The following is a 56,296-nucleotide window of genomic DNA, read 5'->3' as shown; positions in this document are numbered from 1 at the left end:
TATTCTATTTTTCTCTTCTTCTCCTCTATTCCTTTCTTCTTCTCCTCTTCTTTTTCTTCTTTTCTCTTCTTCTTATTTATTTCTCCTCGTCTTCCTCTCCCCTCTTCTTCTCCTTTCTTCCTCTTCTTATTTCCTTTTTCCTCTCATTATTTTTCTTCTTCTTCCTTCTTAAAAATACATGAAGTAGTATTGCTTGTTTTTTTTAAATAATGTTCAAATAGAAATTTTAGAAAAAAAGTAAAGGTTTTGCCTAATTCATTGTTCATATGAATATGCAAACATTTGCATATTTACAATAATCAATATCACCAAAAAAACTATGAACAGAAAAAAATACTATTTTTTCTGTTAATCTATCTTTTGCATACATATACACACATACATATACTATACATATACATATAATCAGGAAAAAACATATATGAATTTGCAAAAAAATTAAAAACAGGGGGGAAGAGGGGGGTGGTGCCGGCCCTGACCAAAGCGAGAGGCGACGGCGGCGCGGGACGGCGACGGCGAGGCAGAGGCGGGGCAGCGATGGCGTCGGGGTGGCGACGCGGGGCGGCAACGGCGTAGGGGCGCGACGCGGGGCGTCGAAGGCGTCGGCGTCGGGACGGCGTGGGGAGGTGACTGCGACGGCGTGGGGTGGCGCGCGGCGACGGAGTCGGGGCAGCGCGGGGTGGCGACGATGTTTGGGCGGCGCAGGACGGCGTCGGAGGCAGGGGCGACGACGGCAACGGCGAGGCGCGGAGGGGCAGCCTGGCAGCGTCGGGCGGGGAAGACGAACTAAATGGAAATTTTCACAAGTGCTAATTATATAGCAAAGGCATTGGTCACGGTTCGTGGCACAAACCGTGACCAATGCCCCCCTTTAGTCCCGGGTGGTGCCACCAACCGGGACCAAAGGCCTATTTTCAGCAGCCCAAAGGGCGGGAAGCGGCCGTGACCAATCCCCCCCTTTAGTCCCGGTTGGTGCCACCAACCGGGACCAAAGGCCTTGTGTGGCTGCTGCGTCGAAAGTTTGGTCCCACCTCGCTAGTTGAGAGGGGTGCGCAGTGGTTTATAAGCCCCACTGCGGCACCCATCTCGAGCTTCTCTCCATTGCAGGCTTACGGGCCTAATTGTCACTGCTATGCCTGTGGGCCTACTGGGCCTCATGCGGGCCTGAATCCTGGCCCTTGGAAGGGTTTCTAGTCGTATTCAGGCACTGGGGGCCCAGTAGGTGGCATTTTTTTGTTTTTTTGTTGCTTTATTTTATTTTCTTTTGTTTTTTGCTTTATTTTTTTATTCTTTTTTGTTTTAGTTTTAGAAAAATTATAAACTTTCTGTTAGTGCCATTAGTTTTCAAATTTGAAAACACTTTTTTTTGTTTTTTGTTTTTTTGTTTTCTTTGTTGCTTTATTTATTTTATTTTGTTTCTAATTACAACAAAATACTTATTGTTGCTATTTTTTCCAGTTTTTTTGTTTTGTTTTTTGCATTATTTATTTTCTTTTGTTTTTCTTTAATTTTTAATTCTGTTTGCTTTTAGGTTAGCAAAATTATAAACTTTCTGTTAGTGCCATTAGTTTTAGAAAAATTATAAACTTTTTGTTAGTGCATTTAGTTTACAAATTTGAATAGTTAAAATTTGAATTCTTTGAAATTTGTGTGAATCACTAGTTTGTGATTAACTTACTAAAAAAATGAGAATAGATGCGCTTATAGAGAAAATTCAACCTAAATTCTTACTAAATTTCTATGAATTTCAGAGAAATTCACTATGAATTTAGGTTAAACTTTTATCTATTAGGGCATCTATTTTCACTTTGAGAGGATCTCAACAAGACAAAGAGGGAAGGGCTTATAAACCGGTGTGAGCCCCCTTCGGTTGGCGAGGTGGGACTAAACTCTGCCCGCAACGAGGACCAACCCTTTAGTCCCGGTTTGTGGCACAAACCGGGACTAATGGTCATGGGCCAGCGGCGAGGAGCAAAATTATAAACTTTCTGTTAGTGCCATTAGTTTTAGAAAAATTATAAACTTTCTGTTAGTGCCATTAGTTTTCAAATTTGAATAGTTAAAATTTGAATTCTTTGATATTTGTTTGAATCACAAGTTTGTGATTAACTTTACTTTTTCCAAAAAAAAATTTGTTTTTTGCATTATTTATTTTCTTTTTTTTTGCATTTTTAATTCTTTTTTGCTTTTAGGTCAGCAAAATTATAAACTTTCTGTTAGTGCCATCAGTTTTAGAAAAAAATATAAACTTTCTGTTAGTGCCATTAGTTTTCAAATTTGAATAGTTAAAATTTGAATAATGGTATTACGAGGGCCAAACCATAAGACATGAAAGCATTTCAAATTAACTCTGAAAAAGTTGAAAGTTGGCATGGTATCATAATTTCACCCACATAGCATGTGCATGTACAAAACGGACAATGGTAGCATGTTCGTGTGTTACAAAGTTGGCATGGTATCATCATAATAGTTGCGGGAGAAAGTCTTCACTTTTTCTTCGCTTGTGTCATTTGCTTATTGCGCCGTAACCATGGATAATCTTCATTGTTTATCAGGATGCTTGGGTCAGCCTTGACATTGAAGGGAGGAATTTCATGGAACTTTTCATAATCTTCAAACATGTCTGTCTTGCCGTCCACTCCCAGGATGTCCCTTTTTCCTGAAAGAACTATGTGGCGCTTTGGCTCATCGTATGATGTATTCGCTTCCTTATCTTTTCTTTTTCTCGGTTTGGTAGACATGTCCTTCACATAGATAACCTGTGCCACATCATTGGCTAGGACGAACGGTTCGTCAGTGTACCCAAGATTTTTTAGATCCACTATTGTCATTCCGTACTGTGGGTCTACCTGTACCCCGCCGCCTGACAGATTGACCCATTTGCACTTAAACAAAGGGACCTTAAAATCAGGTCCGTAGTCAAGTTCCCATATGTCCACTATGTAACCATAATATGTGTCCTTTCTGCTCTCGGTTGCTGCATCAAAGCGGACACCGCTGTTTTGGTTGGTGCTCTTTTGATCTTGGGCGATCGTGTAAAATGTATTCCCATTTATCTCGTATCCTTTGTAAGTCAATACAGTCAAAGATGGTCCCCTGGACAACAAGTACAACTCATCACAAACAGTGTTGTCACCTCTGAGACGTGTTTCCAACCAACTGCTGAAAGTCCTGATGTGTTCACATGTAATCCAGTCATTGCACTGCTCTGGGTGTTTGGAGCGCACACTGTTCTTGTGTTCATCGACATACGGGGTCACCAAGGTAGAGTTCTGTAGAACTATGTAGTGTGCTTGAGACCAAGAATATCCGTCCCTGCATATTATTGAGTCTCTTCCAAGAGTGCCTTTTCCAGTCAGTCTCCCCTCATACCGCAATTTAGGGAGACCTATCTTCTTAAGGCCAGGAATGAAGTCAACACAAAACCCGATAACATCCTCTGTTTGATGGCCCATGGAGATGCTTCCTTCTGGCCTAGCGCGGTTATGGACATATTTCTTTAGGACTCCCAGGAACCTCTCAAAGGGGAACATATTGTGTAGAAATACGGGCCCAGGATGACAATCTCGTCGACTAGATGAACTAGGACGTGCGTCATGATATTGAAGAAGGATGGTGGGAACACCAGCTCGAAACTGACAAGACATTGCGCCACATCACTCCTTAGCCTTGGTACAATTTCTGTATCGATCACCTTCTGAGAGATTGCATTGAGGAATGCACATAGCTTCACAATGGCTAATCGGACGTTTTCCGGTAGAAGCCCCCTCAATGCAACCGGAAGCAGTTGCGTCATAATCACATGGCAGTCATGAGACTTTAGGTTCTGAAACTTTTTCTCTGGCATATTTATTATTCCCTTTATATTCGACGAGAAGCCAGTCGTGACCTTCATACTGAGCAGGCATTCAAAGAAGATTTCTTTCTCTTCTTTCATAAGAGCGTAGCTGGTAGGACCTCTATACTGCTTCGAAGGCATGCCGTATTTTTCGTACAAACGTTGCAGGTCCTCCCGTGCCTTAGGTGTATATTTTGTCTTCCCATACACGCCCAAGAAGCCTAGCAGGTTCACGCAAAGGTTCTTCGTCACGTGCATCACGTCGATTGAAGAGCGGACCTCTAGGTCTTTCCAGTAGGGTAGGTCCCAAAATATAGATTTCTTCTTCCACATGGGTGCGTGTCCCTCCGCGTCATTCGGAACAGCTAATCCACCGGGACCCTTTCCAAAGATTACATAGTGTAAATCATTGACCATAGCAAGTACGTGATCACCGGTACGCATGGCGGGCTTCTTCCGGTGATCTGCCTCGCCTTTGAAATGCTTGCCTTTCTTTCGACATTGATGGTTGGTCGGAAGAAATCGACGATGGACCAGGTACACATTCTTCCTGCATTTGTCAAGATATATACTTTCAGTGTCATCTAAACAGTGCGTGCATGCGTGGTATCCTTTGTTTGTCTGTCCTGAAAGGTTACTGAGAGCGGGCCAATCGTTGATGGTCACGAACAGCAATGCCTTAAGGTTAAATTCCTCCTGTCTGTGCTCATCCCACGTACGTACACCATTTCCATTCCACGGATGTAAAAGTTCTTCAACTATTGGCCTTAGGTACACATCAATTTCGTTGCCGGGTTGCTTAGGGCCATGGATGAGAACTGGCATCATAATGAACTTCTGCTTCATGCACATCCAAGGAGGAAGGTTATACATACATAGAGTCACGAGCCAGGTGCTGTGATTGCTGCTCTGCTCCCTGAAAGGATTAATGCCATCCGCGCTTAAAGCAAACCATACATTCCTTGTGTCCTTTCCAAACTCATCCCAGTACTTTCTCTCGATTTTTCTCCACTGCGACCCGTCAGCGGGTGCTCTCAACTTCCCATCTTTCTTTCTGTTCTCACTATGCCATCGCATCAACTTGGCATGCTCTTCGTTTCTGAACAGATGTTTCAACCGTGGTATTATAGGAGCATACCACATCACCTTCGCAGGAATCCTCTTCCTGGGGGGCTCGCCATCAACATCACCAGGGTCATCTCGTCTGATCTTATACCGCAATGCACCGCATACCGGGAATGCGTTCAGATCCTTGTATGCACCGCGGTAGAGGATGCAATCATTAGGGCATGCATGTATCTTCTCCACCTCCAATCCTAGAGGGCATACGACCTTCTTTGCTGCGTATGTACTGTCGGGCAATTCGTTATCCTTTGGAAGCTTCTTATTCAATATTTTCAGTAGCTTCTCAAATCCTTTGTCAGCCACAGCATTCTCTGCCTTCCACTGCAGCAATTTCAGTACGGTACCGAGCTTTGTGTTGCCATCTTCGCAATTGGGGTATAACCCTTTTTTGTGATCCTCTAACATGCGATCGAACTTCATCTTCTCCTTTCGACTTTCGCATTGCGTCCTTGCATCGACAATGACCCGGCGAAGATCATCATCATCGGGAACATCGTCTGGTTCCTCTTGATCTTCAGCAGCTTCACCCGTTGCAGCATCATTGGGCACATCGTCTGGTTCCTCTTGATCTTCACGAGCTCCCCCCGTTGCAGCATCACCGTATTCAAGGGGCACATAGTTGTCATCGTACTCTTCTTCTTCGCCGTCTTCCATCATAACCCCTATTTCTCCATGCCTCGTCCAAACATTATAGTGTGGCATGAAACCCTTGTAAAGCAGGTGGGAGTGCAGGATTTTCCGGTTAGAGTAAGACCTCGTATTCCCACATTCAGTGCATGGACAACACATAAAACCATTCTGCTTGTTTGCCTCAGCCGCATCGAGAAACTCATGCACGCCCTTAATGCACTCGCAGGTGTGTCTGTCACCGTACATCCATTGCCGGTTCATCTGCGTGCCTTATATATAATTAAGTGTCCAAATTAATAGAAGTTCATCATCACATTAAAACCAAAGTGCATACATAGTTCTCATCTAACAACATATAGCTCTCCAGAGCATCTAATTAATTAAATCATACATTGAAACTATGTAAAATATTTCAATGTGAAAACAAATGCGATCATAATCGCAACCAAGGTAACAATTGATCCAACGGCATAATGATACCAAGCCTCGGTATGAATGGCATATTTTCTAATCTTTCTAATCTTCAAGCGCATTGCATCCATCTTGATCTTGTGATCATCGACGACATCCGCAACATGCAACTCCAATATCATCTTCTCATCCTCAATTTTTTTTATTTTTTCCTTCAACAAATTGTTTTCTTCTTCAACTAAATTTAACCTCTCGACAATAGGGTCGGTTGGCATTTCCGATTCACATACATCCTACATAAATAAAATCTATGTCACGTTGGTCGGCATAATTTTCATAAACAATAAATGAACCAATAGTTATAAAGATAATATATATACCACATCCGAATCATAGACAGGACGAGGGCCGACGGGGGCGGATACCAAAACCATCGCACTATATAAGATGCAATAATAAAAGTAAGAAAATAATACAAGTATCTATGTAAACACACAAGTAAGAATATTTTTCCTTTCAGAAAGAAGATAAGAACAAGAGGCTCACCACGGTGGTGCCGGTGATGAGCTCGGCGCGGGTGATCGACGGCGGTGAAGACGGGGACGGGGCGTGACGGACCGCTAAAACTAGACAAATATTATGGAAAATGGAGTTTGGAGGTCGAGCTTGGAGAGGAGAAAGCTTAAGTAGTGTGGCTCGGGCATTCCATCGAACACCTTGTGTGCATAGGAGGAGCACCACCAAGCCCTCTCCCCCTCGGCCAGAGAAAAACAGAGCACTTGGGTGCTCTGCTCGCGAGCGAGGGGTATATATAGGCACCTCATTGGTCCCGGTTGGTGACATGAGCCGGGACTAAAGGGGAGCCTTTTGGTCCCGGTTCAAGCCACCAACCGGGACCAATGGTGGTGGGCCAGGAGCGAGGCCCATTGGTCCCGGTTCATCCCACCAACCGGGACCAAAAGGTCCAGATGAACCGGGACCAATGGCCCACGTGGCCCGGCCGGCCCCCTGGGCTCATGAACCGGGACCAATGCCCACATTGGTCCCGGTTCTAGACTGAACCGGGACTAATGGGCTGACCCGGCCTGGACCAAAGCCCTGTTTTCTACTAGTGCTACTTCAACAAGATGAAGGTGCTGGCGGACACGCTCACCTCTATTGGTCGGCCGCTTAGCGACGAGGAGTTTGCCGGCTTTGTCATCAAAGGCCTCGACGCCGACTACGACAATCTTGCTGAGGCCGTTCACAATGCCAAGCCTGCGATGCCTCCTCACGAGCTCTACTCATGCCTCCTCTTCACCGAGCAATGCGTCGAGGCTCGTCGCTCCTCCACCACCATCACCACTCAGCCGGCGCCCCCTACCCCGTCACCCGGCAAGGCAGCCCCGCCACCTGCATCGACCTTGGGTGGGGGGCCTACCACTAGGGTGGTGTGCCAGCTATGTGGTCGTGAACGCCATGTCGCCTCCAAGTGTCACCGCCACTTTCAGAGGAGCTTCCTTGGCATCGGCAATGACGGCAAGGGCAACGAGCGCCAGTTTGCCATGGCAGACTTTGGTCCTCCCGCCGCCGCCCCTGCTGCCCACATCGCTGCCGCCCTGTCTGCCCACATCGCCGCCAAGGGCAAGGACCCGCGCGTCGAGCAGGGATACACACCATCCTACCCTGTTGGTCCATCCTGGTACATGGACAACGGCGCCATGGATCACATGGCGAACGAGCTCAACAAACTCTCCAGCTACCAGCCCTACTACGGGAAAGATCAGGTTCACACCGCCAATGGTGTAGGTATGCCATCTCTTATATTGGTCAAGCATCTCTTTTAACTAGTCATCCCTCTAGGCAGGTCCATCTTCGTAATGTTTTACGGGTACCCTCGGTGACTCGTAATCTTCTATCTGTCCCTAAGCTCACCCTTGACTATCATGTCCTATGTGAATTTCACCCTTTTAATCTTTTTGTTAAGGATCGAGCAACCCGAGACGTTCTGCTTAGTGGCCGGTTGAGCCAAGGCTTGTACCGTTTGGAGGACCCATCCGCCCCATGCGTCTTCAGCGGTGTTCGTGTGTCGCCTTCCCAGTGGCACTCTCGCTTTGATCACCCCGCCACACCCATCGTTTGCCACATAATCCACCATCATGAGCTGCCATTAGTGTCTAGCAATAAAGAGATGTCCGTGTGTGATGCCTGTCAGCAAAGCAAGAGTCATCAGCTACCTTTTGTTTCATCTACTAGAGAAGTAAAGAACCCTCTTGAAATTGTGTTTTCTGATGTGTGGGGTCCGGCACAAACATCTGTTAGTGGTCACAACTATTATGTCAGTTTTGTTGATGCATACAGTCGCTTCACTTGGCTTTATCTTCTTAAGCGCAACTATGATGTGTTTGATATATTCATACAGTTTCAATTTCATGTTGAACGTCTACTCAAGCATAAAATTATCCATGTTCAGTCAGATTGGGGGGCGAATATTGCAACCTCAACACTTTCTTTAATAAGCTTGGGATCTCTCGTCGTTTATCATGCCCGCATACACATCAGCAGAATGGCGCTGTTGAGCACAAACATCGCCATATAGTTGAGACCGGCCTCACACTTCTTGCTCATGCTTCTGTACCCTTTCGTTTTTGGAGTGATGCTTTTGCTACCATGTGTTTTCTTATTAACAGATTACCTACACGTGTTCTTAATATGAAAACTCCTATTGAGCTTCTCTTAGGTGAAACTCCTAACTATACCTTTTTTAAGGTGTTCGGGTGTGCCTGCTGGCCTCATCTTCGTCCTTATAATGATCGCAAACTTGAGTTTCGCTCCAAAAAGTGTGTGTTCTTAGGGTATAGTTCTCTCCATAAAGGCTACAAGTGTCTCCATGTCCCAACCAATCGAGTCTACATATCTCGGGATGTCTTTTTTGATGAGACCGTCTTCCCCTTTTCTGCCATGCCTCAGTCATCCACCACAGCACCATCTATGCATTCATCTCTTCTTATGCCTGGTCAATTTGAAGATGTTGCATATTCGCCTGTGTTGTTACCTAATCATGGTGCAGGAACTGGACGTGGAGCTCGCCTGAAACTCCTCCCTGACGGACCCGCTATGACGCCTGTGGTGCATGTCGATCGGCCGGTGCATGCACCGTCTCCCACCCTCGACCCCACACCGTGAGCCCCGTCTCCAACCGCGCCTGGGCCGGATCCCATGCTGGCTACTGCGACCGGGCCAGAGCGTGCGACGGCCTCCTCTGAGCAGTCTCCGTCGCCGCCTCCTCGCCCGGACTCCCCTCCATCATCGCCCTCGCCATCCGCGTGGGCGACCCTGGTGCCTACTACGCCCGGGTCTGCTGCGGCTCACACGCCACTGGGGCCTACGTCGCCTGGCCTGCTGTCGCCTGTTCCACCGTCGCCCGGCCCGCTGTCACCCGGTCCTTCTTCGCCGGCCTCACTTGCTCCGGACATCCCGCCGGCCTCTGTGTTTGCTCCTTCACGGTGTCCACACACTCGCAGCCGCAGTGGCATTGTTCGTCCCAAGGAGCGCATTGATGGCACGGTCACCTATCTTGCTGCTTGCCTGGCTCATGTTGTGGATGATCCAACCGCCGAACCACGCAGTTATCAAGCCGCTATGAGTATTCCGCACTGGAGGGCTGCTATGGAACAAGAATATCATGCTCTTATGAAGAATAAGACATGGACACTTGTTCCCCCTCCGTCTCGCGTCAACATGATTGATTCGAAGTGGGTGTTCAAGGTGAAGAAACATGCAGATGGTTCCATTGAGCGCTACAAAGTGCACCTCGTGGCTAAGGGCTTTAAACAGCGTCAGGGTCTGGACTATGAGGATACATTCAGCCCAGTTGTCAAGCCTACCACTATTCGACTTCTTCTGTCTCTGGTAGTTTCTCGCGGATGGTCTCTCCGCCAGCTTGATGTGCAGAACGCTTTTCTTCATGGATTGCTTGAAGAAGAGGTTTACATGCGGCGGCCACCTGGATTTGTTGATCACACTCAGCCTCATCATCTCTGTCATCTGACGAATGCCATATATGGACTGAAGCAGGCTCCCTGTGCCTGGCATGCTCACCTGGCTTCAGCTCTACACACTCATGGGTTCATTCCTTCGACGGCTGATACTTCACTGTTCTTGTTTCAGCGGCTGAGTGTGACCATGTGGATGATATTGTCCTGGTGAGCTCATCTCCGACGGCTGCTGATGCTCTTGTGACTGCACTTGGTCGTGATTTTGCAGTTAAGGATTTGGGACAACTTCATTTCTTCCTGGGTATTGAGGTCGCTCATCAGTCTTGTGGCAGTTTGGCTCTCACCCAGAAGAAGTACTCTCTTGATCTCTTGCGCCGTGCTGGTATGCTCAAGTGCAAGCCATCGCCTACGCCCATGTCCTCCACTGACACCCTTTCTGCTGCTGATGGTGCTCTTCTCTCTCCTGAGGATGCTACTGAGTATAGGAGTATTGTTGGTGGCCTGCAGTATCTGACGATCACGCGTCCTGATCTCTCCTTTGCGGTTAACAGGGTGTGCCAGTATCTTCATGCTCCTACTGATGTACACTGGTCTGCTGTGAAGCGCATACTGCGTTATGTGTGTCTCACTGTCTCCTTTGGTCTTCAACTGCGCCCCAGTTCCTCCGGAGTTCTTTCTGCATTCTCTGATGCTGATTGGGCTGGGTGTCCAGATGACAGGCGATCCACAGGGGGGGGGCATGCTGTGTTCTTGGGTCCTAATCTGATCACCTGGAGTGCACGCAAGCAAGCCATTGTTTCCCGCAGCAGCACAGAAGCTGAGTACAAGTCGGTTGCCAATGCGACTGCCGAACTTATATGGATTGAGTCCCTACTTCGAGAGCTAGGAGTTTCTCAGCCACATTCTTCGGTCCTTTGGTGTGACAACATCGGTGCTACGTTTCTGTCATCAAACCCAGTGTTCCATGCACGGACTAAACACATTGAGATTGACTATCATTTTGTGAGGGAACGAGTTGCGCAGAAGCTACAACAAGTCAGGTTTACCTCTTCAAAAGATCAACTTGCAGACATCTTCACCAAGCCTCTACCTTCTCCCATGTTTGAGGTCTGTAGGCACAATCTCAACCTCCTAGATACTTCAGGAGTGAGTTGAGATTGAGGGAGGGTGTTAGACTTCGTATTGTAGCCCTACTGTGTAAATCATACCTTATTGGTATTGGACTTGTATATCATTATTATATATATGTGATAGGCCACCCCTTTGAGGGTTGAGCCAGTTCCCCCAAAACCTACGTTTTACATAGAAAGTCACGGTAGTTATTTGGTCTGAGGAAAACTACTTGCCAGCAGTGCAAACTGCAAAAGGCGGTTGATATGCTGGAGCTCGCATTGGACACCTATCCCAACTGTCCGACATTTCGTTGGAATCAGAACCATAACTCTTTCTCTCACACAGCCAGGCCATGTGTAAGCTTTGACAGAATTAACTAGCTTAATTATATCTGTCCCAGCAATACAAATTAATGCTCATTCCTTATTTTCTCAAAGCTTTACCCAAGGAACAGAAAGAAGCAAGAGGAGGAGGAAGAGGATGTGAAAGAAGAATAATATGCACAGGTACGAAGCCTAGAGGATGCGTTTTAGACGAAAATTCCTTCAATTCCTTTCCACTCGCTTTTACTGTGCCTTTTTCCGTCATTTATTGTCAATGGCAGAAGCCAGTCACCAGGAGATGAACGTACCCATGTCAGAGTTGAAAGTGATGGAGTTAGATGAAGCCTCATAGAGGTCGAGTTAGATGAAGGCCGTGTTCAGCTTACCTTGGGTACGTGTGGGATGTGAAACTCCGTTTATGTGTTTCGTTTTGTCCAAGCTGGCTATGCAGCTACCTTTACCATGTTGTTTTCTTCATGTTACAGTGGCAGAAGTTGAAGCTGAATCTGGCGGGGTTGTCATATGATCAGTTTACCTTCTCCTAGTTGGCTTTAGCTAATAGATCTGATGGTTCACTTCAACGGTGAGATGCAAACTACAGATCATGGCTAGACGCAGTGGTGGTGGTGGTACATCGCATGTAGCTGTTAGGATCGTGGAAAAAGCGGTGGTGACAACATATGGATAACATCGATGGTGGTGCTACTCGAGCACACGGTCTCGACCTCCGGGGTGAAAGCCTAAGTCTGACCTGAGGTGGTTATACCTGGCAATGAAGATGTTCTTACGTCGTTATTTTGTTCAAGGCATTGCTCTGATATGCTTAGACTAGTTCTTCAGAGTGAAAACCTAGATTCTGGCCATGGTGGTTGGATCCGATGAGTCAGCCTGGACGTAGCGAGCGGGATTTTGGGCCCGCTCGTGGACCGACCAGGACCGGACCGATCGGTCCCGGCCCGCTAGGAAAACTGGCCGGTCCGAGCTGGCAATTTCGGCCCGAAAATCGACCGGTCCGGTCCGGTCTTAGCTCGGTCCGGCTCGGAGGACCGACGGCCCAGCCCAATTAGAGCTAATCAGGAAGCCCATCACGCATCACACATATAGATCGTGCGTGTGTGCCTGACCTAAACTCATCCAGCATCCCGTTCGTGCGTGTGTGCGCCGCCGCTTCCACCAGGACGCACTGCGCCGCCGCCGCTGCTCCTTCCACCAGCGGGCTGGACTAGCACCAGGCCGCGCCGCCGGCCGCCGTGCCTCTGCCTCTCCGTCTCTGTCCCTCGCGCCGCCGCGCATCACGTTCGTCTTCTCCGTCTCCGGCCACCGTGCTGCTGCGCCGAGTACCGCTCCGACAGCCTGGGCCTACATGGCAGTGACGGTATGCGTCAGGACCGTGAGGACCGACGGTCCGCACCGAGCTTTGCATCTGCCGGTCCAGTCCCTGAAATTGGGACCGCCGCACTGCTCGGTCCGGTCCGGACCGGACCGCCGGCGGCCGGTCCAAACGACGGCTCGGATCGGGACCGGACCGGCCCGGACCGTGTCCACCCTGACCGATGAGGCGACACTTGAGTGTCGTTTCCTTTCGTTGTTGAAGAATATCATGGTTCATTATAGAAGATATGGAAGATACTGCCATGCCAGCTGTTTCTTATTGGTAAGCTTGCTTTTCGTAGTTTGATTAGATGATTGGTGCGGATATGGTCATTTCTGTAGTTTGTGACCGTGGATATGATCGCTTCTAGTTTTTTTTACTCGCCTACACGTAGCTTTGCTTGTTTCTGACTTTGTTATTTGCTGACATATTTTGTATGTGTTGACGTTGGTTGTGTGCATCCTAGCTATGTCGAGGCCTGGACGCCTGGTGTGTGCTCACTGAGTTTGTATCCTTTTGATGTTTCATTTTAATCCAATAAAATCCACACTTTATCGAAAAATGTCATTCCTCTGCTTGAGACCTTCTCCTATTTTCTCACTGTTTTGGACACTCACTGCATGGTCGGAAATTATATATCCTCGTGCACAATCCAATAATGGACAGTTTATACAAGCGTGCTGCAGCTTAATATTATTATTTATATATCTGAAGTTCTGAACAGGCTAGCTAGGATGTCACGGTTAGCTGTCCAGTCTGAAGAAGCAGTGTAGCACTGAAGCTTTCTCTCAGGTTATTGCTTGCTAGAACTGAACTGTGTTAGAAGTTTGAATGCTATACGCCATGTAATCTCAACTATCTCTCCCTCTATCCCGTATCCTTATCTGTCTCTTTCTCTTGTAACGGGATGAATCCTAGCGATCGTTCTATCTTGTAATCTACCACAAGTCTTCTGTCCGCATCAATATATAGCAACGCGGCTCTCCCCTTGGAGAGTAGGAACGCTTCCATCAATCAATCTAATATGGTATACAGAGCCTAGCCTCTTCCCCTATCGTCTAGCGATCCCAAAAATCAGCGCCAGAAACCCAAACCCCCCGATCCCATCTAGCGACGCAGAAGCCCAAGCCCTATCGTCACCATGGCAGGATCCAGCGCTGTCGCCCTCAACCTGGACGCCCCTCCAACAGAAAAACTTACGAGAGGGAACTATCTTCTCCGCAGGTAATGCCGGCGCTTCGAGGTGCCCAAGTAACCGGCCTCCTTGACGGCACAGATGCCGCACCGGCAAGAACGGTGGAGGTCCCCAAGGCGGACAAAACCACGGCCATCGAGCCCAATCCGCTGTATGGTCCGTGGTTGGCGAAAGATCAACAGGTTCTGAGCTACCTGTTGAACTCGTTAACTCCAGAAATCTTGGCGCAGGTCATTGGTAAGGAAAGCACTCATGATTTATGGACTGCTCTTACCACACTATTCGCTACGCAGTCCCAATCTCGGATAACAAATCTGAGAATCGCCATCTCCAACACCAAGAAGGGCAACATGTCAAGCAATTCCTTCATCGCCAAGATGAAGAGTCTAGGAGATGAGCTTGCAGCCGCAGGTCGTCCAGTGACCGACGGCGAGATGGTCGACTACATCCTCGCCGGACTCGATCGGGATTACGATCCCATTGTTGCAGCGGTCGGCGCCATCAAAAACTCCATCACTGTTGATGACTTTTTCTCGCAGATTTCAGGGTTCGGCCAAAGGATGGAGATGTTGGGCGATGGACCGTCCGGTTTTCGCTCATCTGCAAATGCTGTGTACAGAGGACACGGGCAATCCCGCATGAGAGGAGGACGCGGGCGAGGGAACAGAGGGCGCGGTCGTGATCGTGCCTCTCCCTCTCCTGCTCGCAGTGGTGGAGGCAGCAGCTACCAACAGCGCCAACGACAACCGCCACCACACCAGCAGCAACAACAGCATGAGGGAGATTATCCCGAGTGCCAAATATGTTACAAGTTTCATGCCGGCGGTGCAAGGGCCTGTTGGCACCGATATGACGAGGATCATGGAGAAAAGAAGAAGGCCAATCTCATCACCAACTCCTATGGGATTGATACTAATTGGTATGCAGATTCTGGCGCCACCGAGCACATCACGGGGGAACTTGACAAATTGACAACGTGAGAAAGGTACCACGGAGGTGATCAAGTGCACACGGCAAGTGGAACAGGTATGGATATTGCTCATATTGGAAACTCAATTGTTAAAGCCCCCGGGAAAAATTTGCATCTAAATCGTGTCTTACATGTCCCTCATGCATCAAAAAATCTTGTTTCAGTTCATCGCTTCACTCTTGACAACAATGTTCTCATAATATTCTATCCTTACTCTTTTGTTATCAAGGACTTGGCAACGAGGAGAGTCATCTTTAGAGGAAGATGCGAGGGAGGTCTTTATCCACTCGTATCATCATCCCCTTCATCATGGTCAAATAAACAAGCTTGGAGTGTCACCAAACCATCATCGGCAAAGTGTCATAGTTGTTTAGGTCATCCGTCTTCAACTATTGTTCAACATGTTCTTAGTAGAAATAAACTTCCTTATGACTCTAGTGTTGAGTCAGTTTGTGATGCATGTCAACAAGCTAAAAGTCATCAATTGCCATATCCCATCTCTACTAGTGTATCCACTGCTCCTTTGCAACTTATTTTTTCAGATGTATGGGGGTCAGCCCCTACTTCAGTTGGTAGATTTTCATACTATGTAAGCTTCATTGATGATTATAGTAAATTTACTTGGATTTATTTGCTAAAGAAACGGTCTGATGTTTTTCAAGTTTTTGGCAATTTCCAAAGTCTTGTTGAACGCCAACTGAACTCCAAAAATTTTGCAATGCAAACTGACTGGGGTGGTGAATATGAGAAACTTAATTCTTTTTTTCAAAAGATTGGAATTTCTCATCATGTTTCCTGTCCACATGCTCACCAACAGAATGGTTCTGCTGAGCGAAAACGCCGTCATGTTGTTGAAGTAGGACTATCATTGTTAGCTAATGCATCCATGCCTCTCAAATTCTGGGACAAAGCTTTTCTTACTGCCACTTATCTTACCAATATTCGTCCTAGCAAAGTCATCAAATTTGAGAATCCTATAACACGACTCTTTGGTGTCACTCCAGATTACACATCACTTCGTATATTTGGTTGTGCATGTTGGCCAAATCTTAGGCCATACAATACACGCAAACTTGCGTTTCGTTCAAAAAGATGTGTTTTTATAGGCTATAGCCCTATGCACAAAGGAGTTAAGTGCCTTGATGTTTCCACTGGCCGGGTCTATATATCTAGAGATGTTGTCTTTGACGAATCAGTTTTCCCTTTTGAGTCTCTCCATCCAAATGCCAGAGGACTCCTTCGCAAAGAAATTCTTCTTCTTCTAGATTTTGATCAAGGGGGGGATAACAATTGTACTAACCAATCTGACTATATTCTACTTGCCCCTAGTATTATGCATATGCAGGTACCTGAAGAAAACAGCAGAGAAAATGATCAAAATCATGAAAATTTGGCTCAAAATGATCTATTATTTCATGTCAATGGAGAAGAAGGAGGAGCCGGTGCGGAACCCGAGGAGGACCTGGCTGCGCCTGCCACGCCAGTGCGTCAGCCGGCCTTGGATTAGGCGCGCAGGTCTGTTTTGGATCGCACGCGGGGCGACAGCCCGTTCGGGTGGATCAGGCCGCGTCGAGCCAAGCGGCGGGCCACTCCACGAGCGCCGCATCATCACGCGGTAGCGGGCGCGCGCGCATGCAGCCGACAGCAAAAGCAGCTTCAGGATCTTCTGCGGAAGACTTCACTCCAGGTTCGACCACACCATTGGCCACTGGATCTTCTGCGCCCTCTCAATCTATAGATTTGGAAGGATCTTCTGGATCTTCTGCGGCTGGTCACATTGAGCAGTCTTCTGTACAACTACAGCCACAACCTGTCACCACTTCAAGGATTATGACTCGATTGCAAAAAGGGATTAGAAATCCCAAAGTAAGAACATATGGTACTATCCCGTATGGTATGTTGTGTATTTCAGGTGAACCAACAAGATTGAGTGATGCACTTGGAGATCCTAAGTGGAAAAGGACTATGGATGAAGAATATGGTGCACTCATGAGGAATAAAACATGGCACTTGGTACCAAGTCAAAGAGGTAAAAATATTATTGATTGCAAATGGGTTTACAGAATCAAAAGAAAAGCGGATGGCTCCATCGATAGGTACAAGGCATGTCTGGTTGCAAAAGGTTTCAAGCAACGGTATGGTATTGATTATGAGGACACTTCTAGTCCTGTTGTGAAAGCTGCCACCATCAGACTTGTGCTGGCTATTGCTATTTCTAGAGGATGGAGTCTTAGACAGCTAGATGTTCAGAACACGTTTTTGCATGGTGTTCTGGAAGAGGAGGTCTATATGAGGCAACCACCAGGGTATGAAAATAAACAAACACCTCATTATGTTTGCAAACTTGATAAAGCTCTTTATGGTCTGAAACAGTCTCCTAGAGCATGGTTCTCACGGCTGAGCTCACAATTGAAGCATGTTGGTTTTGTTGCGTCCAAGGCTGATACGTCTCTCTTCATTTATAGTAAGGCAAATACGGTCATGTTTGTGCTCATTTATGTTGATGACATCATAGTTGCGAGCTCCTCACAAAATGCCACTAATGCTCTCTTGCATGATTTAAGTTTCGAATTTGCCTTGAAGGATCTTGGTGATTTACATTTCTTCCTTGGTGTTGAAGTTAAGAAGATTCAAGATGGCATAATGTTGAGTCCAGAAAAATATGCCACTGAACTTCTAACTCGTATGGGAATGAAAGACTGCAAGCCTTCGCCCACACCTTTGTCTTCTTCAGAACAACTTTCAGCGCATGAAGGAGAACCACTTAAGGAAGAGGAAAGCACAAAATATAGGAGTACTGTTGGAGCTCTACAGTACTTGACTTTGACACGACCAGACATATCCTTTGCCGTGAACAAGGTTTGTCAATATCTGCATGCTCCTACTTCCACCCATTGGACAGCTGTCAAAAGGATTGTGCGGTACATTAAGCATAATGTGAGTTTGGGCTTCAGTTCAAACGCTCTAATTCTTCACTGGTTAGTGCTTTTTCTGATGCTGACTGGGCAGGATGTAGTGATGACCGAAAATCAACTGGAGGATTTGCAGTGTTCTTTGGTTCAAACCTTATTTCTTGGAGTGCCAGGAAACAAGCTACGGTGTCAAGATCAAGTACAGAAGCCGAGTACAAGTCATTGGCAAATGCTACTGCTGAGATCATTTGGGTGGAATCATTACTTGATGAGTTGGGAATCAAGCAACGTCGTGTTCCATGTTTATGGTGTGATAACTTGGGGGCCACCTATCTCTCAGCTAATCCGGTTTTTCATAGTAGAACTAAACACATTGAAATTGATTTTCATTTTGTACGAGAAAGAGTGGCAGAGAAAAAATTGGACATAAGATTCATTCCGTCCAAGGATCAGGTAGCAGATGGGTTCACTAAAGCTCTGTCAGTTAAGCCTTTTGAAGAGTTCAAGAGAAACCTGAACATAGGATAGTTTAGATTAAGGGAGGTTGTTAGAAGTGTGAATGCTATACGCCATGTAATCTCAACTATCTCTCCCTCTATCTTGTATCCTTATCTGTCTCTTTCTCTTGTAACGGGATGAATCCTAGTGATCGTTCTATCTTGTAATCTACGACAGGTCTTCTGTCCGCATCAATATATAGCAACGCGGCTCTCCCCTTGAAGAGTAGGAACGCTTCCATCAATCAATCTAATAAACTGCATAAATAAATTTCAGCCTTCTAAGTAAGTTGACAGTAGGAAGATCCAACGCCGTCGTCACTGTCATCATGTCTTGTATGAGTTCCTACCTATTTCTGGCCATGCTGTACCGTGGATCGATCCGGCATGATGATCGTGGGGGTGTAATTAAAGAGAGAAGAGATCCAACACATTTCGTATCGATGATCAAAGGTGTGTTTATGTACATGTACAGGATGAAACTTGTTTAAGAAATCACTGGCTATACCAAGTCATTTCTTTTTTATAACTCTGCTCTCCATATTTCATTCATTCAGCAGTAGCATGTCCGAGTGCAAAGAGCAACTCAGAAAGCCAGGGATTACATCAGAGTATGTTACAACATCCTCTATAGCTAAAGCTTCCTTAGTGCAACAATAAGCAGCAGGATTAACTAAACGACTAGCCTACCAAGTAGGTACCTTGTGCTAGCACGCTACAGAGTTTGTATGCTGTGCCTAGCGATCACGTACACTAACTAACAAGTAGGAGGAAGATGCATGGAGCGGGTGTGGAGCTGGCCGGCAGCCACAGACGACAGCGAGCGCACGGCATAGCAGAAGTTGAGGAAAAAGATGGCGGTGTGGACAGAGGAGTAGGCGGTCGCCTATATTCTGTAGAAGACCAGCGCAGAGAGAAGGGGAAAAGTTGGTGAGGCGACAGACAAAAACAGAGGAGGTGGTTGGCGCCCAACGCCCTGTTTCAAGTCTTGAAACAGGGTTCAGGCTCGTCTAGAGGGTGACACACCTGCACGATCATGATGCCAAACGAATCAGCACCGAAAATATGTAATGTAACTTGTTTAAACGCGTGGATCACCACTGGAAGTAACTAGACGTACCTTTCAAATGGTGGATTATGCAGAACCGCTCAACCCTCCGTCGGGACATCACCGTTGTTTGGATAGAGCAGCCAAGCTTCGAGTCCAACTAATGAATGGAAGGTCAGGAAATGACCAAGGTATGAGAAAACACGAATGAAAATTATCTTCTTTAAAAAAAATCAAGTGAAAATGATCAAGTCGTTACTTTTGAGTCGCCGGTCAACTGGCGAACCTGCTAAGCTGGAACTGAAACTCACAAGGCAAGATGTAGTTGGTGGTTGTTGGACTTGAGGTACAATGGAACTGACTCGTAAGAAACAAATAGTCAACCTGTTCCATTATCGCATAAAACGTAGTTGTTTTAGCATTCAGATATTCAGAACAGTCTAAGGAAGTAATAACAAGAATGAAGAAAAGGTGTGTTACCTACACCATATACAGCAACAAGCACAGTTGTAATCTAAAACTGCTTAGATAGGTAAACATATCAAAAGAGAAACTGCCCTTCCACGCAAACTGTTAATCTTGATCATGAAACCCAAGGCATCTATGTGTGATCTATGTCCTGCAGTGTTCCGATAACGTCAGGGTTAGGGTAATCGTCATACTGCATGTCAGGAGAAAACAAAACGATTACATTATACTCCCCTCGATCCATTATAATTGTCGGGGTTTAAGTTCAAACCTCGACAATTATTATGGATCAGAGGGAGTATTACTATACAAAAATTCCTGTATGATATCTCATAAAATTTTATTCTCCGCGACATATTAGGTGCTTGAGGGTGTGACGCTCACAAGTTACAAGTAATTGTTTGACAAGAGCCTTCTGACAAATTATTCAAGTAATTCAGCGGTTATCATCATAATTAGGTACGTTGATCGATTTTGCATGCTGCAAAAGCATGAAAATTTACTGTCTAGGGACATACGCACCGTTGCTTGATGCCGACTGTCACTGCTTACCACTTATAACCAGCAGACTGCACGAGGAACAGGATGCAATTGCAAGGTTCAGATTGTTGTTCTCCTAAAAGAAGCTTCGTGTCGAAGAAGAGTAAGCGACAAAGGGTTATGAGATGAACATCAAACAGAACTACGTAAGCAACAGCGGATCTACCTGAATATCCTCTTGCTAACAAGTGAAATAAAGCTGCTGAACTAAAATAGGTGGTTGGACCTGGTGTTGCATGGTCCTGGCAGTATTTAGTCACTGCAGCCTGCAGAATTTCATTCGATAAGATTATATTCAAGACTAAACAGAAACAAGAAAATAGGCATTCACCTCGATGCCTGTCGATCGGGTGTCCCCTTGCTCTTCAAAATTTAACATGCAAAAACTGTCAATTAGGTTTAGAACCGTAATCAAGGACCATGGTCTTCTTCATCCTAATATCCGGAAACTCTGCATACAGGAGCAACCACAATGCATATTTCAGTTGCAAATTAGTTACATGAAAATAAAAAATGAAGTGAATCTTTGGAGGCGGAAGTGTTACCTTGAATTTGTACTCGTAAATCTGGGTCTTTTGTTCCTCCGAATTTCCTAGCCTGATCATTAATTTTACTTCTGCGATGTATTGGCGAACCTAGCTTGTTGCACATGCATGCATCGGACATAACTCATCCTTCTGCGGATATATGGCCATCTCTAGAAGAGTAGCTACCTAGGATGAAAGGATTCACAATATATGTACATTTCGCCGAGCTAGAAATTTGAATGCCTGACATAGTACGTAGCTGTGCGGGCAAGCCTGTCAGAATTCACAAGTTAGTACTATATATGTAGTAATAAACAGAGAAGAATGGAAATGATAAGAACAGCCAGCGTGTTACCTTGGGCTAGGCGCTTACAGACAAATTTCTTTGATTTAGTTTCTTGGCTTGATTGTGTAGCTTGCGACTGCAATCATTTATTGATAGCTCCCGCAGAGAAGTGGGGATTCCCTTCTTGGGCATCGATCGGATTTTTCGACAGCTGATGGCTTTTAGTGTCCTGAGACAAGGAAGGCCGTGTAACCCTTGAGGGAAGGACCGCAGACGCCGGCACCTCCAAAAAATTAGTTCTTGGAGTGAGGTGAGGAGCTGAAGCGCTTTCTCTTCATCTTTGGTGAGGTTCTCCACCTCTCGATCACACGTGATCACTAACTCCTTGAGGGTAGCAGCGAGTAGTCGACAAACTGGAGCAACAAGCACAGCCGAGATGCTATCCACATTAAGTCTTTCCAACTGGAGTAAAGAGCCAGCTGCAGGTGGTAATAACTTTTTACTCCTTGTTATTTCCACCGCCAATTCCGAGAGAAGATCTGCGGCTACAGAGCGAGGGTAATATTCAATTATGTTGTGGACCGCCAAAATCTTGAGGTTGGAAGCCATGAGAAGATTGAACCCACCCACTTTGAAATTCTTACAATCTTGTATTCTTAGATTGGTGAGAGACGTGAGGTATGAGACCGAAGCCATCGACTGCTGGCTTGAGTCTCCTTCAATTTCAAGTTTCTTGAGGGAGGTTAAATTTTGGAGGACTATCCATGGGATTGTTGATCCAGCTTTAAATGTGATGCTCTGTACTTTGCCGGCCATATTGTGCCAGGCTAATTCCCTGCTATACCTCGTCAAATACAAATTACGGTTGGCGTACACCATATCCCCAGTACGGCTAGTAGACACAGTAACTTCAGTTAGTGTGGAACTGTGAGGCATGAGGGGCATAAGCAACTTTGGGCAACCAGTAATTTCAAGTTTCCACAGATGGTTATATGAGCCCGCAGGGCAATCCTGTAGGAACGGCAGTGAATAGAGATTGGGACATTTTCTGCAAACAATTCTTTCAAGCATTGAAAATGAATGGGCATTAGATGTCCCAACCCACTCAGTAAATTCTGACAAAGAATCAAGAACAATCTCCTTCAACTGCGTAAAACTTCTAGCCGTAACCCCAACAACGCCTGGCCTGATCTGAACAAGTGTAGAAATGTGAATCAATGTGAGTGATCTGAGATGCAATAACTGCCCAAAAGGTGGAAGAATGGACCAAGACACACCCTCTAGGTGGAGAGACACAAGCATCTTTATGCTCATGTGATCACACAACCAATGAGGACCGACTGAACCACCATGGTTTATAATGCCAAGTGATTGCAGATTAGGATGTGGCTCAAGACCATCAAGAACATCAGATAATTCTGCTGTACCATCAAGGGCACCAGATGATTCTGTTGGACCATCAAGGGCATCAGATGATTCCGATGCACCATCAGATGATTCTGATGCATCCAATTCTCCCCAAACCAACCTCAACTCTTTCAAATCACCTTTTGACACAAGCTTGGCTTTCCTGGCCTCTTCCTTGGTTGCCACATTTCCAAGATTATATATACTGAGTTCTCCTCCAAGCTCTGCTAAATCCCCCAACTCACTTAATTCAAATCCATCACTCTCTTTCTTGACATGGAATTCTTTAAGCTCCTTTAAATACTTCATCTTTCCTACCTCAGGAACATTGGAATGGACTTCTCTTTCGGCAATAAAATGGCATAAATTGGTAAGGCGGTTAATGTCTTTAGGTAAGTTAATACTTTGATCATACCAATCACTGAGGTCCAATAATTTCAAGTGATAAAATCTTGAAAGTGTGCTAGGGAAAGTCACTTCTGAACCAAAATTTGATGGACTAATTTTTAGGTATCGTAGGTGGATAAGTTTTGGGAAGTAATGTGGTAAAGATTCTGGGGAGTTGACTTCGATAAAAAGAACACGAAGAGCCTCCATTTCCTTGAATGTGTCTTCTATAACCTCATCAATTTGTTCCTCATATTTTCTAAAAATCATTAGAGCACGCAAATTTGCAATGTCTACCTTGCTCTTTAATTTAATCATTTCTGTCCTAAAAGTCTCAACGTATTTGTCTTTCATGGTGATGGACAAATGACGAATGGATTTTGGGACATCATTAGCTCTAAAACTTGCATTGCTATATATATTTAGGCATTCTTGTGACGAGACACTCTGAGCTAGTTCATGCAATAAATCATGCAGCACATAGTACTGTTGATTTGACCAACGATCATTCTCCTTCACGAGAAAACCATTTTTCAAAAGTTCTTCCATGTAATTCTCATCTTTTTCAATGATCCCTAATGCACTCCAAAAACATGTAATCTCTAGATTGCTAAACCTATGGTCTTCGGGAAATAGGGAAAAACACGAGAAACATTTTTTCAGTTGGAAAGGAAGGTAATCATAGCTAATCTTTAAAGATGGCATAATATCATCATTATTTTTTTGTTTTTGCCATTCATTATCTTCGAGAACTGCCATCCAATGTTCCTTACGTAGGTCATTCTTCAATAGCCGACCAACTGTTTTGGCTGCTAGAGGTGAACCCTTCAATTTCTTGGCAATATCCTTTGCAAGATCAGTTAATTCATCATTGTAATTCTCAGGTTTTTCTCCTTCAAATATTAATGCTTCAAAGAATTTAAAAAAACCATTCGGCTCAAGGCCTTTCAGCGCAATGGGGTTGGTTGTTTTCACATCATCAACTTTAGACGGGAACCGAGTTGTGACGAGAACCATGTTACCTGTGGTTTCGCCCTTTCCCAAAGGAGCTAGCAGGGTTTCCCAGTCCTGAGTAGTGCATTCCCATATATCATCAAAGACAATTAAAATCCTTTTAGACTTGATCCTCTTTTCAATGGATTTCTGGAGCTGGTTTAAACTTGATATTTTATATGCGCTGTTTTTTTTTCTTCTATTTGGCTAAGGATCTGCTGACTGAGCTTGAGCACATCAAAATCAGTTGAGACACATACCCAAGCTCTGACAGGGAAGTGCTCTTCTACCCTTTCATCCTTATACAAGTGTTGAGCAAAAGTTGTTTTTCCAATACCCCCTGGACCAACTATAGGCATAACTGAAAGAGTTTTATTGCTATTTGTGCAATTGGTGATGAGATCTTTTATGGTCTGCTCAAACAGGTCTCTCCTCCCATACAAATTTTCTTGTGCAGTGATTGATCCTGTGAGAGGTCGTTTTAGGTTGACAGTTGTAGTACTGGTGCTATGGTCTGGGATTATTTTGAGCAACTCCGAGAATTGGTCACACAGGGAGTGCATTTCCTCTATCGCTTGTTTGATTTTCTTGGACATGGCCACTCTATCGAATGACAACTTAGTAACTGAACCGTCATTACCACTACCAGGGTTGGCTGTATTGTGAGGATCATTCATAGCAGCAGCACCATGATCATCATCTTGCAGCAGCCAACAAGAAAAGCATGGAAGGATGAAGTTACCGATGGTATGTTGAATGGCATGACGGATGTGGCGAGCATGACCCCAGAGGGTATTGCCCAGATCCGGCACAGCATACTGAGTGCCGTCGAGCGCGTCCTCCGCCTTGCCGACCTTGGTGTGGAGCTTGTGCAGCAGCTCCTCCAAACTGGGATTGTTGATCACGCCTCTAAGCTGGGCCTCCCTCAGCACAACTTGTGTGCGCATCAGATCGTCTTTGATCTTCTCGGAGTTGAGGCCGAGCTCAGCACTGGCGACATACGCCTGCACAAGGTCGTTGGACAGCAGATTCACTACCCTGCCGACGAGCCCACGTGCCGCGCCAATCGCCGCATCCATCGTCCTTGGCGCCGGCAGGATCAACTTTTGTGAGGTGAGTTTTGGTGGTCTTTTGGACAGGGGTGTGGCGTTTTTTGTGTGTCGGAGCCAAAGTTTTGGATTTCGTCCGAGAAAACCGAAATTCCAGCGATTTTCGGCCATCTCGTTAGGGCCCGGTAATAGGGTGTACCGGCCCAAAAAATTCGGCCACTTTTAAACTCACAGCCCAGCCCATGGTCTACTACAGCCCACACAAACCCCCCTGTGGTATAAAAGCACGAATTCATCTCCTCCTAACCCTAAAATTCACTTTTCCCGTCTCCATCCGACTGAGCGGCGGCTGTGGGCAACGAAACCCTAGCGAGTGAGGCGGGGGCGCGGTGCAGCGCCGCCTCCTCCCATCCAGCTCGTCTCCCTCCCTCCCAATCTCCTCCCTCCCAGTCTCTTTCCCGTCCATGGACGGTGGTGGCAGCGCCATGGAGCATGGCCGCACAACTTCGATGTCGGGGCAGGTGGGCTCGGGCGTTGAACGGCTCCACGGGAGCAGCAGCATGCGGCGCATCCAGTCGGGCTTGGGTAGTGCCCCGGCGCCAGACGCACGCGCTGGTTTCCGGCAAGCTGGACATGGTACTGACATACTGTAACTATGTTCCTCTAATCTTGTACATGCACGTATGCTGGCTCATCTTGCAAGATCTGTAGCTAGCTTTTCATTTGTGAAGATCTGTAGCTAGGTTCAGCATGCACACTTGCTTCATACAGGAGCACAATTGTGCATGATAGCTCACCTTACCATGATCTGTAGTTAGCTGTACGTGCATGCTTATTTAGCAAGTGTTGATGATAGCACACGTAGGCACCTAGGAAGGATCTTTTACTAGCTTGTTCAGTAGCATTGTTTCTAATATCTTGTACTATCTCCCTTGATTTATTCATGCTGTCGTCAACCCTGCAACATTACTTGATGAAGAAAAAAATCCCAATAAAATTTCAACAGCACTAACTGGTCCATAAATCCACAGTTTTTTTGTATTGTATCAAGGTTCTCTTTCTGTGATTCACTATTTGTTCAAGTGCTGACATACATGAGGACGCAAACAATTTGTACAAACATTTATCTGTGCAAAACACAGCAAGCCCTTTTACCATCAGTGGTAAATTTACAAATGCTGATCCGGATTCTGAACATGCTAGATAATGCCATCTTCCACACATGATAATATGTTCTCAACTTTCGTTGCATGCCATTGTTAAAATAGATTGCCATTTTTTTGCAAATAAAGTTGATCTTTATCGCATGCTTGCTTCTCATGCTTGAATTTATAGGTGATGGAAGTGCACCCTATGTTAGTAGACTGAGCATCGATGAAGCCAAAAGGAGGGAAAATGTCAACCCCGACAATGAAGATAACATTCTGATGGGGAATGGTTCAGCTCCAAGAGAGACAGCTTGGAAAGGTCAATACCATGATCTGCATTTTCTTAATTTGCTTAACTTTTTGTATGGATATTGTGATACTTTTAGAGAGGAAACATTTAAATAAAAAATGTATTAATTATGTTTAAAGTTAAAATGGTTCTAATTCTGTTTGTTAGCTTTTACCTGATTTTGTTATGCATTAAAAGTAAAAAATGTGGCAATTCCCTTTTTTCTGCCTTATTATCTTTTTACTTGATGTTATTATGCATTTAAAGTTGGAATGTTGTTTATTCTGTTGTAATAATCATGCTAATCCTTGTATGATGCATTTAGAGTAGAAATGTTGTTTCTTCTGTTGTAAACATTATGCTAATTCTTGTTACTGTCCTTGTTCATTCTTTTTTATTCCTTACTCAGTTTTTATTTTGTATTATGATGCATTTAGAGTTGAAATGTTGTTTAGTGTGTTGTAGCTATATATCATGATGCATTGCTAACATGGTGCTTGAAATTTTGATATGTAGGGCTTGTAAGCAATGACATCTATTATATTTGGAACCATGGCCCGAAGTTTGGTGGGGGGTTTGATTGTCGGTACTGCCCCCTAATCACTAGAGGAGGAGGTGCAACCCGCTTTAGGGAGCACCTTGGAGGTATACCAGGTGATGTGAGGGAGTGCCCTAATGTTCCAAGAAATATTCGTGCTGCAATGAGGGAATCCCAGGATGACTCAATGCGGAAGAAGAGGGAAAAGAAAAATCGTATATTTCGTTTGGAAAGGGATATCATGGAAGGGTTGTACCACGGAGAAGGGGTGATAAATATTGAAGATGATGAGGAAGAGATCCAGGCCGCACTTCGGGAGACACTAAGAGACAAGAATGTCTCTCGCGCAGTTGAGAGGAGGCGTGGGAGTGGCAGTGGTGTTCGTGTGTCTCTTGGGAAACAGAGTATCACAACATACTTTGACAAGGAATTGTCGAGCAACAAAGTATCAATGCAGCCAAAGATCAGCACTGCTTTGAATGTTGAGTCAAAAGATGTACTTGGCCAAGCTTGGGCAAAGTTTTTTCATGCTAATGACATTGCTGGTCTGAAAGCAAATTGTCCCTATTTTCGTGCGGCTGTCAAGATAACTCAAAACCTTGGCCCAGCTCCTGTTCCAACTGCCAAGGAGATTGATGGGATATATTTGGACAAGAATTATGAAGAAGTTGAGCAGTGGCTGAAGATGTTCAAGCAAGACTGGAGGAACTATGGTGTAACTGTGATGTGTGACTCATGGACAGGGCCTACTGGTATGAGTCTCATCAATTTCATGGTGTATTGCAATGCACGGATGTTCTTTCATAAATCCATTGATGCTTCTGGTCAAACTCAGACTGCAGGTTAGTTTTTCAATGATTGAAACTATGTTTACGCATGCTCATTCATTGTTAATTCTGACTAGCCATGGCTTGTTAGTTTTCTACATGATGTTATGATGCATTTATTGTGCATTTAGAGTTGAAAATCTGTTATGTTTGTTTATTCATGGTTGAAACTCTGTTATTTCTGTTTATTCATTGTTAAATCTGTATATTATGCTTTATCCTATTTTACTTGATATCACGGTGCATTTAGAGTTGGAAATCTCCTATGTTTGTTTATTCATGGTTAAATGTGGCTATTATGCCTTTTCTATTTTTTACATGATATTATGATGCATTTAGAGTAAAAAAATGTTATTTCTGTTTATTCATGCTTATTTCTGTTATTACTCGCTTCATTTTTGTTTCAAACAAAAATTTACTTGCAATTAATTGGCAGAGTTTATCTATAGAGAGATCAGAAAGGTCGTTGTGGAAGAGATAGGTTCTGAGAATGTTGTTCAAATCATGACCGATAATGGGTCAAATTACAAGAAAGCATGTAAAACTCTAGTAGAACAACCAGAGTTTAGTCATATTGTTTGGCAGCCATGTGCTGCCCACACTGTTAACCTCATGCTTAAGGATGTTGCTAAGTTTCGTGAGATGGACGTGATAGTTAAAAGTGCTAAGCAGATCTGTAGATTTTTCTACAATCACAATAACCTACATGATAGCATGAAAAAGAACATTGGTGGTGAACTCATAAAACCGAATGCGACCCGGTTTGGAACGGTGTTCATGTTCTTGGAGAGTTTCCATTGTAAGAAAGATGAGTTTAGGAAATGGATGGTGTCCGATGATTGGAAGGGAAGTACTTGGAACGGTGCTGCTGATTATGTGTTTGCTGAAGAGCTGCTATCTAGTAATATGTGGTGGGCAGCTTTAGAGTGGGTTCTTGTTGTGCTAGAGCCACTCTATAAAGCCCTTAGATATGCTGATACACAAAAGAGATGCACCCTATCTGGATTCAAGAAGAGTATGATGACAGCCATACAAAAGTTGGAAAGTCATCTTGGTGGTGGATCACAAATGTTTCATAGAGTCATGAGCAAGGTGTCCAAGAGGATCGATGCTATGCAAGAAGGCACACTATTGGTTGCAGGTAGTTACAAAACTAACTAAATTTGTATTATGACGCTCTCTTTTCATGGTTTTAACTTCTTTTGTTCTTCCTTCTCCTATGCAGCTGCTGTCCTTGATCCTTACACACATCATCAGATCAACATGAGCAAGATTATGGACTATGCTCTTACACTAACAAATGCCATTGAGAAGATCGCAGACCCTGAGACCGCTGTTTTGGCCATTGATGAAGTCAGCACTTACAGGGAATGTCGTGGGAGGTTTGGCTCAAGGCTGGCACGTTCCTCTGCAGAGAAAATGTCACCAAGTAAGTTCCAATACCCCACTTGTAATATTCTCTATTACCCCAGTTTTGCAACTCAGTTCATCTCACTATGTAAATTTTGTTTTAACTTGGCAGCTGAGTGGTGGTTCCAATTTGGAGGGGAAGTTCCTAATCTGCAGAAGTGTGCCTTGAGGATTGTATCACAATGCGTTTCGTCAAGTGGCTGTGAGAGGAATTGGAGCGCTTTTGCTTTGGTCCACACCAAGCAAAGAAACCGTCTTCTATATGGCAAGCTGCACAAGCTTGTATCTGTGCGCTACAACTTGAAGGTATGAAATATGTTTTGCCCATATGCCATTATTCACCCATATGCCATGATTCACCTGCATACTGTTGTTTACTAAGCATTGTTTGAAATAAAGGATGTCGTTTACTAAGTAAATGCTACTATTTATTAAAGACTATTACTAGGTTGTTATTTAAAGTAAATGTTGATGTTTACTTAGCATTATTTAGAGTAAAGGCTGCTGTCTAATAAGCATTGTTTTATACATAGCGACTTTATCCATTTTATTCTTTGTACTTCGTTGTCATTGACTGATTTTGTTTTCACATTTTGAAGATACGTGCTGAAGAAGAAGAAGACCCGGTGAGAGAGAATGATAAGCAGAAGGAAGTTGATGCATGTGCAATGATGATGGATACAACCATGTTTGATGCAACAAATCCTATGATGGAATGGTTGAATGAGGATGAGGAGCATGCAATCTTGGATGGAGTTGATGTTGCTAGTGTCGTATTTGAGAAAATACGTTTTCTTAACTCAAGTAGGAAAGTTTCTCGTCTTGCAAGGAAGGACAATGGCAGGAAAAGAAAGAGGGTAAAGGAAGAAGAGGATGACTACCATGATAGTGAGGATGATGATGAAGAAAATGAGGAGCTGGACCTGGAAATTGATGATGATGATGATAGCCATGATGATGGTGCAAGTCAATCTGATGGAGGAGATTCGCCAATGCAAGTTGAAAAGGATTTAACAAGCCAAGTTGGAAACAATGTTGATGTAACAAGTGATGGTAGTTTGGTGAACCGTAGATCTGAACGGGTTAGGCAAGCAAAGAAGGTCAAGGAGGTCACCAGCCTTTACAATTGACAAGTAAGTTCCTTGTGATGACATCAAAAATTTCCCATTTATGCACTTTCTTATATTCTGTCATAAACATGTGGTGTTTGCTTTAGTCCATATGATTTTATATGTTGTTTCAATTGGGGTTGCCATCTATTAACTGTTGTTTCTGCCATCTACTTGATGTTTATATAATTCACAATGCGTTAGTCCATATGATTCTATATGTTGTTTCTCTTGGTAGAACTATTAAGTCGCATGTTACTCTTAGTATCTGAACTAGCAAGTCACATGTTAATCTGGACTATCATGTTGCTTTTCTAATGGTTGCTGCTCTCCAAATTGATCCACTATGTTATTGTTTGAATGGTTGCAACTGGAGTGTTGATGTTCAGTCTGATACGTAGTGATTTGATGAATAGATTCAGCTGTTTGATTTTTACATGCATATTTTGCTAAAAGTTCTGAATACTCATCTGTTGTTCTGTTGTATTTCAAAATTTTAGGCAAATTTCGCCCATTTTTCGTTCATTTTTCGTTCAATTTTCATCCCAAAATTCAAATTTTGTTTTATGATTTTCGTCCGAGATTTTCCGAAAAAATCCGAAAAATCCGAATTTCGCCCATTTCATCCAGGACCGGTAAAAATCAAAAAACGAAATCCGAAATTCTGGTCGGAGCTATATGTTTGTGGGTAGTTGATAGATGGATGGATGATCAATTTATAGCATGGGATGATTCCTGTTCATCTGCATCCTGAGTCTTCTATTATGTTCTGCTTATCAAAATAAACATTATTCGTACTTGAGTCAGTCAAGTTCACATCACAAATTCACAAGGGACTGTACTTGAGTCACAGATTACAACTGGTTCGTACGTGTACTCCTCATGGCTAGTGTAACTGAATTTGTTCTCTAAAAGTAATTAGAGCCCAACTGAGAGAGAAAAATGTTTCTCAGAATTTGCCTCTAGCATACCAAAAGTTTGTTTCCAGCAGCCCAAGAATTGTTAGGTTTATATTTGCTTCTATATAAATGGATTTGATTTCCATACAACAAATGACTACTACTCAATCGACCCCCTTCATTCAAAAAAAAAACAAATACTGCTGCTGCTGATACACAAATGAACTACTCCCTCCGTTCCTAAATATAAGTCTTTTTAGACACTTGAAATGGACTATAACATACGGATGTATGTAGACATACTTTAGAATATGAATTCACTTATTTTGCTCCGTATGTGGTTACTTGTTGGAATCTTTAAAAAGATTTATATTTAGGAACAGAGGGAGTAGAATAAAAATCTAACACAACGTCCACAGCGAGGAGACTTGGTTGGGCGGGAAGTTGAGGCATGGGTTGGTGTGCCATGGTTAGGAACTGGAACAAGCTTAGGCGAGTTTTTCTTTTTTCTTTTTCGAAAAAATTTCCAATCTATTCATCTTCAATCATGGCAGTACAACGAACACCGGATATAATAAAAATTACATCCAGATTTATAGACAACCTAACAACGACTACAATCACTGAAGCGAGACGAAGGCGTGCCGCCGTCATTGCCCTTTTGTGATCAATGAAGCCTATCAATTTAAATTGACGTGGTGCGAGATGGATGAGTCGACAATTGGTGAATCGGCAATGTGGAAAGATCAGAAGGAGCACCGAAGACAAGCGTCAAGATTAGGAAGAGATTGTGAGCGATAATCTTAAATCTGTAGTACAGTACTAATGGTGTATTAGTGTGTGCACGTGTAGCTGTGTGAGTTTTTGTAACCGCGAGTTGAGAAAATAGAAAAATAAATAAAGTGAAGAGAGAGGCACGACACGTGCCTTTGGCAAAAAAAAATGTGTGCATCTCTGTCGTGATTTGATGTGATCGATCCTGAGGGCGGAATTCTAACAACTGGTATTAGGGCAAGGTCGATTTGATGTCGCGCTTGCCCCGGGGTGGCGACATGCTAGCGCCTCGGGATGGGCAATTAGTTGTTTGGTGGTGCAGTGATGAGGAAGAGCGGGCCATGAAGTTGTTGGGTGGTGCAGCGACGAGAAGGATCAAGCGATCGTCGTTCAGTGGAGCAACAAGGAGTTAGGCTACAAGGTGTCGTCGGCAAGGTGGTGGAAGATGATCGTTGACGGATGCGATGGTGCCGAGATGCGGTGCAGGAGCTCATGAAGATCGTGTTCCGGGGAAGATAGAGGAGTCAAGTGCATGCTAGTTTGCATGTTTGGTCATCGTCGTCTGTGAGTCAACGTCGTGTCCAAGTGCTCGTCTCTATGAGGATGCATTGAAGATGAAGCGCATCAAAGTCGCCTATCTGTCTCGACGGGAGGATCAAGTTCAACTATGTGGGGGTGGTAAACCAATGAAGGTGAGTCTCTTCAATGAGGCAATGTCTCTACATGAGGCTGGAGTGCATGGTGTAGTGCACATGGTGGTGTGATTCACAAGGAGCCGGCATGTAATTCGTTAGGGTGGATGTTGTAGTCCACCGTGTGGTGTATTCTATAACGTTACTAGCAAGGCTAGGTAGTCCGAGACTAGATAGTCGAAGGCATATTTGAGGTGGTATGTAAATTCGTGAACTTGAAATTGGGGAGCGATTGTTGCGATCGATGAAGCCTATCAATTTAACTTGACGTGGTGCAAGGCGGATGAGTCGACAAGGGGGTGAATCAGCAACATGCCAAGATCAGAAGGAGCACCAAAGACAAGCATCAAGATTAGAGAAAGATTGTTAGCGATAATCTTGAATTTGTGGTACATGTACTAATCGTGTACTCCCTCCGTTTCTAAATATAAGTCTTTTAAGAGATTTTACTATGAGTAAACTTATACTCTAGAAAACGTCTATATACATTCGAATGTAGTCTATAGAAACGGAGAGAGTATTAATGAGTGCATGTACGAGTCATGCTAGGGTGTGTAATCTGTGTACTGTCTTGGCCTGTCGTGTCTTGTTAGGACACCGGAGATTAGATTAACTGTCCTAGTTCGAATCAACCGGTGATTCGTAGTGTCCATCTTGGGCAGTACTTGTTGAAGGTTTAAACTTGTTCTAGTCCTCAGTGGTGGAGCTTTTTGGAGGCCAACCTGGGCCATGGCCTTCCAGCTCACAAGAAAACATCTATATATTTCTTTGTATAGGCTTATTTTCACTCAAAATCAGCTAAAATAGTTATGTTTGCCCCCCTCCCCCACCCCCACCCCCCCAAATAATTTTGGCTCAGGCTCCGCCCCTGCTAGTCCGAGTAGTATTAGGATTCTTCTACGAATAGGTTTAGGATGTTTTGGGTCGGCGGCTGCTGGGACATATAGTACAGGTAGCTGCGTGAGTTTTTGTAACCGTGAATTCAGAAAACTGAAAAAGAAATAAAGTGAAGAGAGAGGCATGACACGTGTTTTTGGCAAAAGTTTTTGTGTGCATCTTTGTCGTGATTTGATGTGATCGATCCTGATGGCGGAATTCTAACATGCCACTCCCTCGTAGGAGCCAGACAAAACTTGTTGTAGTAGATAGGCAGAAAGTCGTCATGGTAAGGCCCCATTGGACCAGCGCAACAGAACAACAACTATCGCCGATGAAGAGTAGCATAGGTCGGACAAATCCGACCTGAAAACAAATGAACATAGACTAATCACGACCAGATCTGAGCAAATCCACCAAGAACAGATAGCTTAGGCGAGTTGCACGAATACACTGATGACCTACGATCGCATAACTTGGTGTAGCCACGAAATTTGGCTAGCAGCAGTTATCTATGATGACAAGAAACATGAGCAAATGACAGACGCTCGTCTGTCAACAAGAAACATGAGTTGCTGTACGACATGAAAAAAAATCCTTGGGCACTAGTTCTCCGCCACTGTGCCAAATATAGTCTAGCCACGCACTTCCTAGTTTAATTTTATAATCACCACATAATTTTAAAAGCATACAATCATTATCCGCAAGAGATAACAAGAAGAGAAGAGATAGTTTGTTTCATCATATGTGTTTATTGTCATCTGTAAATGAAATGGAGCTTTGAGAGGACACTGCCTAGGAATGTGAACGCCTAAGACGACTGAAAATCTCATGTGAAAAAGTCATCTCCCTTTATATCATGTCACACCATGAACAACACCAACTATGATCAGCCCTCGACACGTACTTGAGCGGGCTGGGCCCGCACCCTCTATACCATCGCGACTCTTGTACGAGCCACATTAAGACCATTGGTGCCAGGGGCCTACTGCCTTGAATGCCTTCCAAGAAGTGAACAGCCCATTTGGTGTTCCCCTTGTTGGAATTATTGGGGTCAGGGTTAGACACATTTTTTTGCCAATAGAGTTTGGTTTGATTTGATCGATACTGACACAATGTTACAGCTTGATTGATGTTGACGCACGAACTGCGCCACACTGGAAACATGCAATTATTGATGCGTTGCATTGCATGTACTGAAATTTTAAGAAGGAAATAAGAAAGCGACTGAAAGGAAAGGGATGCAGACTTAAGTCAGATGACTTTGCACGACTGATATGTGTGTCAGTTTGAAGGCGGGCTCACATGTCAGGCACCACAAAGTTACCTGACTCGAGTCAAAGAACCAAATTCGAAGGGAAGGATCGTAGGGTACAAGGTTGGTTGCTTAATTTAGTGTGCAGATGTAGGTGGTGACTGCTAACCAACTGGACCATATATGTGTGAAAGTAGAAGGCTATGATTTGCGTACCAGACACAGATTTTCAATGCTTCTGTTGCACTGATCTTGTCCATGTTCAGTGATTGTACGACCATGCATGATTGTACACACAACGTTGTAGAACTTTAATATTGCAGTACGGTAGAACATTAATATTGCAGCATTGCTACGTGACCACATGTGTTGTGCTCTCTTGGATTTCATGTGTACAAGGCAAGAATGGTAGCTTGTTCTTTTCCCAAGCAAGTGCGTTGCAATTTCATGGTCACCAAGAAGAAATAGAGTTTTCCAGCTAATTAGTAAAAACTAGATGAAATCTAGTATGTACAAAGGGCACGAAGCTTCCACTAGTCAACAAGACAACAAACAACTATGCGACTACACCACCATCTTATTTCACCAAAACAATGCATGTAATAGCATGGGTCCTCGCAGAAAAAAAATGTAATAGCATGGGTGAGTACATGTAGCCTGCTTTTAGGAGGGGTTGACACCGATGATCAAGTTGTTTTTGGAATCACGGAGCTTAAAAGGAAAACTACATTACTGAGTTATTCTTATGATTCGATTTGCCATCCTCACGACAACATAAATTGACATGGAAAACATTTGATTTGCTATGCTCTCCTGGCGAACGTCGCTTCCAATTATGTTGTTCGGGCATGGAAAAAAAAGAATTTAGCAAGCATGGCAAGTTCTGTTATGTTTTGTGTGATTGAAGTTTTCAAGTTTTGAGTCAAATATCGATATGAGGAGCATAAGGAGTCTCAAGACCCTAAGCTTAGGGATGCCCAAGGCACCCCAAGATAATATTCAAGAAAGACCCAAGCAACTAAGCTTGGGTATGCCCCGGAAGGCATTCCCTCTTTCGTCTTCAACATTATCGGCAACCTTACTTGGAGCTACATTTTTATTCATCACGTGATATATGTTTTGCTTGGAGCGTCCTTTTCTTTTAATTGTATCTACTTGTTGTTATTTAGAATAGGTTTTTTATCTTTTATTTCAATAGAAGTGTCAAGATAGCCTTCACCATGCTTAGTTTGCAAGTATATGAGTTGCTGTCTCAAAACTGAAAGTTGCATGCTATTGCGTGAATTATCTAGAAAAGTCAGAATGTGATAAAATGTTGAAATTTTGACAAAATAAGCTATGATAAATTTTCTACAGCGAGATAACTGAAAGATCCCAGAGTGAAGCAATGAAAACAGGCTTGATGGGTGAGCTCCTTCTCCTGATTCTTTTATGGGCCACCCAAAGAAGTTGCCACACTTGTATATATTGTAGATTTTCAGAGCCAAATGAGGTCCTTGAGTCCATGGCACATGATGCCGTTGCCGCATGACCAGGCACTTAGTCTTATTAAGTGCCTAAGCTTGTTAAGCCGTGTCAATGAAATGTGTGATACACCACTAATATCTATGGTCTCTACTTTATCCAGGTTATGGAAGGCCAACTCACCATCATACTGCTTAACTTCCAAATCTTTTCCAAGATAACGTAATTTTGTGCCATGTTGACATGGCACTGAGAACGAAGTTAATGTGGGAGTGTGAGGCATGGGCGGCCGAGACAACTTAGGGCAATCAGAAATTTCAAGTTTCGAGAGATGGGTATAAGAAGTGCCAGAGCACTCCTGGAGGAAGGGCAACACACATAGATTGGGACATTCTCCGCACCGCACTTGATGTATTCAAGCCTGGAGAATGAATGAGCATGAGGAGCTCCAACCCACTCGGTAAGTTCGGGCAACGTATCAAGAACAATCCGTTCAAGTGCATAAAGCTTTTGTCCATAGCGCCACCAAAGCCAGGTCTAATCTCACGAACATTATAAATGTGCATCAGTGTGAGTGTCATGAGAAGTGGAAACTGACCAAAAGGTGGAAGAGTGCCCCATAACACCCTGATCCAAGTAGAGGGAGACAAGCATTTTTGTGCTAATGTCACCACAAAACCAAGGAGGATAGTTCTTAAAGATTAGGGGGTGGTACGAGACCATTCTGTGATATGTTGGCTTGTAATAATGGGGGTTCCTTTTGCCCTGTTTTTTTTTTTTTTGAGACACTGCCGTTATTTGTTCTGTTTTTTAGATGTTGTTATCCTAGTCGTCCACGTTCTCCAGCCCAACACACTCTGGATGATCAGCTCCCTTATTACTGCATGTACATGACATTACTTACTGCAGCTAATTATTTGAAAAAGGCTTTCGCCCCGTTTTATATATAAAGCACCGATCAACAAGCATCCAGTACAAACGCACCCCACCACTACACACGCACACACCAAAGGCAGGATACAAAGGCGCTGAGCGCAGCAACACCACCTCTAACACTATCACTACGAAGAGATGAAGCTACATATGACGATCCATGAGCTCCAAGGCGGCGCCTTCAGGAATGGTACGACACCGGCGCGCCACCACCGCCCGATCCAAGGATTAGAGTTTCCCCTGGGGCTGCATGATGGGCAATGAGAGCCGCGACGATGCCTTCAAGAAGGGAACGATCTTCGCCACCGCCGGTCCGTCCGAAGATAGAACAGGTTTTCACCTCGGCCAACACTCACCGCCACCGAACGCCACACCCCGGCTACCACGCCGCCCACACGGCCATGGCGAGCGGGCAGCACCAAGCAACGGGCTCTGCCCAAGAGCACCGCTCTACCACCACCAGGGCCGCCGCCCCAGCATCCAAGACCTTGACACCACCTCACCCGAGACCCGTCGCTACCCCAACCAAAGAGACGAGCAGAAAGGTCCCACCTTTCGCACCCCTGGGCAACCCCCATCGTCGAAATCCGATAGGTCGGCCAGAACTGGCATCCATCAGCCCGTCCTGCAGCCTCGAGCGCGAGACGAACTCGATCCTGCAGCACCGTGAGGGGGACGAGGTCAGTCCTGCTGCACTGTGCGCGAGACGAGCTCGGTCCAGCTGCACTGTGCGCGAGACGAGCTCGGTCCTGCCGCACCGGACGCGAGACGAGCGATGGACCGCGGCTGGGAGAGGGCCAGCCCTTCGATGGAAGTAGTGCCCGGACGACGAGGAGATGGGACGAAGGTCAAGACGGTCCGAACGCGGACGAGCCAACGCCGGAGAAGCCGGCCGTCGCCGCAGTCAGCCGCCGAGCCACCATGAAGCCGCCACGACACCGAGAGGCCACCACCAACGCCGGACCTCCCGCGCCGCCGCCCACGGCCAGAGCAACGGCCACGCCCGGCCGCTGCCCACCCGCGCCGCCCGACAAGCTCCAAGCATCAGAGCAGCCGGGCACACACCACCGAAGCCACACGCCGGAGCGCCAGCCACCACCACAGAGCATGCGCATCCATGCCCTGGCCAACACCACCGGAAGCCCCACCACCCCACCGGAGAAGCACAGCCACCAGCAGCACCACCACCACCTTAGCAGGGCCGCCAGCCGTCCCCCGCCGCCACCAACCCCCAACACCAACCAGATCTGGGCAGAGCCACCCAGATCCGCCGCCAGAGCAACCCGCCTCCTCGGATCCCCACAAGCCACCGCTGGAGGGGGGAGGGAGGAGAGGGGGGCACTCCTACGGGCCACCACGACGCCGGAGAGGAGAGGGAGCCGGAGCAGAGGAGAGCCGCCGTCCGACGCCGACGGGCAGGAGGGGGCGCCCCGCGACGCCGGCCACCTGCGCACGGGAGGAGACGCCCCGCCGCCGCCTGCGCCACGCGGCCTTTGGCCGGTGACGCCGCCGGCGGCGGCGAGGGAGGAGAAGCTGAGGCGAGTGGCTGGGGCGGCGGCGCTAGGGAAGCCGCCCCGAGTCGCCCGCGGGAGCGACTCGGGGGCGGACGCGGCTCTCCTCCTCAATGTATATGGCTTGGCCCCTACTGCAGCTAATCATCGTTGGTCATGAAACGTTTGATAGTTTGAACATCGCGCGCGTGGTCAGGGTGTGCTCATTATGGACAAGAGTTAGCTACAGCCGTACAGGAGCTGCGAGTCAAACTAGAGTGTGCCCATGTAGCTACGTAAATACTCCTAGCATGTAAATAGCATTATGGGAACGCAAAAATAGCATCTACATGGTCACGTATTTTTTTTCCTTTGCAAACAAATTGGTGTATTTGGGGTAAAAATGCTATTTTTATGAAGTGTCCATGAGTTTGGATCATGTTCACGAATATGAAAATGTGTTCCTGACTCTTTTTTTTAAATGCGAACATGAAAATGTTAATGAATTTTAAAAAACATCACAAATTTAAAAATTTCGAGAAATTGCAAAAGAGAGCTCCAAAATTTAAAAAATGTTCATCAACTCGAAAAATTCTAAAACTGGTCACGAATTTGAAAAATATTTTTGATATAAAAAATATTTATGAATTTGAAAAATGATTGAGAACTTAAAAAATGTTCATGAATTTGCAAAAAGTTCACAAATTGGACAAACGTTTTTTAATATAAAAAATCAGATACACAGGACGACATTTAATAAACACAGGATAATTTTTTAAATGCATGAAGAACATTTCTTGGGATGGTGTGAACATTTTGTTTGGAAATACATAATGAAAATTTGATAAATACATAATGAACATTTTATAAATATGCGATGAATCAATTTTTAAACCAGGTGAACATTTTATAAGTCATCATCTGGAGAAAGAAAAATCGATGTCAGGGCCAGTTCAAATCGATGGTTGGCTTGCAAACGGGGAAAAAGTCAACCTTATTTGCGAGTCGATGGTGGACTTATAACTGAAGCGGAAAAAGTCGAGCCTAGTCGTTAGTCAAAGGATGGACTTGTATACTGGGGCCAAAAAAAAAAGGATCAAAGATTCAAGATGAAAAATGTAAGCAGCAACAATTGGTGAGTCAACCGAGTCCATGCTCGCAAAAAAGAAAAGAAAAGAAAAAAAATCATGCACGCAGACGTCCACAAGATACGAGACCGTCTTATCCACCTCGACCCGCAGGTACGGACCTGGGCAGGCAAGGTCCGCGAGCTCTCCTACAACATGGAGGACGCCGTGGATGCCTACATGGTCCGTGTCTACGATGGTGGCCATGGTGAACTGGGCCCCAATAACATGAAGAATAGAGTCAATAAGTTCTTCAAGCGAACCAAGAAGCTGTTCAGCAAGGGCAGGGCTCTCCACCAAATCTGCGATGCTGTCCAAGATGCTCAAGGGCTCGCCAAGGAGCTGGGTGAGCTCCGTCAAAGGTATGGGCTCGAGGCATACACGGATGGTGTGGGGAATGCCATTGATCCTCGCCTCAAGGCTATGTATAGAGATGCCACGGAGCTTGTGGGCATCGAGGACATCCGGGCTGAGGTGATCAAAAAGCTCCTTGATGGGGATGGGATGTCGAAGCAGCTACTCAAGACACTGTCCGTTGTTGGATTTGGTGGATTGGGAAAGACAACCCTTGCCAAAGCGATGTATGACAAGATCAGGGCGCAGTTCAGTTGTGGAGTGTTTGTTTCCGTGTCTCGAAATCCTGACATCACAAAGATTTTTAAGAAGATGCTGTATGGACTTGACAGTACTAAGTTTTCAAATATCAATGAAGCTGTTAGGGACAACCAACAACTCATCGATGAACTGAGAATATTTCTTCAGGATAAGAGGTATGAATTAATTAATATAAATTTCATCTTTGCTAATATATACACCTCTCTATTGATAAAATATTAGACAAATGGAAAATTAGTTATCTATAGGGGTGGACTAACGAGTAGCTCGGCTCGTTAAGCTCGTACTCGTTAAGGCTCGGCTCGTTAAGCTTGTTAAGATTAACGAGCAGAAAACCCTGCTCGGCTCGGCTCGTTTGAAGCTCGTTAAGCTCGTGAGCACTCGCGAGCGCTCATTAACAGATTATAATGTGTTATGATATATATGATGAATGTGTAGGTGTAATTTTCAAGACGAAATATGGTGACTACAAAAAGAAATGCAGTAATTGTTTGCCTCATATGTCGATTAGATTAAATATATAGGCTGAGGTGCTACAAAAGTTTGTCACGTAAGATGAAAATATGTATTGTGTTGTTACTAATGAGTTTAACGAGCTACTCGTGAAACTCATTAGCTCGCCCGTTAAGCTCGTTAAGCTTAATGAGTTGAAATCAATGATTGGCCTTGTTCATTAAGAAGCAAGCTACGAGCTTAACGAGCCGAACTATCGAGCGCTCATTAAGCTCACGAGTTACGAGCTTTTGGTCCAGCCCTTGTTATCTAAGTCTTCACTGATATGTGAACTTACACTCTACAAAAATCACACAGGTACTTAATCGTTATGTACTTAATCGTTATTGATGACATATGGGATAAAGAAGTATGGAAATTTATCAAGTGTGCTTTCCCTAAGAGTGATCTCGGTAGTCGAGTAATAACGACAACACACATAACCAGTGTCGCTCAAGCATGTTGCCTATCTAGTCATGACATTATTCATAAGACGAAATCTCTTAATGATGATGACTCCAAAAGGCTCTTCTGCAAAAGAATATTCCCTCAAGGAAGTGAATATCCTGGTGAATTGGAGGAAGTATCTAGAGAAATTTTGAAGAAATGTGGTGGAGTACCACTAGCCATCATTACTATAGCTAGTCTTTTAGCCAGTAATGATCAAGACTTAAAGCCAAAGTATCAATGGGACAACATACTCAGTTCTATTGGCCGTGGACTTGCAGACTGTGGTACTGGAAAGGATATGCAGAGAATACTATCCTTTAGTTACTACAATCTTCCATCTCATCTGAAGCCTTGTTTATTATATCTCAGTATATTCCCGGAAGATTGTGAGATAGATAGAGACCGGTTGATATGGAAGTGGATAGATGAAGGCTTTATCCAAGGTGGAGAACAGGGAACTAGACTATTTGAGCTTGGAAAGAGATACTTCAATGAGTTGATAAACAGAAACTTGATTCAACCTGTAGATGTTGATTTTGAAGGTAGGACGAAAGCTTGTCACATACATGATATGGTACTTGATCTCATATGTTCTCTATCAAGTGAAGAAAACTTCATCACTATATTAGATGGTACTAAGCAAAGGAAAAATACTTCAGATCGCATGGTTCGTAGGTTATCCTTTCAGAATAGCATGCCAGAGCTCACCGCCCATAGGGTTGATGCCACACGTATGTCAAAGTTGAGATCTGTTACTCTCTTTAGAATTGATGTTCATCTGATCCAAACCCTTTCAAGCTTCCAAGTTCTGCGTGTACTGGATCTAGAAGGTTGTAATATTGGGAAAAGTAGCGACCAGATTGATCTTAGTTTTCTCCAGAATTTATTACACCTGAGGTATCTAGGGCTACGAAATACACATGTCCACTTTCTCCCGGTGGAAATAGGGAAGCTACAATTTTTGCAAACACTAGACTTGAGAACAGGTGGATCTATGGAGGTGCCATCAAGTGTTGTTCGACTGGGACAATTGATGTGCCTATATGTTAATAGTTGTATGAGATTGCCCGATGGGATAGGGAACTTGGTTTCCTTAGAAATGTTGTATAACATGAAGGTTGGTGGTACTAATGCGCTTGCGAAAGAGCTAGGGAATCTGGTGGAGCTGAGGAGGCTTGGCGTTTGGTGGGTGGGAGAAGATGAGAGTGTGTGTAATTCTTTGTTGGCGTCTCTCAACAATCTGCGGAAATTGTGTAGTCTAAGTATTGATCATGTAGGAGATGCAAGGTTTGATTTCTGCTGGGACATCTGGGTGCCCTGTCCACACCTCCACACCTTTAAGTTTACCCGCTGTACCTCAACATTGCCTAGATGGATTAACGCATCGTTGTTTCCCATTCTCTCCTACTTGCATATACAAGTGGATAAAGTGAGGCCGGAAGTCGACATTCAGATCCTTGGGAAATTGCCTGCTCTGCGTTTTCTCAGGCTGGAAACCACAATAGCCCAGTACACTCCTGTGGAAAGGTACATCATTGGCGATGATGCATTCCCTTTCTTGAGAGAGTGCAGGTTTGGCAATTTTCTGACGGGGCCATCTATGTTTCCACAAGGATCTATGCCCAGGCTTGAATCTCTTCAATTCCGTGCCCGAGCGTCGCATCGCCGGTGGTGACTTGGACGTCTACATGGGACACCTCCCCTCTCTCGAGGAAGTCCAGGTTTCTCTTTGGTCCGAGGAAAACTGCTTGCAAGTAGTGCGAAAAGCAGCTGATAGGCTGGAGCTCACATTGGACGCCCATCCCAACTGTCCCACCCTTTTCTGGTATCAGTATTGTAAGTCTTTTTGCTCCTGTAGCATCTTAATTCTCTCTGGCCCAACATTGCAAATTAATGCTCACTCTTTTTCTTTTGTTTCAAAGCTTTTCAACCCAAGGATCTCGAAGAAGAAGAACAAGAAGAAGAAGAGGGGCTTGCAGCAGTGGGCACCGTGAACGATTGAGAAGGCGGGCCAATTGTGCCGTAGAACCAATCATATCCATTGAAATCCGCAGGTAAGCAGCCCATCCTCATGCACAAATAAATTACTGGACTGGCAATTACGCTCCACATCTGATTTTTGATCTCCATATTGTTTTTTGCTATGACCGATGACGGATGATCACATGCAGTGTTTCTGCGTTTACTTTCACTATGTATTGTATAGACAGACAATCTCATGGAAGCAAGTCATGTGTATGAGGTGGTCTGATATGTGAGTACAAAGTACTCGTACATACTATATACCAAGAATTTTAAGGCTTTTACCATGCACTCTCAAACATGCACCTATAATGACACACCTTTAAACAGGAATGGAAGCACTGAAAGGTTTGCTGGCAGTTTCTTTCTCTGGTAGTGACGACACTTCATTCGGAAGCTGGAGGGATCTGGTGTCTTTAGCACGAAATCATTAGAGCAGTTTTGAATGAGTTCTCGTGTGACTGAAATCATGGCCCAGCTATTTGGAAGGCCAATTTCCCACTGAAGCAGATTTTTTTTTTGTATGTGCTTCTCGGGCCAAACCCGAAAGGCTATGCAGCTAGCTCTGTAAACTTAGGTGAAGCGTCTCACACCCTCCATAGATGGCCGCTGGATAGTATTAATAGGCGTGGTTTATCCCGGATACGCATACAATCGAGTTCTTTACATACGTGACTTGCACGCCAGAATAAGTTTAAAGAGGTAGATACAAATCTGTAGTAAAACAACCTCTCTAACTCAGTGGACGCGTATGTTCAAATTCTAACAAGCTTTACCATGTTGTTTCCTTCATGTTACAGCGGCAAAAGCCGGCCATGTGCACCAGGAGTCGGAGCTAGCCACCGTGGAGAAGATGTACACGAAGCTGAAAAATGATGAATCCTGGAGTGCATCCTGACAGGAGTGGAGTTTGGCTGATCCGCTGATAGCCATGTCCAGTTTACCTTGGTTTTGTGAGCCGGGCTGTTGGCTGCTGCACCTGACTGTGTAAGCTGATGGAGTCATCTTCGTACGACTTTTTTGACTGGTTAACGGGCGGAGAGTTTCCCCACCTGATTTTTTTTTTTTGAGGATCCGTTTCCCCACCTGTTGCAGTGTACTTTTATTTGTTTCTTCAGTTTTTCAATCGGTTTGTTTTTTTTTGCGGGAAAAACTTTCAATCTATTCATTTTCATTCATGGTAGTACAACGAATACTAGAAATAATAAAAATTACATCCAGATCCGTAGACCACCTACCGACGACTACAATCACTGAAGCGAGCCGAAGGCGCGCCGCTGCCATCGCCCCTCTCTCATCGGAGCCAGGCAAACCTTGTTGTAGTAGACAGTCGGGAAGTCGTCGTGCTAATGCCCCATAGAACCAACGCACCAGAACAGCAACCGCCGCAGATGAATAGTGTAGATTAAAAGGATCCAACCTGAAGACACACGAACGAAGAAGAACGACGACGAACAGATCCGAGCAAATCCACCAAGGACAGATCAGCTGGAGACACAACTCCACACGCCCACCGATGATGCTGGACGCATCACCGGAACGGGGGCTAGGCGGGGAGACATTTATTCCATCTTCAGGAAGCCGCCGCCGTCTCGCCTTCCTGAGCACGACACAAACACTAACAAAGATCGAAAAAAGATATAAAAACGGAGCCCTCCCACCGGCAAGGGGCTTCAACAAACGGGTTGCTTGAACCTTTTTTTTACGATCTTAAAAATTTAAGAACCTATTCATAATAAAATATATATTTATGAAAGGTCATCATTTAATGAAAGATTTTTATTGTGTGTTTAGGGAAAGTTTAGTGTGTGTTTAAAAGAATCTCATTGTGTATTATAAAAATGTTCACCGTATATTACAAAAAAAATCACCGTGCATTATCTAAAATCTTCATCATATGTTAAGAAAAAATTTCAACACATAATACAAAAATGTTCAATATGTATTTAAATATGTTCAACGTATATTACAAAAAGTTCATTATATTAAAAAAATTGTTCACCATATATAAAGAAAAGTTCATTGTGCATTAGAAAAAGTTCACTATACGTAGAAAAAATGTTCAGCATGCATCAAAAAAATGTTCATACGAATTTGAAAACACGTTCACCATATACTGAAGCATACTAAATATGTTGAAAATCCAGAAGAAAAACCAGGGGAAAAATCACACCAGTGAAAGAAAAAAGAAGAAGAAATAAAAGGAAGGAAGAAAACCCCAATAATAAGCCCAAACCAGAAACAAACAAAAAAGCATAAGAGAAATGAAACAAAAAGAAACCTGGGCAACAAACGAGCCGCAGCACACGTGCGAGTAAAACACGAAACCAAAAAAAAAAACTGGGCAGTGAACGAACGCATCGCCTCCACCATTTGTTGCCTCCGGGCGGCAAATAGGATCCGCCTAACTAGGAGCCCTCGGCGATGGTCGCCATCGCCGTCGCCGGTGTTGGGACTAGAGGCCGGCCGACCGATTGCCGTAAGCCAGCAAAGTGTAGCGGGTCACGGTCAGGGATTCGTGTGAATGTGATCGGCCCGACCCAGCTGCCCGTAGTACTGTGACACCCAGTTGTTCTCAGTTTTCTTTAGGTTGCAGCGTGAGCCGGCCCAGTCGAAATGGCCAGTGATGTGAATCAATTGTCAAAAAAAAAAACTTAATGTGAATCATTCTCAAAAAATAAATACTTGATGTGAGTCAATGTCAAAAACAGGAAAAAGAACTCGATGTGAATCATTGTCAAAAACAAAAACAGAAAGAAGTCAATGTGAACAACATATTTGATTTGATTTTTGTCTTGTGATATAGACTGGTCTGGACATGACTGACACTTTGAAGGACGTGATGTAGTAAATTTATCTTTCTTACGACCGCGAATGTAGACACAACACTGTAAAACATTACTGTAGCATGTAGGGTGGAGCTCTATTGATGGATCTCTGAGCTCTTATTGTGCGTACAAGGCAAGAGCGAACGATCTATGTGTGATGCGAAGTGGAAACATCAAGAACCAAGAAAGATGATTCCGTTACCGTTATCGTTCATTCATGTGGAACTGATTCTCCGAAGGATGCTGGTAAGTTAAACATCACCTTCTAATGACATCTTCACAACCTGCCCAAGACCATGAGCAGATAATAATAGACATGTGTTCCTTCTAGTATAGTGCGAAATTATGTTTCAGCATTGAGATATTCAGGAAAATAAAAGGCCCCAAAGGGAAAACATCGTTGAATTATACCAACAAGAATGAGGCAAAGGTGCCATATACAGTAACAAGCACTCTTATCAGCTATTAAAGCTCGGGTAATTTAATGAACATACCAGAAGACAGAATGATATCCCACCCAAACTATCGAGTCACTAGAGAGCCAGCCAACGCGTGCGCAACTGAATCGGCTGATACTCCATTCTACTGTCATGGCCTGAGTTTCAGTTCCTTTTTCAGCCCAAAATTAGGTGGCGAAAGTGGTCGATGGCTCACAACAAGACAATTGCCGCTCGTGCTGAACCTATAGCAGAAAGCTTCAGATGCCCTTGGTTCAAAAAGCATGAACTTCAGTTCCGCAAGAACAACTCAGCAGCAACCCTCATTTTCATCGGTTGAAGAAAATTAACAAGCACTAGTACAGAGTGCAGTCCAAATGCGAATGCCAGTCTGTTAAAAGACGGCAAGTTTTTGGGAAGAGGGGCCTCGAAAATACAGCTATGATGCCATCCCGTGTTCCTACAAGATACGTACTTTGCAGGTTCTCTTTCTAACGGCATAGATATGTAGGAAAGTACATTCATTTGAACAATAGCAAAAGCCATGTCTCCCCACTCTTTTTTCGCTGAATATAATTACAACACAATTCAGGGAAAAGAACGCATTGATTAATTACAGCACAATTTAGTGGACAGAGCCACAGAGATCACATTGATTTACTCCCTTCATTCAGCAGCAACGAATAGGGATGACCAGGAAGCCATGCACAAACTACATTGAAAAAAATGGCCAACACAAGGGGACCTAAAGCTTCCTGAACCAGAACCCAGCATCACCCTTAAGCTGATGGACGACTCGCAGAATTGGCTGATTTTATTGGCCAGGACGCGAGCCCTCTCCTTTCGCCAAACAGCCCAAAACACTAAGACACACAAGAAACACAGTCTCTTCCTGTCTATGCCGTATTAGACGTCCCTCGCAGCAATCCATCATGGAATTAGCTCCTGGACCATGGCGGGCGGTCATCAATTTTGACATTTAGCTTGCTTGTTTCTAGCAATCTGCATTGTTTTGACAGCTTTTTGCTGCAAGATATGATCTCCAGCTCTTCCAGTGAGGGTGGGAGACCCTCCTTCTGCAGCCGTGAGATGCGGCCACAACATTCGATCTTCAATGTCTTGAGGGTAGAAAGTCTGTGAAGCCCCGTAGGAAGATATACGAGATCGTCACAATAGAAAAAATGGAGATCTTGCAAGGACCTGTGGAGCAGAAGTGCTGTCTCTTGCTCATCTGTGAGCCTCGCCTCTTCCAAAAACTTTAGTTGTAGGCGTTGGAGGCTGGTGAGGCCCTTGCAGAATGACGTGGTAAGGCGAGACAAATCACTGATAGTAAGACTTTCCAGTCTAGGGAAAATTCTATCTGTTAGCTCATAACTCTCTCCAAACGTTGTAACAGGCCAGGCAGGTTGACTGAAGACTGTCAAATGCCTGAGGTTCACGAGGGACCGCAAGCCCTCTAGTGCGACGAGCGAATTACAGCTTGTAATGTTCAAATCTTCCAACATCCTGAAGGATTCAGGCTGTAGAAATTCTAAACTTGAGTTCCTATATAATGCTAAAGACCTGAGGGTTCCAAGAGATCCCATGCCGTGTAATGTGCTGAGCGATCCGCATGCTGTAATTGTCAAAACTTCCAAGGACGTGCAGGAGTGCAGCATTAGAGAATTCAAACTTTGGCTACAACGCACTGCTAATTTTTTAGGCTGGTATGGTTATTCAGAAAGCAGGGCTGCAGGGTTTCCTGGTAATAATCACCGATTTCGATTTCTTCTAGTAATTGCGGGAGGGGCAATCTTCCATGCACCAAAGACGAGAGCAGTAGTACAGGGCATTCCTCAATTCTTAGAAACTCAAGGGAGGTAAATCCAGTGAAGCCTTTCCTGCCCCCCTCAAATATTAGATGAGGGCAATTATAAATAGTTAACTTTTTGAGAGAGGGGGTGATATTTAATGGAATGCACCACCATCCATCTTGAGTTGAGCTTGCCGACAAATCATTTAGATATCCTGACGATGAATCTGCCGAGCCTGCGATAAGATTTGACTTACTGTTTCCTCCCCCTTCAGTCCGCAACTGTGTCAACTCTGGGCAGTCCTTTATCACCAATTCCTTCATTGCCGGCGCATGTCGAAGCATCAGAGATAGCCATTTCCCCGTTATTCCACATGAAACAATACTGAGACTTTCAAGATATGGGAGGGTACAGCTATCATGGCTTCATGTGTGTGCGCTGAAACAATGTTTGAAGAGAAGAGTTTTGTGCAGTTTTCTATTCTCAAGCTCTCTAAAAATACAAACTGAAAAGAACTTATTAGGGCAATAGATGTCAGATTCTGGCAGCCTTTTATTTCCAAGTGTTTGAGGTCCCTCGGATTATGGAATACCAAGATTTTTTGATCAAGTCTCATCTCACCAAAAAACTCACCCAAAAGACTATTTGGCCTAATTTCGAATGTTTTTGTGGAAAATCCGTCCATCGTGAGAAACGTTGAAACTCTGCTGATAAAAAATTCAGAAAATGTGGCTGAAGGCCGAAGAGGGGCCAATACTTGCAAGTGAGGACAATCGCAGATTATGAATTTTGTAAGACTGGGCAACCATGCATTCTTCTCCATTTTGAAGATATAATGTTTCTCAAGCAAATTAAACATCTTAAGTCCAGGGCAACCTCCAATCTCCAGTACCCTTAAACTAGAGTTCATATCTCCCAGAGAAGTGCAGACACAATTCTCCAACTCTGGCATCTCTACTAAAACTAGCTCCTCCAATGACGGAACTGATACTTCACTTACTTCCCGCATGTTGCTCAACTTCAACCTTGTAAGAAACGGAAACCTTTCCAGACATGGAAGTATCCAGCCCTGTCCACAGTTCTCTAGATGAATTATCTGCAGAGAGGTAAGCCAACCATCTAATATTTGATGGGAAAACTTGCTCTTAACTTGAGACTGTGAACCCAGCTCAACATGAACGCCCTCAAGTTTTAGATACCGGAGATGTGTATGATTTACCCAACTACATATGAAGGAATGAGAATCAGCGGATGTTGTAGACAAATGAAGCACTCGCAAATGATGTTCCTTTTGGAATACTTCTTTGAAGAATTTGAAGAAGAAAGAGTCATACTGCCCAATTAACACCAATATCCTCAAGGTTTTCACTGATGTACATGCAATTCATATTATTTTTTCTTCAAACTTCTCACTACGAGATATGTTGTTGGTCTGATCATCCATAAGATATACAGAATCTGTTAGTATCGACAAATGAAGTACAGTTGGCAATATTTCATTGCAATATATACCATCTATTGTTGCACACTCTGTTCTTGAAACAACCCTCGCAAAATCATGCATAAGACTACTGATTACATAGGAAGTTTGTGTACCGAAAGAGATGACTTCTTCAATTTCTTCAACCTGTTCAAAGAAACCCAGGTTTACCAAGTCAGTTAGATAGGATCGCCCTATCTCCTCCAAATTCTCACTTGAACGATCACGCTTCACAAATCCATGTGAAATCCACATATGAATTAACTCCTCGGTGGGAAACTGATAATTGTATGGGAATATAGAACAATAGGAGAAGCATTGTTGTAAATGGAAGGGCATCCCGTCGTAGCAAAGCTTCAAAGCAGGCATGACGCCGCTAGCGAGCTGCAGGGATTTCCAATATTCATTCCTCAGATTTCTAGTCCAATGTTCAATGCTAAGATGCTCTCTTAATATTGATCCTGCAGTTTGTGCCGCTAATGGGTTTCCTTTTAACTTTTGCACTATTTGTTGTCCGATGTCACTTAGACTTTCTTCCTCTTTGTAGTTCTCATCACCAAATGCACATACTTTAAACAATAAACAGGAATCATCTTTTCCCAATGCACTTAATTTAATTCGTTCAGTTGTTCCTCTTCTTTTTGCAAGAGATGGTTTTCTAGTTGTCATGAGTATCAAATTGTTGTTTGCACCATCAGATTTAAAGGGAGCCAATAGCTGGTCCCATCGGCTATCATTTCTATCATCCCAGACATCATCTAAAACCATTAGGACCCTCTTTGACTTGATATTAATCTTCAAGGCCTCCTGAAGCTTGGCAAAGCTGCAAAACCCTTGATGTGTTTCCCGAGACACAAAATCTAACATCTCCCTTGTGAGTCTCACTTCATCAAACATATTAGATACCCAAATCCATATCCTGAGATCAAATTGATTTTCCACTGCTGGATCATTGTACACAAGTTGAGCGAGAGCTGTCTTGCCAACTCCTCCAATGCCTACAATAGGCACAACAGTGACACCAGCAGCTGATTTGTGTTCTCTTATCAAATTGATAATGAATTTCTTTCCTGCCGCTCTCCCATATATTTTTCTTTGAACAAGACTTGATGTTCTTCGGCATGGACCATGCGTTGTATTCCGAGAGTTACTTAAAGTTGCAGCAGAGTCTAAGCCAAGTATCTCGAGAATCCCTCTCAAACCCCCTTGGATGCCTTGCAACTGACTAATTATCTCCCGTAACCTGCTGGAAAATTCTTCCTTGTTCCAAGGGTTTGTGTTATCTGTGGTGACTTGTGTTGATACATGATCAATTCTCATCCTTTTTCTTCTGGATGGATTACCAATTGTTCCAGTACCATTGCCTATGCTACAATCAGAAAGAAAGGGTTCATAAGCGGATGGTGTGAATGAATTAAAAGAATAGGAAGCGATACATATGGATGTGGATCTAGTAAAGTTCTAGCTTGTATGAATTAATTAGACAATATCGTAAATGACAAAACTGAGAGATTGATATATCAAAAGAGGGAAGTTTACCCAAAAAAAAGGAATGAATTGTCCTAGGGTAGCTCATAAAGAGAATTTTGTTGTTCCTGGAACTGTAAAACCTACCTTGACGAAGGGTCTTGCTGTTGGTGACCTGCCCTACAACCAGCACTCTTGATATGCCTGCTCAAAACTCCTGTCCCGTTTGTAGTCTTACACTGAACTACTGTTTGACAGTACTTACATTCTGCCTTCTCAGGGTTTCCATTACCATCTCTTATAACCACAAAATGGTCCCATGCCTTGGAGCGTTGCCTCTTCCCACGACTGCTACTTGTTGGTGGTATATCAGCATCGACCATCGATGTCGAAGCAGCTGTGCCAGAAATAAGAGAAGTATTAGCATGATCCCATTAATCGTAAACTCGCTGCCTCCTTTACATTTAGGAACCAAGCCAGGTTATAGGTTCAGTGAAATAACATTCCCAGGCCTCAACAGACCGGGTATTTTTTAAATTTCTTTTTGCAAGGGAAACTAAACAGGACATGAAGAGTTTCAACAAAACGCTAGTAACTTGTTCGAACTGACCAAAACATGAACAAAACTAGATTTCACAACGGCGTCTCCATCGGCTATTTCTACACCACTACCTGAAGAAGGAAGGTCGGATAAATGCTAATTCCATCGGTTTTGGTTTTTACCAGTGGTGCTTTGAACTCGCTTCTTCCCTTTCCCTTGTGAACTCTTGGATCGGATGTATTTCCGTTATGCATTAATGGAAAGGGGTTTAGCCCGGTTCAAACAAAAAATTCACAGCGGCATCGGCTATTTCTACACCATCACCTAAAGAGCGGAGCCCAGCTCATGTAAACTCTAATTTAACTGTATTTTGCAACAGAGACTAACAACTCAAGTAATCTACAGGTGGTAGGCAGGCTTACCCTGTTTGAGCCTTTGGGAACTGAGGTCGTCGATCACGTTGGCCGCATCATAGAGCGCCTCCTTGAGCTCAGCAAGAGATTCAGCCAGTGGCTCGTTGCCGAGCTCCCTGCCATCAACAACGGAGACGACCATGCGGACTCCCTTGATTGCAGACGTGAGCCCCTCGATTTCTTCCGCGAGCCCGGCCTCGCGGACCCAGGGCTTGCCGATCAGGGGGTGTGAAAGGATCTCTTGCGCTAGCCACCCGATCCCGGCGGCTTCCATCGGCAGATCCGGCGGAAGGGATCGTGAGCGGCCGGCCGTGGCGTGGAGTGGACGGACGAAGGAAGCAAAGCAAAATACTCTGGAGGGGAGACGGCAGCTCTTCTCCAGCTTGGTTTATATATACAATACAAAAACTGTAACAGGCTAGGCCTAAATAGGTTATTGTCGAGTTAAAGCTTGAAAGGCCTGCATGTCTGTTTAAATGGGCTGGGCTGGGCTATGATCACGAACAAAAAACCTCAATGTACGACAACAAAATGAAGGTCCTTAAAGAAAAAAAATATAAATGCAGGTCCTCCTCATTTTAATTTTTTTGAAATAAATTTCTCTTACTTTATTTCTTATTCAAGGACTCCATCATCCATACACACAAATACATAAACGCTCACAGAATTTAGGAAAAATATATAGTATTTTGGTATGCACTACCACTCAATTTTTGTTTCAAAAACAACAAAAAATGTTTAAAAGCGGGAACTATTTGGGGATGGCGGATGCAAAACCTCCGAGGCCCGCAACAAGGACGAGAGGCAGGATGGAGCACCACAAGACGGTCCTCCCGACTGCTCGTCGGTCGCATGGCCGCTGGTTCACCCACAGGCCAGCCCAAGCCTCTGCACAGCCGAAGAGCACCAGAGCGACGAGAATGGCGTAGTAGGAGTAGAAGACCACCTTGCCACCATGGAGGAAGACGCCGTCTGGACCCCGGTAGACGAGCAGCCAGAGCGCCCCGGCGGCCTCAAGTACGCCACACAGCAGAAGCGCCGCTGGCAGCTTCTCCCGGTCGATGCTGGCCTCCGCGATCGCGCCCGCCACGCTGCTCTCCAGCTCCTGCTCCAGCCCCAGCTCCATGTATATTCTCCTTGCTTAGTTGGCTACTTGGTTTGTTGTGATCATCTACCTGGTCAGTGATTATATATATATGCAGCGGGAGGGCAGAAACAAGCAACGATGATCCGGGAGTAAACACGCATTAGGACAAGAAACGTACGTAAAATATTAGTTGCGGAGGTTCCAAACTGATCTATTCTATTATTGTTAGCTTCCGCACCACAAGCGGGGTTGAGTTGAGTGGAGACCTCACCTGGACGGACGGGGACCGTACCGTGGTAGTACTGTATGTGCAAGGTAGGTAGCCAACACATAGACGGACACGAAAGAAGAATACGAACACGAACACGAAGCCTAGCGCATACACGCACCAGGGCACCAGCGGACGAAAACACGCCGGTATAAAAGAGTGGACTTCTCTCTCCTTGGAGCGTAATTTCTTTTGAGAAACCCTTGGAGCCTAGATGACGTATCTATCACACACTCGCCTCAGGGCCCACGCCCACGCGGGCCGGTCCCAGGCAGATCGGTTTTCTTCGGTGTTGCTATGACGTTCCTCAATATAAGTCATTGTAGAGATTCCAATATGAACTACATACGGAGCAAAATGAGTAAGTCTACACTCCAAACTACGTCTATGTACATTTGTGTGGAGTCTATATTAAAATCTCTAAAAGAACTTATATTTAGGAATGGAGGGAGTATGAGTGGACTTTAACGGTCGTTTTGGTGAATTGTCTCTTTTTTTGTTTCTTTTTTCTCTTTTCTTTTCTACAGTGGGTTTCTTTGGAGTTTTCTTCTGTTTTTCAATTTTTTTTTTGTTTTGACTTTTTTTTCCTGTTTCATTTTTGGGGTTTTCAACCTTTTCTCTTTATTCTATTTTGTGCAAATAAAAAATTGAATATTCTTTCTATATGAATTAACAAACATTTTCAATACACCATGAGTAATTTTAACACACGATGAACAAGCTTTTAAATACACGGCATGTATTAATACATGATAATCCTTTTTCTAATACAAGATGAACATTAAAACTCATGACGGAAATGTTTTTAATACATGAAAAATAAAAATTACATGAGCATTTTTTAAATGGGCGAAGACTTATAAAGAATGCATGATAAACATGTTTTTAATACATGAAAATAATTAATTACATGAGAATTTTTTAAATGGGCAAAGACTTATAAAGAATGCATGATAAACATGATTTTAATACATTAATTTTTTTAATTACATGAGTATTTTTTTAAATGGTCGAAGACTTATAAAGAATGAATGATAAACATGTTTTCAATACATGAAAACATTTTTCGTTTCATGAACATTTTTCGAAATGCGTGGAGACATATAAGAACTCGTTAACATTTTCAATATACACAATGAACAACCTTTGTGTACACAATATGCACTTTAAATATTATCAGCATTTTTTAAATATATAATTAACATTTTTCTAATACATGTTGGACATATTTAATACATGATGAACATTAAAAAAATACACTATAATTTTCGATGCATGCTAAACATTTTTTAATACAGTAGGATTATTTTTGTACAAAAAGAGTAAGACCGAAATGTTTTCAATAGTATATATTATTATTATTGTTTTATAAATATTTGTTTTGAGAGAACGCCAATGGCGTACCTTATTTCTAAAGAAGGCAAAGAATATTTATAAGAACCCCACGGAGATGCGAACATCCACGCAAGGGAGTTACATAAGAGAAAAAAAAGGACAGAAAACCTTGCAGTCACTATATTTTTATTGATGAGAGAGGTTGGTGATTATGTTCCTACAATTTATTGCCAAATTTTGATGTTCGCGTACCAGGCTAACCACTTGGTGGGTTTGCTTCCTACCAGTAGTAAACCGGTCTTTGACATCGGAAAAAAAAGTAAAGCAGTCTTTGACACGCGTTGCTACTTTTTTCCTTTCGAGAGAAGCATTGCCGGTTCCATAGATGAATCGCGCTCCTCGCTAGGAGTTCGCGTGCTGCTGGGCCCTGCCTAGTGCACGCGCACTAGCATCTCCCGCTTTGAGTTGCTACGAGTGATATGTGTCGCTCCTTGCGCGTGTGACGCCCGGGTATTTAGCTACAGTAATCCCCCGTTAATGATGCCACGTCACCGCAGTTATTGTTGATAATCCCGCGTTAGTTCAAAAACCAATTCAAATTCAAAATTTAATAAAAGGCAAACATCAAGATTTTCGAACTTTAAAACTAAAATGTTCGGGTTGTGCCCAACGGTGCAGAAGTAACTACGGTGGAGGAACCACACTTTCATAAAATGTTTAAATACTATAAGTGGATAAAACAGCAGCAAAACAATTAATAAAATGCCTTTGGTAATTTTATAAAATATTAAACTAATTTATTCTGGAGTAAAACTTTTTGTGGCAGTGCCATTCAATGCAATTTGAGTTATGAGGCAAGTTACACTTTTTACAAAAATCAACTGATGGCTCTACTTAATGCGAATCGATATATATAAAAAAAAACTAAAAGAAAAAGAGAAAACACAAAACCAGAGAAGAAAAAAAAAAGGGGAGAAAACCTCCCCTCCCGTTGGGCCCCGGCCCAGCTGGCCGACCGGCCGGCCCAGCCGCCCCCCCATCTCTGGCCTACAAGGCCACTACCCCCCAGAAACCCTAACCCGTTGCCCCCGTCGTCCCACTCCCCCCACCTTTCCCCTCGTCCCCTCACCCGCCACCACCACACGCAACAAACGCACACACACTCATGC

General features: G+C 44.2%; 2 protein-coding genes, 2 long non-coding RNA genes and 2 pseudogenes across 4 annotated transcripts; 2 read left to right on the top strand and 4 right to left on the bottom strand.

Annotated features, from left to right (window-relative positions):
- Nucleotides 1-18,949: 18,949 nt before the first annotated feature.
- LOC119329054 lies at nucleotides 18,950-19,781 on the bottom strand. The gene is made up of 3 exons (XR_005159273.1): nucleotides 19,671-19,781; nucleotides 19,484-19,571; nucleotides 18,950-19,389 (listed from the first exon to the last, which is right to left on the bottom strand). It is a non-coding gene; the product is annotated as an uncharacterized LOC119329054 (long non-coding RNA).
- A 170-nt stretch (nucleotides 19,782-19,951) lies between these two features.
- LOC119330421 lies at nucleotides 19,952-20,665 on the bottom strand. The gene is made up of 3 exons (XR_005160103.1): nucleotides 20,586-20,665; nucleotides 20,402-20,505; nucleotides 19,952-20,030 (listed from the first exon to the last, which is right to left on the bottom strand). It is a non-coding gene; the product is annotated as an uncharacterized LOC119330421 (long non-coding RNA).
- A 343-nt stretch (nucleotides 20,666-21,008) lies between these two features.
- LOC119334135 lies at nucleotides 21,009-25,098 on the bottom strand (annotated as a pseudogene).
- Nucleotides 25,099-25,532: 434 nt separating this feature from the next.
- On the top strand, nucleotides 25,533-30,410 carry LOC119334134. Its single transcript, XM_037606769.1, has 7 exons — nucleotides 25,533-25,704; nucleotides 26,404-26,535; nucleotides 27,022-27,885; nucleotides 28,307-29,011; nucleotides 29,096-29,299; nucleotides 29,393-29,586; nucleotides 29,880-30,410. Exons 1-7 carry the CDS (start codon nucleotides 25,533-25,535, stop codon nucleotides 30,408-30,410), a joined length of 2,802 nt encoding a protein of 933 aa, XP_037462666.1.
- Nucleotides 30,411-39,959: 9,549 nt separating this feature from the next.
- LOC119334133 (disease resistance protein RGA5-like) lies at nucleotides 39,960-43,458 on the top strand. Its single transcript, XM_037606768.1, has 6 exons — nucleotides 39,960-40,669; nucleotides 41,325-42,031; nucleotides 42,245-42,456; nucleotides 42,945-42,983; nucleotides 43,070-43,292; nucleotides 43,379-43,458. Exons 1-6 carry the CDS (start codon nucleotides 39,960-39,962, stop codon nucleotides 43,456-43,458), a joined length of 1,971 nt encoding a protein of 656 aa, XP_037462665.1.
- Nucleotides 43,459-47,681: 4,223 nt separating this feature from the next.
- Nucleotides 47,682-52,711, bottom strand: LOC119334132 (annotated as a pseudogene).
- Nucleotides 52,712-56,296: the final 3,585 nt, after the last annotated feature.

The sequence above is a fragment of the Triticum dicoccoides genome, chromosome 7A, assembly GCF_002162155.2.
Source record: "Triticum dicoccoides isolate Atlit2015 ecotype Zavitan chromosome 7A, WEW_v2.0, whole genome shotgun sequence".
Classification (NCBI taxonomy): domain Eukaryota; kingdom Viridiplantae; phylum Streptophyta; class Magnoliopsida; order Poales; family Poaceae; genus Triticum; species Triticum dicoccoides.
The sequence above is the reverse complement of the archived record's forward strand: the minus strand, read 5'-3'. Positions and strand labels throughout refer to the sequence as shown.

Coding starts and splice junctions, on each gene's coding strand:
- LOC119334134 (XM_037606769.1), top strand. CDS start 25,533: ATGGACGGTGGTGGCAGCGCCATGGAGCATGGCCGCACAACTTCGATG. Junction 26,536..27,021: donor AAGAGAGACAGCTTGGAAAG/GTCAATACCATG, acceptor TTTGATATGTAG/GGCTTGTAAGCAATGACATC. Junction 29,587..29,879: donor CTGTGCGCTACAACTTGAAG/GTATGAAATATG, acceptor CACATTTTGAAG/ATACGTGCTGAAGAAGAAGA.
- LOC119334133 (XM_037606768.1), top strand. CDS start 39,960: ATGCACGCAGACGTCCACAAGATACGAGACCGTCTTATCCACCTCGAC. Junction 40,670..41,324: donor ATATTTCTTCAGGATAAGAG/GTATGAATTAAT, acceptor AAAATCACACAG/GTACTTAATCGTTATGTACT. Junction 42,457..42,944: donor GAACAGGTGGATCTATGGAG/GTGCCATCAAGT, acceptor GCGTTTTCTCAG/GCTGGAAACCACAATAGCCC.